Below are 71,661 nucleotides of genomic sequence, written 5' to 3' on the forward strand. Positions count from 1 at the left end.
ACAATTGAATTAAAGCCACTCTTTTTTTTGGAGCGGATACACTTTAACATTGGCTGAGCAATTTCCTGGTGGATTTTTTTTTTTTTTTTTTTCCACTTCCAGCACCTGCTTCCTTCAGAGGGCAACTCTCCAGGGATAAGTGTGAGCCAGTGCCAAGAGCCAGCATTTCTCACCCCCCTCTCACCCGCCTCCGCCCCCTGGCACACACCCCGATATAGAATGACAGCACACTGCCACAATTTAAATGACTCTGCCTCTGCCCCCGTGGAAAGGACAGCTCCTCCAGAGAACACCAGCCACAACAGCAGCCCGTTCTCCCAGAAAAAAAAAAAACCTTCATCATGGCCTATAAAGCAGCACATTTGGCCTTTAAGTCTCGCTGGCACAAGACAGACGAGGAGCTCTGTCGGCACAGCATGTCCTTTGTGCTGCACAAGGCGATCCAGAACGACTTCTTCAAGTGCTACCTCTACCTGCTGGAAAAGCTCCCCCTGGGTGAGTAGCTGTGGGCAGGAGTGTCCGTGTGTGCTCTGGAAAGATGGACTGTGTCAGAAGGTGGAGGACAAACACCTTACTGGCACTGAGGAGGAGGAGGAGGAGTAGTTTTGAGAAACCCAGCTCAAAAAGACAGCAGCGCTCACTAAAGAGTTTGGAGCTGTGTCTCCCAACTCCCTCCAATCCAGCAGTCTGTTGTTTCACCTAAAAACTCCACAGAATTTTAGAGGAGGGAGAGGGAAAGGCTTGCAAGAGTGAGGGAGAAGTTTGGTTTCTGGCTGACCCTTCCTATTTTTGCCATCATTTGAGTAAAACGTGCTTTGACCTGTTTGGAGCTTGGAAGGACAAATGCAAAACTAGCAGAGCTGGCAGGTGGTTCTTTCTTGTGCCATCTTGAAAGATGGTGATTTAAATTTTTTTTTTCAAGAGTCTTTGTTACACAGATCTCTGCAGCAGATTGTCTTACCTGTTTGCCCTCTGGGAGGAAAATGCTTCCAAAAATTTGTTTATAGACAAATTTTAATGACAGCCTCTGGTACAGAATGCCAAGAGAGTTTGGTGGGCTTTTTGCCTTTTTTTTTTTTTTTAAGATGTAGAAAATGAACATTCATTTCTTATGCAAATTTGACTCTGAATAAGAAACAAAATTTCCCTGTGAGAATAAAGCTAAAAAGTAGATTTGACTCAAGTCTGTATTATGTCAGCATGTTCTGTTTTAGGCAGAATTGTTCAGCCTACACTCAATGCCAGACCTGTAGGAATTTTAAGATGGGATGGATGAGCCTGTGCAATCTGTTTAAGCGAATTCTTGGGGGTTCCTTTCTAATTGAATGATCCATTTAGGCAAAAGGAATATCTTACCTATTTGTGTGAACTGTACTGATGCCAATGATGACTCTGCTCAAGAGGGTAGAATTCATTAATCCTGTAAAGAGAAGCAAACATTTCCATGTTATCTTAGTATTTTTAATGTGCAATTTAGTATTATTATAATAAATAGTATACTATATTTATTAATAAATATACTTATTTAATATATTTATTATTGTAGTATTTTTAATGCAGCAATATCTGCAGCTATTTAAAATGAAACATGGAAGATAAATACTCCTATCCCAAGCTGTAGGTAGCTGTGAACAATGGAAAAGGAGGAAAGATGGAAAGGAAGGAAAATCAATTACAGGTTGATGGAATCTCATGAAATTGATGTAAATGTTATTCTTTCATTTGTTTTGAAAATAAACACAACTTATTAGGAACTGAGTAGGATTTTCTACAGTGTTAGCTGTTAGTGTAACTACCACTGCATCATTTTAAGGTTAGAAGGTACCACTGTGGCATCTAACTTAGAATTGAGTGTAAAAATTCTGGCATCGTGCTTGTAACTTGTCTGGGTCACAGAACACAGAATTTATTTATGAACACAGAAATACCTTGGTTTAAGTGTTTCAAATGGCTGAGAACCCATCAGGCACCACTCAGCTGTTTCCAGGCCTAATTGCTTCCCTCATAAAACTATACTTATTTCTTGTCTGAACTTTATTGAATTTCCATTCCTGGTCAACAAGCTTTGGAAAATGTTCCTATCAGACCAAAGGTCCTCTCTGCCAGGCTTTTCATGACCTAGCTCATTAAAACTTAACTAATGATTTTACGAGCTTATTGCCAGTCTATCCAAGTTACTTTGACTCCATGGAAGATGCTCTGTGAGCCCAGCCTTCAGGTGAATTTGCACCATGTGTCTGACTCCCTGGTTATTGCCCTGAAGTAAAAGTGGGCATGAGGACAGGTGTGTGGAAAGCCAGGGCACCACAGGGAATATTTCTCTGTCTGCTCTGGGGTGCCCTGACCCCCAGGGGAGCATTGAGTTTGACCCTCATTCATGGAGAAAGCTTCCTAGATTTCAACACAGACTGGAATCCACAGAAGTGTGAAACAGATTATAGAGAGCAGTGTAGGTGTATCACTTGGTGAGAAATTTAGGGTTTGGGGTTTTTAGTGTGTTGTGGATGGAAGCAAGATGGAGGGCACAGGGTGTTGTCCTGGGTTTCTTCTTCATGGGTTTGGGTGGCATTTTGTAATTGGGCAGAAAAGTCCGCATTGTGGGCTCTTTGGGATCAGTTATTGGGTTAAAAGGGAAAATAATCCAGGTGTCAGCTCTTAATTGGATAGTTTAGTCTTAGGAGACCTTGGAACAAGAGATTGTTGGCCATTTTGTGCCTTCTAATGAAAAGCTGCCCAACTCACAGTGATAAGACTGTTTTACTGATAAGAAATAATAAACACCTGAGTCTGAATGTGAAATACTATCTCAAATGCCTTCAATCCAGACCCAGAGAAACCCACAACTGGGACCCCCACACAGGTGGAGTGGTTCATGTGCTGTGAGTACACATCCAGGGAAATTCACATCCTGCTGTGATGGCAGGGTCTGGATAGAGGGACAGTCAGGCAAGTAAAACATGTTCAGGTGATTGGCTCAGAGAGTTGGGGTCAAATCTTGGAATTGAATGGAAAACTCAATGGAATCCTACGAGGGTCTGTCCTGGGACCTGTCCTGTTTAGAACCATGGAATGGTTTGGGCTGGAAGAGACCTCGAAGTTCATCTGGTTTCAACCCCCCTGCCATCCTCATCAGTAACCTGGAGGAGGTGAAGGGCTGTTTTATCCTCACATCCAGAGATTGCAGCCAACTGCCAGGACCTGCCCACAAACTCTAAGTCAGGACTGCCATCCAGAGGCACCTAAACAGGCTGGAGGAAAGAGACAGCAGCAACCTAGTGCCATTCAAACCCACTGAAATTCCAATCCAACAGCCACGTCATGTACCTGGATAGGAAAAGCCCTGGGCAGCAACACCATGGACTGGCCAGGGAGTTCATCCTGGTGGGGTTTTGGTAGGCAGCAGCTCAATGTCCTGGCAGCCAACAGAATCCAGGATGAATTAACAGAAGCATGGCTAGTTGGGTGAAGGAATGATCACCTTTTCTGTAGCAAAAGAGCCTTGAGCTGCCAGAGCAGGAAATGGCATGGAATGAGTTGGAAGACTCTCATGGTGAGGGAACTGGAGAAGACAGACAAAGGGAATGGGGCATGTACAGCCACAAGAGAGACCAAAAATCACCCTGCTAGTACCTACAGGAAGGTCATAAATAAGATGGAGCTAAGATCTGCACAGTTGTGTGCAGCATGAAAACAGGGGCTGGTGGCCATGAATCAAAAGTAGTCCAAACTGGCTATAAGGAAAAAAATATTTTTATGTGAGGACAGTCAGGCATTGGAACAGGTTGCTCAGGGAAGTTGTACAATTCTCCATCACTGGAGGCTTTCTAAACCTTGCTGAGCCTCATCTGGCATCATGTCTGTCCCTGCTTTGAGCAGCAGTTTGGACCAAAGACTTCCTTAAGTCTCTTTCAACTTGGACTGTCCTGTGATCCAGTGCTCTCTGTGATGGAGAGGACAGAATGTGGCAGGTCTGAACATCTCTGCATCATGACAGTTTCCAGCTCAGTTCAAAGTGGACCTGAGCAGAAATGAGCTGAGCTTCTCAGGCTTCAAGACTGGAGGCAGAATCTCTGTGTAAAGGACTAGAGCAACACTGTGACCTAGCAGGGAAGTTTAAGCATGTGCTTACCCCAATTTATGAGTAACAACACTGAAACCAAGCCTCACACTGAATCCTGCAGTGCTGCCCAGGGTCAGCACGGTCCAAACCTTCCTCCAAACCCTGCTGGCTCCATTCTCCCCCCACTCCATTGCTGGGCTCAGTGGTGGAGCTCTTCTGGGCATGTTTACTTAGGAGCTGAGCATATCTGGTATCACAGCCTCTTAAGAGAAACATGTCACTTTTACAGACCTGGCTAACATTTATAAATAAAAGACATGAGTAACATCAGGCCCTGATCCAACAATGTACTTAAATGTGTGTGTGAGCCCTTAAGCCCAGTGGACTTTATTGGAGCTACTCAGATGCTGGAAATGATGCACGTGTTTGCACGAGCTGTGGGACTGGGTGCCAGTGGGCTGAGATCTGCAGGGGAAAACTGAGAAGATCCACCCCTGGAGACAAATATTCCTGCATGTGAGGCACGTGGCTAAAAGTAAAACCTGCTTTGGGGGTGGCAGGATGTTCATCCTCCATAAAGCAGAATTTACATGGTACTCAGACCACAGCAGAGAGGTAGATTCTTCCATGCACACAGATAACTCTTTTTTTCAACTGATGCACAAAGCAGATGTTGCATTTAAAAGGGAGCACTCGGCCAAACTGGAATTAGTTCAGTATCTTGCAGAAAGCAATTGGAGCCACAAAATAATGTTCACAAATAAAAACTTCAAAAAAAATTACTTGCAACATTTACTTCTGCCAGGGAAATCTAGTTGAAGTCAGGAACTGTAAGTCAGCATGCTGCAGGTTGGGATTGCACTGGGTCTTATGTGTTAAGTGGTCCATTCCTTTAGAGATTTAGACTAAATGCACTGGAAAGCAACATTTTTAACTGATCCATAAGAAAATATGAGAGGTAATGTTTTGAACTTTGCAGGGCAAAAGGCTCAGGTGGGTGGTGTCTGTCTAGTCCACATTGGCTGGCATTCAGCTGTAGATCACCACTCTGCCTCCAGACTGTGTTTGCAGTGACTGAAAATTATTGATGTCTCATGACTGGAGTGACCTTTAGGGAGCCACTTGGTGCCCTCAGCCTGCCTGAGCAGTGGGTTTGCTTCGACCATCTTCCCTTGGGAACTTGCCAGCAGATTCAGCTGAGGGACAAGTGTGCCATGAAAACATTTCTTCTTTACTGGAAACACATTTCTGACTTTAAATCTTACAAGTTACCTGCCTTAACAGTGAGAACCTCATATGTTAGCCAGCTGCCTGCCCTGTGATGTCTGAGGAAGTTGCAGCCTGTGTTGTTCTATCCTGCTCATGCCCTACTTTATGGAATTTGTTGAAGGCAGCCCGTGTACCCATAGCAGGCCTCACAAGTATTTAATTTCCTGATGCATGAGGCAGTCCTACATGGAAAGGGAGATGCCTCTGGCTAGGCAGGCCCTGTGATGAGGGAGAGGCATGGCTGCAGCCCTGACAGCCACCAAGGACATGTGGCACTTCTCTTTTGGGGCAGATTCCTGCAAGCTGGCAAACCTCCACCAAGGACATGTGGCACTTCTCTTTTGGGGCAGATTCCTGCAAGCTGGCAAACCTCCTCCTCCTCCCTGTGGTGCTGCTGGAGCCTGCATGCCCGGCACAGCTGCAAGGCAGATCAGAGGTGAGGTTGATTGGCTGTGTCTGGAAAACTGGGCTGTGCATTGGGAGAGTTGGCAGCGCTGCAAATTCCTGAGAGGGAGGAGCAGCACTGAAGGAGCGAGAGGTGCAAATCACCTCTGTGGATCTCACACTGTACAAGTGAGGCTGTGGGTCCACAGGAGAAAATCTGGGGTACAGTGCCCCTCTTTGCACTGTCCTGTGTCCTTGCATGCCCTGGGGTGGGAGACATGCATAATAATAATCTTAATAATAATCTTTGCACAGTTTAATGTGTGGAGAAGCCCCTGTGGATGCTCACCCAGAGCTGGTTTCAGATACCAGCACGTAGGGCAGGGCTCTGGGGCCCCAGATGGCCCAGGAGGAGCTGCAGTCAGCTGGTGTGTGCATGCAAGTCCTGGCAGGAATTCTGCAAGCCTGATACTGGTTCTGAGTGAGAAATGTGAGAGCAGGCACTCCAGATCTGATATCCTGAACACCATATCGTCCCCATGTGTTGCCGCAGGTCAGGCTCATGTTTTGAGTAGAAGGACTCTGAATATTTGTTGTTCATGCTGTCCTGGTGTGCAGACAGCCTGTAAATGTCCTTCCTTTCAATCCAGCAAAATGGGATAAATCACTGTCCCTTGACAGGTCCATGGAACAACCCCTGGAATCATCACTGGGTTCTTATGTGGAAAATCTCATCTTACATGGAAAATCTCACAAAGCCAACATATAGGGACCCAGTTCTGTTCAGCAGACAGGCTGACCTCTGAAACAGAGCAAAAGCAGACACAGAGAAGACAAGATGGTGCCACTTCTGGATAAGGACAGAGATTCCTTACTGGGAAAATCCCAGCTATGGATGGAGTCTTTTTCCCAGGCTCTGGGAGCCACCCTGGCCAAGTTGTTCTGGGGATTGGCTGCTGCCCCCTTCATATTAATTTCTTCAGCTAAATGGTTTCTTCTGAATATGTGAATATAATCAGTGGAGTGTGTAAAACTCCCAGGTTTGACCCTTGCTGGGCTCAGTGCTTCTTGTGGTATAAATTTCTCAGGCATAACATAAATGTGTAATGGATTAAAGCTTTAATAGTATCCGTTCAGCAGTTGACTTAAGCAGGTGATGACAAGAGGGGCTGGTAATGCTGCTTTTGTTGGATGAGGAATATGCTGGGCATGCTGCTTATATGTAACCCAATAGCACTATTCTGTTCTGAGTGGTCCTTGGTGGTAATTATTCCCTATCCTACTTCCTTTGTCCCCCCTTCATTTGCCTCCAAAATGTCACTCTCCTGCTGAGGATGGGCAGGCACACACTTATCATTCCCTGCTGAGCTTGCTTGCCCTCAATTAAACACATTCCAGGCTTATATTCAGGGCCTCTGGCCTTGCTCTCCTCCTCCATGTGGAGGGCATAATTCCTGTTCCCTGGCCTGCACAAGCCTATTCAGCCCCTTCCACAGGAGCTGGCAGTGCTCCCATGGAAGTTTGAAGATGCAGGGACAAAGAACTGCTGCCTGGTCCTTCTGTGCAGCTGTCAGGGAGCTCTCCCTCCCTCTCCTGCCATGAGCTCAGAAGGTGTTTGCTGCTGGAGCATTTCCAGTTCCCTGGGAGCAATGGGAAGCTGCAGCAGAGCTGGTCTCACACTGCAAGGTGGTGCTTGCAAAGGGTTCATCCCAGTGTGACTCTGTCCCTCCTCCTTGCTTGGTTTTCACTGTCTTTGAGTTGTGTTTTTGGTGGAGGGTCTGTCACACACACAGGAGAATGCCTGGGCAGTTGTGTGCACACACGAGACAAAGAGAGGTGATGATGTGCAAGCAAAACTCACAGCTTGCCTCAATCCAAACTTCTGAACTTTGAATCCATGCTTTTGATAAGCTGATTCACATCCAGTATAGAAAAACCCAGGCTGTGGAAGATTCACCTCAGTTTTTAAAGAACAGGGCAAAATAGCCCTTTATCCAGCAAAACTCACAGATTTTAATAAAACAGCTTCAAAATATTGATTGCTGTATATTACCAGCAATGTAGCCAAGCCATGGAAGGAAACCTCCAAGCCTCTGGCACACAGGAACCTTTCAGTATATCACCCACTGATTACCTTGCTCCTTGACCTGTGCCAGATGAAAATTTAGGACTGTCTCTTCTAAACTGTGTCCCCCCTGTGTACTCATTTAGGTCTGAGACTACCATCTGCTCCTTGGTTCAGCTTACTTGCACTGCCACAGACCATAGAGTATCACTAAAAATAAACCAGAGCAAGTGCCTCATTCATCCCCTCTCCTCCTGGGGCACTCCCTGAGCAGCTGTCAATAGCTGGAAAGCATTTCTGGAAATCTGCACAGCAGTTAGGTCAGTGAGAACAGAAATGATGACCCTGCACAGTAGTAAATGCTGCCCACAGCTTTTCCAGGAAAAATCAGACCACTTGATGTCTTTGGCATGTGTGTTCACTTCAAACCTGAAGTGATTTTTCACTGACATGAAAACACAGTGTGATGATTGAAATGACTTCTGAACCTGGAAAGCACCAAATTTTCATGAGGAGGGCTGGATCTCTGCAAGGCCTTGTAGGATTCAATCCCACACCTTTCCTTCCACTGTTGCTTTAGAAATGGATTTGGTGTTTTGAAGGCTCAACTTAAGTTTACAGGTCTTCATCTGTGGGAAATGGATTTGAGAAAATTCTCAAACCCTGGCAGAAGGCTCACATAGTGTGCATCTGTATGTAAACCCTGAGATAAGAAATGCTGACTTAGAAATGCCAGGGAATAGGACAAGACATTGCTGAGAGAGAAATGGAACTAGAAACAAGTTTCAAAGGATGGTTTTGTAAATAAGACTGGATACTTTGGAGAAATAGAACTATGAAAGATGCATTGTAGTAGGACCCACAAGGGGTAATTTTAGATGATTGGCTCTAAGGCATTTACAGCATGGTGTGGCAAAAGCTGATAGGCCAAGAAACACTTCTAGTGTATTGTAATTAAGAAATAATTGGCTCCTCATTGTGATAGCGTGAATTATAACATCTGTATTGTCTCACCCTTCTCATGAGATTGAAAATGGAATAAAAGTTTTTAAAACGCCTCTCAGTTGCCCCATCTCTGGGTCAGAAAAGGGTAAAATCCAACATTCATCATTATGCCTCTGGAGTGTCGCTGTGGCGCTCCATAAAGAGGGATGCAGAACACATTTTACAGTGCAAAAAGAAAGGATCCAACCCAGTTTATTTTATTAAACCCTTTATAGGGTTTTTTAAGAACATCCCCTGTCTATCCCCAGTTGGTCACAAGTTGTTGCCCTGTATTGATTGGTCACTCAAACTCCTGGTGTGTTCATGCAGGAAGGGTTGTTTGTGAGAGATAACTTTCATTTCTATATCTAGCGTAAAACCAATTTATACACGTGGCTAGTGTTTATCACAGTCCTAGAGTTCTTTCTCAGGGAAAGCAGGTTGATTTCCATAGTCTTAGAGCTCCTTCTGAGGAAAAACAAGTTGTTTTTCACTGCTGCAGAGGTCTGTTCCCACAAAGAGCTGTCAGCTCCCTCATGGCTCCTGCAGGCTCGGGTCGGGATTCGGTCTGTAGGCCTTAGGCCTGCTGCTCCACCACCACATGGGGCAATCAGCTCAGGCAGAAATACCTGTCACTAACAATAAAATGGAGATTTATAATGGTGATTTTCACTGCTTGCAGTGAAGCTTTACGCCCTGACAAGCCAAGTGATCAACGGGGAGATGCAGTTCTACGCCAGGGCCAAGCACTTCTACCGCGAGGTGCCCGCCACGGAGGAGGGAATGATGGGCGACTACATCGAGCTCTCCAACACCGACGTGGAATCCTCCCGGGAATTCCTCAGGAAGTTTGTTGGGGTGAGTCATTTCATCTCATCTTCTGCAAGGAGCAGTGGTGGATTGTGTTTAGGTTGCCCCCAGATGGAGGAAGGAATGATGAATCTGACTCCATGTTCTCAGAAGGCTAATTTATTATTTTATGATACTATATTATATTTAAGAATGCTATACTGAACTATACTAAAGTATACAGAAAAGATACTTACAAAAGGCTAAAAAAATAATAATGAAAACTTGTGACTCTTTCCAGAGTCTTGACACAGCTTGGCCTCAATTGGCCAATGAGTGAAAACACTCACACCAAAAACCAATGAAACAATCACCTGTGGGTAAACAATCTCCAAACACATTCTACATGAGCACAACACAGGAGAAGCAAATGCGATAAGAATTGTTTTCCTTTTCTCTGAGGCTTCCCAGGAGAAAAATTCTGGGTGAAGGGATTTTTCAGAAAATATGAAGTGACAGTGGTGATGTGTCAAAAATGACCTGCACGGTGCCCAGGTACACCTGATTTAAATGGCATTGTGTGTCATGTTTGATTTACAGTCACCACTCTCCTTGGGTCTAGTCATGTGTTCTACCAGGTCATTTTTCAGCATGAATACATGTGGCATTCACATTCTCTGAAAAAATCCCTTCGCTCAGGATTTTTCTCTTGGGAAGCTGAGAAGCCTCAGAGAAAAGGAAAACAATTTTTATCTCATTTGTTTTTCTTCTGTTTTGCTCATGTGGAATGTGTTTGGAGATTGTTTACCAACAGGTGATTGTTTCATTGGATTCTGCTGTGAGTTTTTTTCACTCATTGGCCTATTAGGGTCAAGCTGTGTCAGGACTCTGGAAAGAGTCACAAGATTTTATTATTATTATCTTTTTAGCATTTAGTATCTTTTCTGTATTCTTTAGCATAGTATAGTATTTTTTAATATAATATAGTATCATAAAATAATAAATTAGCCTTCTGAGAACATGGAGTCAGATTCATCATTCCTGCCTTTGTCAGGGTATTCCTAGCAAATTCAATAAATACACATTTTGCCTGGTCCTACATCATTTTTACCTGTTTTACATCCTTTTCTAATGCTCCCAAGCTGCAATGAGGAGTTCTTTTACCTGGGTTTGAGTGAGGGATTAATTCTGAGTGTAGAACCAGGACCTTTCATGATAAAATCCTTGCTGGCTTCAGTGGCAGATTTATCTGTAAAAATTCTTGCAGTCCAGTTAGGAAACTAGCTGAGACTAAATGCCCAGTTTCTGGTTTGCCTATTTATAGATATTTCTGAGAATGCTGCAACAAAACCCACCTTCTCCTACACATTATATACAGGAGGCTACACATTAGGCAAAATATTTTTCCTTAAACATTCCAGTGTCACTGAACACCTTTTCAGGAACATTGCTAAAGGACTGGAAAGTCTTGAAAGGTCTGCTTTGGCCTGGGTTGCAAGGAGATGCCAAGTGGGATTTTAAGAGCAGTATCACTTTGCTCCTTAGGTTTCTGAAAATCCTGTTGAGTCCTAAAACTGTCTTTAGAAATCTGAAAACCTTTAGAAGTGTGGCCTGATGGTTTTCTGACTGCCCTTCCCTTTTCCCAGGGAAGGAGCCCACTAAATCAGCACAACAACAGTATGAGAGGTTAAGGAATCCACAAACAAATTTGTGACGTTCTCCTGCTGACAAAATGACTAGTTCTATATAATGCTGCCATAGATCTTTAATTTTCTGCTCAAATGTACAAATTTGGGATAGGCAGATGACCTTTTCTTAGCCTTAATGATCCAATGTGGGAAGAAAGCTCAAAAGCTCAATAGGTTAATTAGATGTTGTATATGGAAAAAAAAAGGGCACAGTTTAAACGGATTGGGGTGGAAAATGAGTGAAATTAGTGTGGCTTGACAGCAGATAAAAATCATGCAGAGCTGTGAAGGGCAAGTGATGGCAAAATTTGCTGTATCTGATAGAGGAAGACTTTTGGGGCTCTGAGCCAGCAAAACACAAGTGAATAGCTGCATTTTTCTGCATCAACAATCATTTGTATTATTGCTGAGGCAAAAAAGGCTTCTTAGAGCCTCCCTGTGTCACACTGTCAACAAACACAAAATGAGAAAATACAGAGGAGGTTCAGTGAGGAGCTGAAGCTGATGGTAACATTTCTGCATGACTGTGGTATTTTTGGGGTCCCCTGTGGCAGGAAGGAAATGATGAATGTGCCTCCATGTTCTTAGAAGGCTAATTTATTATTATATTATAATATATTATATTATGTTATATTATATTATATTATATTATATTATATTATATTATATTATATTATATTATATTATATTATATTATATTATATTATATTATATTATATTATATTATATTATATTATATTATATTATATTATATTATATTATATTATATTATATTATATTATATTATATTATATTATATTATATTATATTATATTATATTATATTATATTATATTATATATTTATGCTATACTAAGACTATACTAAGGAATAGAGACAGGATACAGACAGAAGATTTAACAAGATACTAATGAAAAATCTGTGACTCCTTCCAGAGTCTGACGCAGCCTGACTGTGTTTGGTCATTAAGTAGAAACAATTCACATGTTGGATAAACAATCTCCAACCACATTCCAAAGCAGCAAAACACAGCAGAAGCAAATGAGATAATATTGTTTTCCTTTTTCTCTGAGGCTTCCCAGCTTCCCAGGAAAAAATCCTGGAGAAGGTATTTTTCAGAAAATATGACAGTGACACATGACATTTTTGAAAACAGCATTTTCAGAAGGAAAATGAAACACAGTCAAGGCACATTCCTTAAATTTTATTTAAGTCTTGTTTTAAGGACATTTGTGGAATTCAAGAGGTGCAGAAGTGTGTGCTCAGGGGAAGATTTCTCCCTTCCTAGACATCACACAGATGCAGCTTCCTGCAGCAGGTTTGTGTCACCTCTCCGAGACCCAAAAAGGAAAGAAGTACAGTCTGTGACAGAGCTTCACATGCCAAAGGGGAATCATACCCAATGCATCAGCTGTGATGACAGATACAAAATACTCCAGAGCAAAATTCCCACTCCTATAATTAGCCAGGGAAAGAAAGGATACTCTGAATGGCCAAGATCAAAGAAGAAAAAAATAAAAAAGCAAAAGAAAGGAGTCTGCACCTTTTGCTTATTCTGATTCAGTTTGTTAAAGCCTGTTGAGATGTAGCCAATTGATTATGTTACTTATTTTTCTTTCTTACTACTGAAATTTGAGTCCTGCTCAACCAGATACAGATATTTAGTGGCTTTCTGTAGCAGTAACAATAACACTAATGACCTGTCTTACCGAGTTTATGGCTCTATGAATATATTTTTAACCCATAAGGTGATCAAGATAGGAAAAACCAATATGCTTCACACTAAAAAGGTGAAGCAAACTTCTCTTTTAAGAGAAGTTTAACAAAATTGGGAAATAGGAAAATTTGTTTCGGATGAACTGAACAATATTTTTATTGTTTCACCCTCTGAAAAAATTTCCCCTTTGTTTTCAAGAGCGCAAGTCAGTTCCAAAATAAAAAATGCTCTTTAGAAATGAAAGTTGACAAGTTTGGTTTCTTTTTTCCTGGAAAGTTATGAAGAAAAAAAAAAAAAGTACATTGACATTTTCAACATTCTTTCCCATGGTTTTTTTGGCTAAAAACTATTCTCTTAATTTGAAATACCACTTTCACAGAGAGTTTTATTCATTTAAAACTCTGCATTCTGGCAAAACCGGTGCTCCCTGAACAAACACTTGCCCGGTTCCACTCAAATTACCCATCCTGAGTTAGTTTGGCTGGCGTGGAAATGCCACACAGTGACATTTCCCTTCCATGACTGATGTTGCATTCCTTCAGGTATGGCATTTCTTAGCACGATCCTTAGCACCACTGTAAGCTGAGCTACAGATTTCTTGGGAGAAAAGAATTCATCTTGCCTTGGGCACATGGAAGGAATTACAGGAAGGGGCTGAGGGCTTCACTGATATTTTATTCGCTGATATTTCAGCTCCGCGGGCGAGTCGAGCGAGGGGTTGAAAGTGCCACTGTGCTGGAGTTAAGAGGTTTTATGTGTGTGTGGGCAGAACTCAAACCAAGAGCAACATGGCCTGAGCCAGCAGGGCTCTGCAGACAAGCTCCAGGCTGTCTCAGGTACGGGGTTATCAGCACAGCTACAGCCCTGCATATTTATGGCAGCCTCCACGTCCACACAGCCACCGTGTTCCCGAGTGCCTGATCCGGAGGCAGGGAGTAAAAAAAGGAAATAAAGAAAACAAAGGAAGCATTAATTCGGCGTCGGTTGTGAGCTGTAGGTGTGTGAAATATTACAGATGGAGATTATATTGACTTTATGGCTCCCTCTCTGCCCTCAACGCTTTCTGCCTCTCTTGCCCCCAACTCACCTGTGTGATTGGTGACTTGCTGAGTGAAAACTTATTGAAAAGTGATTTTTTTTCCAGTCTGATCAGGGTGATAGAAGAGATGTTGAAAACATGCTCTTCTTTGTTTATTTAGAAGGAAAACCACTGGGATTTTTATCTTTTCCTTGAACTCTGATTCCTTTTTTTGTCATACATAGCTTCACTGCCTTTCTGCTCTTCCAAAGCCTGAAGTAGCACTGGGAACATATCCCACAGCTCTTTTATTCCAAAGGAAATTTATGAGTGCCCAATATAGCTTCTGAGAACAATTTTGGGGTGTATATGTGTCCTAAAGGACAGTGATTCTGAGTAATGGGAAGCAAGTAGTCAGAGGAGCAGTCAGTCTCAAATTTTGAAGCCTGTTCTGGCTTACAGTTTTCACTTATACCATTTTTTTGAATAAGGAGTCTGATTTTCAACTCAATTAGACTTTTGGGAAAATGTTTGCCTTCCAAAGAAAATGTTAATACTCTGTCAAAGCCCTAAGCACTTCCAAACTGAAAATATATTAGCTGAACATGGAATTATGTCAACATTTTCATTACAAACGGAGCCGTGGTGTTTCACAGGGCTTCTCAACTGACTGCTGGGAGCTCTCACTCCTTTTCAGCAAAGTGTGGGATCCAACTTCATCTCCCATGACCGTTCCCTTTCCTTCTTCTCAATGGCACACGGAGATGTGTCATCAGAGGTCCTTGCTGTGACGTGTCACGGGAGATGAATTCCCTGTTTTGTGTGATGAATTCCCGGTTTTGTGTGATGAATTCCCGGTTTTGAGTCCCTACTATGACTGTGGATTCTGTGAAGCACAAATGTTGAAGGAATTACCTGGCTTTTTTTTGTCTAATTCTGTTGGTGGTTTTGGTAAATCATCCCAGTTTTCTCAGCAGCTTTCTCAAAGATTTTTTTTAATCTCATCGGTGCAGACCTGTGTGTACCTGCCAGCCAACAAGATGGAAATCCACCTTTGTAAAGATCCAAGACACAGTTCCTTCTCCTTTCCTGAACTCCTTGTTACCTCTTAGTCTTCACCTTTTACCTCTCAGTAAAAGCCACATGCAGGAGCTTCCAAGATCTGAAGAAGCACCAGGAACTATAAGCCAGAACAGGCTTCAAAGCTTGAGACTGACTGCTCCTCTGACTACTTGCTTCCCATTATTCAGAATCACTGTCCTTTAGGACACATATACACCCCAAAATTGTTCTCAGAAGCTAAATTGGGCACTCATAAATTTCCTTTGGAATAAAAGAGCTGTGGGATATGTTCCCGGCGCAGCCTGTGCATGAGGAATGGCTCCCATTTTCTGGCTAACTACAAACAGGTAGTCTCCAGAGCCCAGCTGGGTTGAAGGTCTATGGACTCGTGCACACATCAGGAGATTAATCTTCCTGGGCATACAAATTGGGAGCAGCAGCCCTGGAGACTGGTGAGAGCCCTTGTGTGCTCTTTCTACAATTACTGCGTGTAATCAGATGCTGGCCTGGGCTATTCATAGTCATGTCATTGACAGTGCTGTCCTTTGACCTTAATAATCTACTGAATTACCCACTGAAGCCAGGCCAAAAAAGTGTGAGTTCCATGATTTATGCTGGGTTCATTACACAGGGGGTGTTCTCCCAATAAGCAGGAAAAGCAAGACTCTTCCTGGGCTTGTTGCCTTTGAGTGCAGTGAGGTTGCAGCAGGGACTTTGGCCCAAGGCTTTCACTTCAACACTCAGTTCCAGAGGACAGGGAAAAGGTGTTTACATTTGCTTTTAATATGTTTGCTTAACAGATAGCTTTGGCCAGGGCAGCTCCTATCCCACAGTCAGTGCATGTGTAGGCTCAGAATTTCTGTTTTACAGAACAGCAGCGGGCTCTTAAGAGCTGTTTTATAGCTAGAATGGAAGCTTTAGGGGTGAAATACAGCTTTCATTATAAAGCCTCTTTTACAGCTCTTCATTATTTTCTCATAGTCACAGCCTTTGTGCCACATTTTTGCATGTCTTATCTCTGTCCAAAGATGACGTTTATGAAGAAAGAAGGAACAGTTAAGCAAAACCTAGTCAATCATCCTTCTTGTCTCTATGCCTAAAAGAGAAATTCTGTATATGCTCCAGACCAAACTTCTTGAGTTGTCATAAGTTACCTTCTACTCTGCTCTACTTTGTTCAAACACAGTTTATTTTGAGGACTGCACTTTGATCCCAGGGATTCTGTGTATCTGCAGAAATGCCCATGGGCACCTCAGGAGTTCTGTGCTGCAGAAGTTACTGCTTGCATGCAGTATTTGGTGTATGCTTCCTTTTTAATTGGCCTTTCCAGGGCACAAAATGAGGCTTATCTAGCCACATAGCTCCCTGTGAGGTGTGAACATTTGAAGTTGCAAGGACTTTACAGAGAGTAGTGGATCTTCTGATAGAGCCAAGGCTTGTGAAAGACTCTGTCTCTTCTTACACCAAGAAAAAACTTCCTGTACAGCAGTAAATGCAGTGAGAAGTCCCAGCAGCAGCAGCCCAGGAGTGTGAGAGCCCAGCTCAGCTCAGACAGAGGTACCCAAATCTGTGCTGATTCTTATCAATCTCCCAACAGCCCTGCAAAGATAAGGAGAGAAGTCACCAGGCTGGCTGGACACATAGTGGGTAACAGTGTCTTGGTTGGAAAGACAGGTGTCTGCTAAGGAAGGCAGGAGCCTCCCTTGAAATGGAAAATTCAATGTACCTCCCTCTAAATTATTATAATTGTGAAATTAAGGGGGGCTCTCAGGCAGATATATGGGAGCAGGAATAACAGATCTTTAATAGGAAAATTAAAAATACAAATGTAATAGGTACAAAAAAAGAGAACAAACCACTGCCAGAGTGAGAGCAGTCCCTGCCCCCTGTGTGTCAGGGGGTGTCCCAGCCCCATCCCATGGGGGCTCAGCCCTCCTGCAGTGCCAGCTGTGGCTCTGCTGCAGCAGGGATCCTGCACAAGGGGGGAGTTTTCCTCTGCAGCTCCAGGGCTGCTGCAGATGGGCCTGGGCTCCCTCTGGCCATGCAGGGCAGCAGAAAGCTGCTCCTCTGGCAATGCAGGGGGCAAAGGCTGCTGGGGTGTCCCAAAGCTCAGATTGTATCCAGGTAGGAATGCTTGGCTCCTCCCCTGGGCGGAGCACCTCCCCATGGGATGAGGGAATTGGATCAGCCATGCAGGGATACTCACTGGCCCATGAACAGAAGATAATTAATAATTAATGGCCCATGGACAGAAGAGATCTCCTGGAGGGAGGATTGGTTGTGGCAGAGATAAAGAAAACTGCCCAAAGAACAGAAGAGAACCGCCCCACCTCTGACAGATGGAAATAGAACACACACCCCAGCTAAATCTTTGAACCTAGGACACACAGTTGCTGTGATTTCTTTTCAGGCGGTGTTTTTCAGATTTGCAATGATTTTCTTGTATCCCCCAGGGGGTGGGGAAAGCTGGCACCAGCCGTGCCCTGGACTGTGGCTCTGGGATAGGTCGGATCAGCAAGCACGTCCTGCTGCCGGTTTTCAAGAGTGTGGAGCTGGTGGACATGATGGAGAATTTCCTGGCTGAGGTCCCAAACTACCTTCAGGGCAAGGAGGACAGAGTAGAAATGTATTACTGCAAAAGCCTCCAGGAATTCACACCTGCCCCACGAAGATACGACGTCATCTGGATTCAGTGGGTTTCAGGTTAGTTCTGCGTGATCCTCTGGCCTGACACCTCACAGAACAGGCAGCCTCTGCTCCAAGGAGGTTCTCAGATCTTTGGGGCTACTTCCTAAAGCACCACAAGAGACTTCTGAGAGTTCCCCACGTGCACATTGGGTGCAAATCAAGTTGGTTTTCTCAGGCCATGTATTGGAGAAACATGCCAGATCTTGGAGAGCAGCCTGCATGCAATGGGGCAGCTGAGGGTGAGGTGGGATTTTCTGGTTCAGAAATGCTCTTTCTTAGGTGCAGAGAGATACAGAGGGCTGACCACACTTGTGAACAGTGGTTTCTGAAGCTGCTGACTATCCAGGCTTGGAGATATTTCAGGAAACAATCAGGAAAAAAGCCATAGTGGAATCACCAATACCTGTAAATCAGTTCAGGTCTTATTATGTGCACTGATGTTTATCAGACATAGGTTCCCTTTGCTATGTCCCATGGTAGCCTCTCCTATAAGAAACATCTGCTTCTTCTCCTGCAGCCACCCAGTGAATGCCCTGCAGCATTTAGAGTAATCACATAATGAGGGCTATGTACCTTTCAAAAAAAAAATATTCTGTGCAGTGAAAATAAGGTTTTCTCTTAATCTGTGAACTGTCGTGTCCAGGGTGCAGTTTCAGAAGGCAGAAGGAATTATTCAAGAGGAGGTCTGAACAAATTCCTTTACAGCAGCATAATTTTCCTTTGTATTTTAGCTTTTCTTTAATAATGAGTCATTGCAGTAAATGTAGTTCCTGCCTCACCTTTTGAGCAAATCCAAGTCAAAATGAGGAGAAATGAGCTTAGACCTATCTAAGGCTGTGCTGGTCAGATATGTGGCTCCTAACTGAGGGAGCATATCATATTCCTAGCACAGACACAGAGCTGAATCTTCTTTCTCCATTAATGTCAAGGAAGTATGGAGACATCTTAATCATTAATCAAACTTCTACTCCTATCTTGAATTTGGCTCAAATATGCCAGAAAATTCATTTGATGGAGCAAGGGCAGGCCTGTCTGCTAGAGAGAAACACCTCTAAGATCTCATTTTCTTAGCAAACTACCACAAAAGCCAAGCAAAGAGAAAAATACGTTCCAAATTAGGTGTTCAAAAGCTTCAATGAATCTCGCCAATGAAATCTTGATTTGTCTTATGCATGCATAAGCATGTGAACCTGAGCTCTAGCAGTCATTTTGTAAAACAAGTAAAAGTGCAAGCTTACATTCCATATAGAAATTACCATTTTCCTTCAACTTGAAAGGTATTCAGCTTTAGGGTTTGGAGCTTTTTACTTTTTTATTTTTTTGGTTTTGTTAGGAGTGGTTAAAGAAACTTGACATGCTATGTCAAAATGTGGTTTTGAAATGACAGCTTCCATTTATAAAAGTTTAAGTCTTCCATCAAGAAAATGAAATAGTTTTACTAGAAAATCCAGGTGATTATTTTTACCAAGTTTTTCATTCAGTTTCTCATCACCTGTCCTTGTTTATTCATGTTAGATGTTTCACATGTGAGAGTTCTCATTTTGCTTTTCTCTGAGCTCTGCACCACTGTAATCCACAGAACTGCTGATCTTTGAGAAGGAAGGATAAGAAACAGAATCTCAATAACACTGGGAAAAAAGCTCTATTTTATAATATATACATATCTGCAAAAAATCCCATGGGGTTTGGAGTAACATGGGGAGTTTATTTGGTGTTGTGGAATTGACACTGCATTCTTTGCTGGATTTTTGATCCAGAACTCTTTTTGATGGAGGGATACAGTGCTACACAAAGTTACAGAGATTTTTAGCAGTAAAAAACAGAGAGGACTGGGATTATCTAGTCTGACCCACTTTATATCCCAAGCTGCTCTATTCATTCCTTTACTCCCTTGCTAAGCCAGTAGTTTGTGTTCAATTAAAATGTATCTTGAAAGATTCAACCACACTTGGTTTGAGGACTTCAAGAGGTGGTAAACCCCACTTCTGGTGGTAGTTTCCAATGGGTAATTGCTTACACTGTTAAACAGTTGTCACTTATTCCCTATATCAATTTGTTTGGCTCCAGCCTCCTGCCACTGATTCTTATTATAACTTAAACCACCAGATTAAAGAAGCCTTCAGCACCCACTATTTTCTCCACTCTCCTCAGTGGCTTCTGTCCACATCTGTTGCTGCCACCATTATGGATCCCAAATATTGATTGGAGTTTGTATTTGTTGATCTCATTGATTTGCCCAAGATTTCCTAGTTAAATCTGGCAGGACTAGAATAATAATTTTCTGCAATAAACAGGCCATGGAGACTCGGATCAAGGCACCTTCTGACATATCTGAATGGTTAATAGCGATCTGTTTTTGATCTGTCTTGGTTTGAATAGACAGGTGTCTGCTAATGAAGGCAGGAGCCACTCTTGAAATGGAAAATGCAATCCTCTTCCCTCTGAATTATTGTAATTTTGAAATTAAGGGGGGCTCTCAGGCAAAGATATGGGAGTAGGAACAACAGTTCTTAATAGGAAAATTAAAAATACAAATGGAACAGTACAAAACAAGAAAACAAACCACTCCCAGAGTGAGAGCAGTCCCTGCCCCTGTGTGTCAGGGGGTGTCCCAGCCCCATCCCATGGGGGCTCAGCCCTCCTGCAGCCCCAGCTGTGGCTCTGCTGCAGCAGGGATCCTGCACAAGGGGGGAGTTTTCCTCTGCAGCTCCAGGGCTGCTGCAGATGGGCCTGGGCTCCCTCTGGCCATGCAGGGCAGCAGAAAGCTGCTCCTCTGGCAGTGCAGGGGGCAAAGGCTGCTGGGGTGTCCCAAAGCTCAGATTGTATCCAGGTAGGAATGCTTGGCTCCTCCCCTGGGCAGAGCACCTCCCCATGGGATGATGGAATTGGATCAGCCATGCAGGGATACTCACTGGCCCATGAACAGAAGATAATTAATAATTAATGGCCCATGGACAGAAGAGATCTCCTGGAGGGAGAATTGGTTGTGGCAGAGATAAAGAAAACTGCCCCATGAACAGCAGAGAACCGCCCCACCTCTGACAGATGGAAACAGAACACACACCCCAGCTAAATCTTTGAACCTAAGACACACAGTTGCTGTGATTTCTTTTCAGGCGGTGTTTTTCAGATTTGCAATGATTTTCTTGTATCCCCCAGGGGGTGGGGAAAGCTGGCACCAGACGTGCCCTGGACTGTGGCTCTGGGATAGGTCGGATCAGCAAGCACGTCCTGCTGCCGGTTTTCAAGAGTGTGGAGCTGGTGGACAGGAACAGAACGCACCCCCCCATTTCCAACCTAAAACACCATCTTTTCACCCACAGGATATCTGACAGACAAAGACCTCCTGGAGTTCCTCATCCGCTGCCAGGGTGGCTTGAAGGACAACGGGGTGATCATTCTGAAGGACAATGTGGCCAGGGAGGGCTGCACCCTGGACTGCCTGGACAGCAGCGTCATCCGAGACCTCAACATCCTGCACAGCCTCATCGAGATGAGCGGACTCACCATCCTCAGGGAGGAGAGGCAGGAGGGCTTCCCTGAGCAGTGTGTCCCTGTCTGGATGCTGGCCATGCAGAAGGGCCACTCCTGACTACCCTGGGACACTCCAGGGACTGGGATATGGATGAACTGGGAAGGAGAAAAGCACCTCCTGGGATGCTCCTACCCATGCACTGCTCCAGGGCAGCAGCTTCTAAAGGGTCAGGAGAGAGCCACAAAGCTTCTCCCAGGAACAGTCTGCTCCTAAATCCTACCTGCTCCATCATTCTGCTCCTAAATCCTACCTGCTCCACCATTCTTTCCGTTTTTAAAAGCTTTCCTGACCTCCTTGTCAGACCTCTGTTCCGTTAACGAGGCAACACTGTACAAAACTCATCCAATAGAAAAAATTAGGTCTGAAATTTCTGCTGTAGTTAATAATTTTGGGGTGTTGTCTATGAGGTGTTAACAAGCCTGGTTTTTACTATGGCACTTAAGTCTTCTTGGAATTTAGGAAGGATCTGTCATGTCACTGAAGCAGGAAATTCAAGTAAATTCTGGAAAACTTCACCGAAATTCTGGCTGTACTCTCTACCTGTACTTTAAAATATTTAAACCAAGAATATAAAAAAAGCTTTCTCTTTTTGTTGGTATCAGCCATGCAGTTTTGGGGTTTTTTTGTGGGATTTTTTGTGGGTTTTTCTTTTTGTTGTTGTTGTTTTGGGGGTTTTTGGTTATTTGGGAGTTTTTGTTGGGTTTGGGGGGGGGTTGGAGTTTTTGTTTGTTCACTTGGGTTTTGGGTTTTTTTGGTTTGGTTTTTTTTTCCATTTCTGTCAATTTGGACAATAAAACAAACTGGTTAATTTTCCATTTTTAGGAGCTACTTCCTCTTCCTGATGTTCCTGCTGTAGAACAATAGTGGTGCATAAGGGATTTCACACTCCAGAGGAAAACTTGGCTGACAAATATCTGCATGTTTGCATTGAAATTTTGTGAAAAGCTTGCCCCACATATTACATTCTGGAATATTTTTAATTTTTTTTCTGAATGTTCACAGTGGAAACCACTTGAAAGCCTCTCTTGATTATTCATACCACTGTACATTTCTTTTTTCCCACATTCAGAACAAGCCTGGCCCCATATGCAGAGCTAATGGGATTTCATGGAACGTTAATAGTAAGGCTGTAAGAAGAACTAATAGAGTATTGTATTAATTAACAACTGTGCTAAACTGCAGAGAGTGTTAGTGTAGCTCCAAAGCAATGATTTACATTCAAATAGCAGCTGTGTAAGCCTGCATTTGAAAATACTGACATGCAGCCCCATCTCCTTAAGGCTCACAGAAATTGTACATTAAGCTTCTTGTCCTCTTCACAGAGGCACAGAAAGTGCTGTGGGAGGACAGAAGTTCATTTTGCAAACAAATTCAGAATTTGGAATTCTCCTTCGTTCTAAAGATGGGGGAATTTTGAAATTTGTTATGAGGGAAAGCTACACAACCACGGTTTTTCAAGCAGATTAATTTTTTTTTTTATCCAGACAACATGAAATGCTTCTTTTGAATTGAACTTTTAACCTAATTTGCAGTTAAAATATTACTAAGGCTTGTTCAAAATTTTAGAAATTAATTCTGACTCTGTCAGAATTTTTTATCACATTTTACTCCCCTGAAATGCAATCCTGGAAAAGCTTTTCAGACTTTGTAAAGAGATGTTCTATGACAAATCTCTCTGTGCTAGGGGAAAGGAGCTCTATAAAACATCCCTCACATGACAGCAGGCACAATTGGCTGTGTCAAATATTGTCAGCTGTGTTGGATTAACTAAAAAAGAAGCCTGAAGATAACAAGATAAGGGAGCCTCTCAGCTGGATTTTAGTACACATTGCTGTCCTTTGATAACAAATCTCCAATTTTGATTTTAATTGCATAACTCATCTTCTCCGGCAATATGTTTGCACATGTTGAGAATTAGCAGTTTATGGCAGAAGGCTTTCTGCCATCAACTCTTATCCAGTAACTCTTCTGTTAACGTTCCATGGCTAATTGTAGCATTAAGGAAAACCACACTGGTGATTTGGTGAATATTCTGGTGTTTCCTATAGCCTGGAAACCTATGGTTCCCACAACACAGATGCTCCTGGAATGTTTTGACTAATTCTTCCATTCTCATCAGCTGGTATTGCATGGAAACTGAGTAAGTAACATTTTTTTTTATCAAGAAAGAAGCATCAGTCCTATAGCAAAAAGAAGGCAATATTTATATATTTTCCTTTACAAATGGATTATATCAGCTGAGTTGGTGCAGTTCAGTCATGAGAGACATGGTTCCAATTCTAAATCCATGGATTTAGAATACAAAGTGGTTCAAGATGAAAAATTTAATATAAATTGCTAGTGTGGTTACCAGTGAAATACATTTTTCAATGTAAAAATGTCCTTCCTGTGTTTTGTGTATCTTTCCTATTAGAATTTCCAGAATGCATGTACATAAATATATAATGAAAATTGGTTCCCTTAACTATGTGAGAAGAGAGAAAAGTAAAATCTTAATTTAGTAGAAAACCCCACATTTCATGGTTTCCACATTCCTGGAAATTAATGTTTCATGGCTATGTTGCTTCCACAGTAAAATAGTAAAGCTTTTCTGGTGACATAATGAATCTCAGGAGTAAAGAAACAAAGTCCTTCAGGAGCTTAAATGCATGAGAAGGCTTCAGACTGAAAAATATTTTGGTTTCCTCCCTTTCTGAGGCATGTTTGAATTCCAGAACTCCCAGTCATCTGGTACAGGCCACTCTTAAATGTCCCTTAATTTGGGTAAGGGCCCTTCTTAGCTTAGAAATTCAGGGCTGTCTGCAATTTACCATTAGCAAATAAAAATAATAATGATAAATAATCACAAATTTCAATCAGAAAAGTTTGCTTAGAAATCACCTGTGTGTCAGTTGTTCTTTGGTGTTCAAGGACTGGGCATTCAATTCAATGGCTCTGCCTCAATATTGCTGTTGTTTAAACCAATCATTTAAATAAGTCTTTAGCTCCCTGGAGGTTTGAATCCCATTTGTATTGTGCTCATATTGTAAGAGTTGTTCCTGATCTTGATGTTACCAGAGATTTAATCCAAGATCAGGACCCTGTCTGGGACAAGGCTCACAGAACACTGAGGGTCCTTCAAGCTCAAGTCCTCATTAGCACTGACAGGTCATTAATGAAATTCCCAATTTGCCCTTCCAGCACATCTTTCCCCCAGGCTACCACACAGAGTAAAGGCTTAGCCCAGCACAGTAAATCCCATTTCTGCCAAGCCACCACCCAAGTTCTGGTGTCACTCAGTGTCCCCACATCAGGTCCAGCTTCTGTTCCCTGTGACTGAAGGCCAGATATTACCTTTGTTGGATCAATGTGAGCCTCAAGCCCTGGCTGGAGCCTCCAAACACCACTGCAGCCCCACGACATGTAGAAAAACAACTGTTGCAGCATTCTGAGCAGCAATCCCAGCCATGCAGCTCCAGGAACCATCACAGCTCAAGATGTTCATGCTCCAAAGGAAATTCAGAGGTTGCAAATGTCCTTTTGTTACTAACTGGAAGAGAGAGCCATCATTTTGAAACATGCAGCTGAATGGATGTGCTGAAATGCTTTGTTTCAGAAGTACTGAAATGGTATCAGGTATTTTTAGCTTGATTTTCTTGTTTTATTGTTGACATAAGCTGGTCTGAGCTGACATGTTATGTGAGGTGACAGCGTAATACACTATATGGTATTGAAATAGCTGAAGTGAAACATCAGTTTCCTGCAGAACACACTCATAAAATCAGCACATTCCCTGGCCCTAAACTTAGTGAAACAAGTCAGCAATTTCCAGAGGAAACTGGTTTCAAGAGGTACAGCCCTGTCAAAGGCATTTCCCCAAGCTCTCTTTGTCCAGGCTCTCCCAAGCACTCAGGCAGCTCCAGAAGCAGCCACTGGAGGCTCTTTGAGAGGCAAGAAGAGGCAGCTGACCCCTCCAGAGCACTCTGACCAGCTCAGAGCAGGGCTGGGCTGAAATCAGAGCCTCCCCTGTGTCCAGGGGCTGCGCAGTGATGGTGCGTCCTTGCTAAAACCAGCTCAGCGTCTTCATTGTGATGGGGCTGCCAAAAACAAGGCAGGGGCTTGGATAACCAAAGACCCTCTGGAAATCAGTCATGGATCCAGCACACTGCAGTCAAGGGACACTTCAGCACTGGAAAAAGCTTTGCCAGTTAGTCCACCAAGAGCCCTGAGGACCTTGGTGCCATTCCCTTGGTTTTTTCCAGGCTCCCAAGGGTGTTTACAATGGCATATCAGAGTGGGCCTGTCCAGAGGAACTTCACTCTCATGTGTGATTAAAACCAGTTGTGCTGCATCCCATCCTTCCCTTCCTTTGATGCTTCTTCCAGCTTGCCAAAGAAAATCCTGCCTCCACTTGCCAAGAAATATTTGTTTGCTGTGGACATCACCACATCCCACTGAAATAAAACAGATTATCTTTGATTTTGAGAGGAGGTAATTCTGTTTGTCTGAGAGCAATAACAACACTCTGCATTCCCAACATGCAGGTTAATTCCTGTCTTTTCCAAATGATGGCAAATGGGCACCCCCAGACCACTGTACCAAACAAAGTTCAAGTTCCCATCACCATAAATAACAATGTTTGCATGACACCATACACCCCTAAGATGTGAAAAAATGGGGTTTATTGTGTTTGGGATGAGGAGACTGAGGCACAGAAGGGTGATCTGGGCAGCATTACATCTTCACCTAAGTGAGTAGCACCTCTACAAGCCAGGCCACCAGAGGAGCTCCAGAATGTTGTGCAGGCAGACATAAACTGGTTCTGGCTGTGTTGGAACAGAATGAGACAGCCCAGTTGTGGTTAGCCTGCTTAACCCCACCTGGAATGTTCTCCATAGAAAGGGCTTAGGCTGAGGAATATCAGGAATATTATGCTCAGGAACATCAACAGCTTCTGTTCCCTTCAAAGCCTTGAAACAGACGCCCAGTGTATGCCTGCAGCAAAAATAAAAAACACAAAACTGGTGAAAAGCCTCTCCTCCCTGTATCTCTCTTCAAAGAAATGTTGAATTTGCAGAATTTCAACCTGTTGTGGTGTCCTCAGGACTGAGGTTTTTAGAGGCATCTCCATTCCACTGTGCCTCTTCACAGTGACTTGAATGATCTGTAGGTGCATTGTGCCTGATTGCTCCTCTCTCCCTCATCAAGTCAAAAATCCCAGACCTAAAAATCTGTCAAAATCTCTGTTTGGGTTATTTTCTCTGTGTGCACAGAGAAACCATACTTTCACCCATGCACACAGCTCTGTGTAGAATAAATGCAGTTTGAGCTGGCCAAGGTGACCTGTGAGTGTGGCTTGCCAGCTTTCCACGAGGCATCTGCTGCAGTGGAACGGGGCCTGCTGTGTGATCTGCACCCCCAGCCACCCAAAGAATTCCCTGTTTGCCAAGGGAACTGTGCCTGGATCAGCCCTGGGTGTCATCTGCTCAGCCTGGCCCCATCCCAGCACCCCATGGCAAATCCCCATGGTGACATCTGACATGTCTGGCTCGCAAAACCCCACTCAGATCTGCCCCGGCCTCTTTGAATTAATGCTGCTTGTGTCTTAAGCCTCTCAGTCATGTGAGGGTTTTGTAATGTGGGACACAGCATCAGCTGAAGTGACCCAAGCACCTCATGGCTGCCTTCACATGGCTGTGAAGGACACACAGGGCACACCAGCTGCTTCTCACCTGATCTGGACATCCCAGAGAAACTCACCTGGGCTTTAAGGCAATGTCAACACCTCCCACAAATGCCACTGGGAGAGGTCAGCTCCTCCCAGAAAGCTCCTTCCCTCCCTGGGATGTTTATCCCAAGGTTATCCCACACACTGTACAACTGCAGAAGAAGCCATGGGGAGTGTCTTAGGTTCCGGCAAGGAATTCTTGGTGTCTAAGAGGGGTGGGTGAGTTTTAGATCCAATATATGGAAATTCATGGACCCCACTGTGAGACTTCTGTGCATTCAGGTCTGTTCTTCCTCCCACAGGTGCAAACTTAGATCTGCAGCCCCAGCTGTGAAGATGTTACAGCTCTGAAAGTTTCTCCAGATGTCTGAATTAAAGATTGTTGGAAATGGCTCCATCTTGGACCTTTTGGCATTTCCCTTTCAGAAGGTATGGGCACAGAACCTCCTGAAAACTCAGTGGAGTGCAAACCACAGTGATATTTGGCTGGAACCTCCCTCAGATAGACAGGATGGGTTTCCTGAGAGGTGCTTTTTGCACTCTGGATTGATCAGTTTACCAATGAACCAGGGCTGACCTTCTGGTGGGTCTTATTAAATAACACCCTAGTTTTATTTATGGATCAGTATGTGAGTGCACTGCTAAATAAACAAGTGACTTCTCCTAAAATTGGGGTACCATTGGCAAACTCTTAAAAATCCGACCTGTAAAATAAACAGGCTCCAGGAGTCACCTCTTACTCCTGCCACTGCAGGAACTTCAAGGTAACAAAAGCCAATAAACCCCCATCAACAAAATCCCCACTGGGATCCAGGCAGCTGAGACTCTGAAGCAGCACTCATCAAGAGAAACAAAGTGATCCAGTAAAGCATTAGAGCTCCCAGAGGAGCCATATTTGCCTTGATTTGAGGCAGACCTGACTGCCCACCAAGGGCAAGGAGGCTCCTGTGGGAGGGTGTCTGTCTCTGCTTCCTGATGTGCTCCCTGCCTGGGTTTCACCCCTAAATGTCTGCAGCACAGGGCACAGGGACCCTGAGCAAGGGGAGCTTTCTCACCAAAACCATTTCAGTGCACAGGGACCCTGAGCAAGGGGAGCTTTCTCACCAAAACCATTTCAGTGCACAGGGACCCTGAGCAAGGGGAGCTTTCTCACCAAAACCATTTCAGTGCACAGGGACCCTGAGCAAGGGGAGCTTTCTCACCAAAACCATTTCAGTGCACAGGGACCCTGAGCAAGGGGAGCTTTCTCACCCAAAACCATTCCACTTCCAGGCAGGGTTCAGTCCCTGTTGCTCTGCTCTCCTCAGGCTGATGTCTGATAATACCTTCTGTTTGTAACATGAAGAATTCTGATTCCCACAGGCAGAGCAAACCTGGCCTTGGCCCTGATGCAGCTGAGATCAGCAGTTAATTGCCTCATTTTCTGGGCTTTTCAGAAGCCCATCCTTCATCCTGCCTCCTCCAACAGTCTGCAACCTCTACAGCAAGGAGAGAAACTCCACCTCGCAAAAGATGGGATGGAGCACCAAGGAGATCCAGATCAGTTCTACAACAGCCAGGACAGGTGCGTGTGTGTCACCATGATATTTTTCTGGAAAATCTTCTCTGCCCAGGGTTTTTCTCCTAAGAAGCCTCAGAAAAGAAATGTAAAAATAATTCTCTGATTGCTTGGAATGTGCTCTGGAGGTTGCTCACCAACAGGTGCATCTTTGTAAATTCCATGTGAATTGTTTCTAATTAATGACCAATCACCATTAGCTGTGTTGGACTCTGAGGAGTCAGTCATGAGCTTTCATTATCATTCCTTCCTAACCTTCTGATGTATCCTTTTTCTTTCTTTAGTATAGTTTTAGCATGGCATTTTTAATATAATATAATATAATATAATATAATATAATATAATATAATATAATATAATATAATATAATATAATATAATATAATATAATATAATATAATATAATATAATATAATATAATATAATATAATCCTTCTGAAAACATGAAATCAAATTCTTATCTCTTATCTCCTCCTGGGGACCTCACAGCACAACACAAGGCATGTACCAGCAGAAAGGATTTAGGAACCAGGGCACTACTTTCCACCACTGCCTTCTCAGGTAGACAGATCCATTTTACAGTCTGGCCTTTAGCATTTCAGCACAGAGCAGGTTGGAATAATTAGGATCTTTTCCACCCCACTGTCAGGTAGGGAAGGACTAATTAGCTTCATTGCATGTTTAGGAAGCCCAGAAAGCAGAGTACATTCTTGTTAGTTAATTAGGCTGTTTAGTCCAGTGGTTAATTACAATCCCTAACAGTCAGGGCAGCAAGGCCAGCTCCTCTGCAAGGCTTTCCAGTGCTTTTGGACAAATCTGACACTGGGAATATCCTGCCTTTCCCTGCTGAATGCAAGATGGGTTGAATCTCATCCTGAGGGAAGAGGGGCCTAGGAGATGTGTGTGAGTTAGAGCAGGGAACAAACCCAGCTCTCCTTAGTCACAGCCATGTGACTGAGCCATTTTCTCTCTTATTTGTGTAAACAAAAGGGATTTGGGGTTCCAATATGATAAACAAGGATTTAACTACTTCCTGTCTTGTCCCAAATAACTTCCCCTGAAATTAACATGGCAAACAGAGCCCCTGCTCTCAAAAAAACCCCTTTTTGTTTGGTGTTGTTTTTGTAAATGATCCTCTGCTGGAAAACAAGCAACTCCCATTTCTGCTAAAAACAACCCAAGGGAGCCTCTTAATAATAACATCACAAGCAGTTTTATACCCTACTGCACTGGGTGACAAAACAGTGGATACCCACCCATGGATGGGTTTGCAGTCCTGTGGTATAAAGAGCTCTGGGGCAGCTGGCAGCAGAAAACAAAGATCAAATCAAGATGGAGAAAGAGGCAGAGTCACAGATGTGAAAAACAGGACTGTGAAAAACATTCTTTTACCTGGAGAATAGTGAGAAACCTCCTGTCTATCCCATAGTCTAGGAATATATTTTGGAACTGTGCCTTCTAAATGTCTTTACTCAAGGCTGGGCCTAAAAGCACAAAGTGGCTTGCAGTGATTTCTTACATAGGTCTCAAAGGAGCAGTGCAGAGAGAAGGAAAAGGAATCTCTCTTGTGGAAGGGAAAATGATGGCCCAGAGCATCAGATCACTGAGCAGGCAAGGTGGGAATCCCTCCTGAATCACCAGCCAAAGCTGCTCCTTCCTTATTTAAGGAGGTAAGTTTTTCACTGGCTGGGGCTGGGTTTTCTTTGACACAGGTTTCCTTCCCAGAGGAGCAGAAATGAGAGGCACAGCAGCAAGGAGAGTGTCCTGGTATGGTAGGACAGGAGCTCCAGCCAGGACAGCTGAGGTGAAAATCCTGCACAAATCCATATGAGACACCCCTGCAGCTCAAGACATCCAGCAGCTAATCCTCCCTTTGGCAACGTCCCCATGTCCATCCAAGGAGTTTGGGTTACGACTGCTGCTGTCCTATTGAGTGTGACCCTGAGGAGGATGACTTCTGCAGGACAAAAATAGAGCACTTTGCACTGTCCTGCCACCTGGCCTCTTGGAGAACCAGGTGTGACGGTGCTCACAGGGGTCTTATGTTGAAGGAAGTGATGAGGACCTGACTCCATGTTTCAGAAAGCTTGATTTATTATTTTATGATATGTATTACATTAAAACTATACTAAAAGAATAGAAGAAAAGGTTTCATCTCAGAAGGCCAGCTAAGCTAAGAACAGAAAGGGAAAGGATGATAACAAAGGTTTGTCTCAGACTCTCTGTCTGAGCCAGCTGACTGTGATTGTCCATTAATTACAAACAGCCACATGAGACCAATCACAGATTCACCTGTTGCATTCCACAGCAGCAGATAATCATTGTTTACATTTTGTTCCTGAGGCCTGTCAGCTTCTCAGGAGAAAAAGATCCTAAGGAAAGGATTTTCATAAGAAGATGTCTGCAACAACCAGGCACTTCACAAACTGCTCAAAGCTTGCTCCATAAGCCTCAGCAGGGAGGTGAGTCCTCACCCAGGGAGCTGGGATGACAGAAGCCAAGTGCCTGTCTCATGCTTCAAAATAATTCTGCCCTGAGCTGGGCACAGAGTGTGCATCTCCCACCATGCAGGTTTTTGAGCAGTTTGTGAGGCCCTGGCCCTGGCTGTTCACTGTCACACAGACCTGGCAGTGTTCTTTGTTTGGCAGATGGAAGATGTTAACTCATGTTTCCTGGCCACACTTCAGTTTGGCTGGCTGTATTTTTACTTTCTGATATTCCTGCCACACCCAACCAACCAGTTTTGACCATTTGCTGATTCCCCCCATCCCTTGTTCCTGTTGGTCGTGGTGATGCCTTGTGCAGGCTGACCTAGAGCAGAGGCCAGACAGAGCTAAAGAATAAAGTAGGGATTAATTAAAGGCCTCAATGGATCCACTTTGATCCACAAGAGCCCAGCCAGGGTTACACCCAAGATGAACCAAGATGGTCACAAAATGGATGACTTGTCATGAGGGTCTCTTCTCTCACTTTTATAAGTTCTGCTCCATTTGCATATTGGAGTTAATTGTCCAATTACAGCTCCAGCCCATGCAGTCCCATGCTTCTTGTTTTTCTCTCTCCAGCCCACGTTGTTTGTGCTCTTGGGGCTGAGATTTGGATCATTTGTCCTTGGTGCCCAGCTGGAGCAGGAATTGTTTTGTCTCCCTGCTCTGTGCACAGAGCTCACCATCCCCTAACATGGAGCCCAGACCCACACACTAAAGCAGCACAGAACCTGAAAAACATAAAAGCTCAAACCTGAGGCATCAGTGGAGTAGCTCCTCTCAGCCTGGAGCTCACTGCATTTGCTGCAGAGATGATCTCAGGGTCTAAGCTCACCTACAGTGACATTCCCTGCTCTAGAGAAGCAACTTTGGGTTCCCCCACTCCTTCCCAACCCTTTTAAGCCCAGCTGTCACCAGAAGCACAGAATGTGCAATGTTGCAAAGCTGATGTGCTTCAAGAAGCTTTTCTAGCTTCTCATTCCTTTTTTCCCCTTTGGAACAAACTGGTCGTGCCCCTCTAATCAAAGAAATGTGAGGTTTGCAAGAGGCTCCAAACACATTTCCTGGCATCAAGACAGAAGTAAGTCTACTGAGAAGTTTATGCAGAGGTAACATTTCTTGTGTATACAGTGCTGTCTTGTTCTCAGATGCCCATTCCAAAGCAATTACTGCATGGGAGACGCAAAGTGGCTGGAAGAACCTGCTCATTCTGGGTCTGTCATGGAGCCCGTGAGGAGCTCAGCTTGCTGGGGTGCCAGCAGGTAAGTGTGAGTGAGGAAGGGAGGCTGGCACGTGTTTATTTGGGAGGGTTGCCTTTCTGGGCTGGGAGCCTGCTTTTCAGTTTATTTGGTGCTCTGGGAAAATGTGTCACATCACATTCTTCAGCGCCCACTTGCACTGAGGTAGTTACATCACCCCAGAGCCTGAGGGATGCAGCTGTACAGAGAGCAGGCTGGCCCTCTCATGATGGCAGCAGTGCCTTTTGTCCCTAAGTTGCACAGCAGAGGTAGAAATCTGCTTCCAGCCAGGGAAATGCAGATCCAAGGCCAGCTCTGAGCTTTGAGCCTGCTCATGGTTGGTATTTTCCATGTGTGCTTTTACCCCTCACATCACATCCAGAGACATGTTGTGGCCTTGATGTTCCTGCAAGCACAAGGGCTTGCAGAACTTTTCTGGGTCATTTCTGGAAGAACTACCCTGCACCAGAACCACCAAGGCTTCCCAAAATGTTACTCCAATGGTCTGAGCAGCATTTTGATGGTCTGGAGTTGCAGGGCATCTTGGCTTCTTTACAACAATGTATTTTGCCAAACAAGAGTGAAGGCTCAAGGTCCACAGGAGTTGGGGCAAAACTAGCCACAGGGTTGTGGAAAAAGTGCTGAGGGCTGAGGAGGGTGGAAAGGGAGAGCTCCAGAGCTCCATGGCAGAGAATCAGTGGCTCTCCCATCACACACTCCCTTTTTGGTGCCATCCCATGTAAAAGAGGGAATACACTCTTTGTGTTCTTGGGTCACAAGCCCTTGCTTTGGCAAGATCAGCCCCAGGGTTCAAATGGACATCAGGGTATTTACTCATGGAGTCCCACAGCACCTCTGAGAGGTGTCCAAGTATTTCAGCCCCCTTTTGCTCCCAGCTGATGACCTCTTTTCCTGGTGGTAAGGCAGTGCAGGGAATCACCTTTCACAGCAGTGTCAGAGCCAGGCTGCCTGATGCTCTGTGTTCTCCTCCAGATCCTCTGCAGAATGCTGCATCTGCTTCCGTGCCCCATGTCTCGTGCTTCTGGTCTATCTCAACACCAAAATCTTAACTGCTGTTTAAAACTGGCAAAATTGGGTTTGATACCTGCAAGCTCTTGCAGGATTCTGTCTCCGAAAGCTGAACCATTCCTCTTGCCGTGCAGAGCAGCCATACTTCCACAGAGTTAATAAATCCATGCAAGCTCTTTAAAAGAAATCAGGAGGGGTTTTTTTTTTTGACATTTCTAGGCTTTTTTTTTCTCCATGCAGCCTCCTTGGTAACCAGTTAAAACAAATTCCTCCAGACTGTAAACTAGAGATAATGGAGTGCGCCTTTAATCTCCATCCGCTACAGATCAAGTTACCTCTTAGAAATTACTTATCCTGGCCAAGCAAATGAATTGGAATTGATGTTCTTAATTGTTTTCTAAATTGCTGTTCCCCACTCCCTTCCTCCCCTTCTCTGCACACAGCTGTTTTGCATCAGGGTCTAGTCTAATGGGTACTGTCACTCACACGAGGGGGTGAAGTCATGTGGCCATAAAAGAGAAAGATTGGGGGAAGAGAGGGAAATACCACCCAGTGCATTATCTGGCTGTGACACACACAAACTGAATAGAAATAATTCCTCCTAGGGGGCTAATCCCAACAATGGACACAGTGCTGTCTTGGGCTAGAAAAATGTGAAGGCTCGCTGCGTCCTCTGATACTCGTTTCCCTCTCACAGAGAAGGAAGATGATTAAAGTCCTAGTTTGGGACACAGGAAACCTGAGCTGAAACTGCTGACTCTGCAGCAACCTCCTTTGTCTGGTTTTGTGCAAGTTGCTTTGTTTATGCCTTAGTGGCTGCAATTGTAATGCACAAATAACACAATTCCCTTCCCTTCTCCTCGGGGCAACAATGGTCTTTCATTAGCTGCATCTTACAAAACAGCTTAACCTGCTCACCCTCTCCACAAAGTGCTCCAGTACTCCTTGTGCTTACACAAATCAGTCTCCAGCCCACTCAGAACTTGCACTTGGGCTCTGGGAGCATCAGGCCAGGACTTAACACCAGAATCCCATTCCTCTATATCCCCTAAAGTGGGCACAGCTCTCAATCTTAAGCAGGACCCATCCCCTGAAGACTTTTTGCTCCTATAAAATTCATTCCTGCATGTGAAATGTGTGCCAACTATTCCACCAACTTCCCTGCCCTGCCACTACATTCCCTCCCGGCCTATAAATGACCAATAATTCCAGTTTTGCTGCCAGAAGTTTTCCAGAACTAAACTGTTCCCTTTTAGACCATCTAATTCCGTCGACTAGCAACTGTTTGCAAGCCTCTGCTCATCAGTCCATTAGGAGCAGAACCCAAAAGAATGGTGGCTGGCCTCTTCTTAATGTCTCCCAGAAGGTCTTTCATGAACAAACAACAGTCTAACATTCTTGTTATAGTGTCAGATCAATTTTCTGAGGGAGATCAGAGATTCAGAGAACTTGCTGCCCACATAAAGTCCTGAAGTGCCTGCTGGAAAAGTAGCAGACTCTTGGATACCTGCTTGTAATACAGATGGGAACTCTGTGTGGGATAAATCTGAGATAAAATGGCAGGGAAGAAGGAGTTTTATACATGATGAAGAATGAGTTAAAAACCATGCTAACTGCTGCTAATGGTGAGGATACCTGGCTGTTGTAAGGGTGAAGTTCCTTCTCCTCCTTTTCGGTGAGGAAAACAAGGATTTCTGAGCTGGTCACTGTGCTGGGAGGGAGGGAATGAAATGTGCAGGTGTTGGGTGTTGTAAGTGAGATTTTCAAAAGTCTGAATATGAGTTAGGAGCAGAGCTTCCAAGCTGTGTCAATCAGCTGATGGTCTAAATGTGGGATTCATTCAGCTGCCCAGTGGTTTCAGTGCCCAGTTTCAAAGCTATGAGGGAAAGCAGACAAAATGTGTTTAGAGCAATGCTCAGGAAGGAACTCTGACTTTCTCCTCACAGCCTCCTCTTATCACAGGAGGATTTCTGTAGGTGTTGGAGCTATAAACTGAGCTCCTGTTCTTTTTTGCTTCTTATCACATTAGCACTGAGGAAGAACCTTCAATCAGCATTTTGCTGGAGAGGTGCCAGGAGGAGGGGAACCCGATGTGCTTTGTCTGTAGCAGTGTGCTAATAGGAGAAAAAACTCATTTATGTCCACGTGAGCCTTGGATGGTGCTGCCCTTGCTGACACTGGGTACTTGCTGACTCCTTGAATGGCTCCATTCAAGTCTCTGACTGTTCTTGCACTGAGGTTCTGCTCAGTGTTAATGGAGATGTCAGAATCTGGCCCGTGGGGAATAAACGCATTGAGCAAGAAGGAGCTCTTTTATAACCTCTTTCCTAGAACATGTTTGGAGGCCCACATTTGCAGCTGGTTCCTATCTCAAAACCAGGCCAAAGCAAGCTCCCCCTCACCAGAAGATGCAAGCGTGCCCAGACTTTTGGAAGTTCAGCTCCAGATCCAAACGAAGGCCTGATCCAAAGCTGATAGACTCCCACTGACCTGAACAGACACTTGGCCCGAGTCCCCACGACTTTGCTTTGCTGCCACAAAGCAAAACACCACACACCAACACTACTGGCATGTCTGGGCCCATGTCTGTAGGAATATGATCCCTTCTCTCTTTTTTCCCCCCTTACTTTAATTTTTTTTTAATTTGCTAGGGAAGGGATTAGTCTCAGGGAGGCATAAACTCCCTTCTTTTCCATCCCTGACTGAGTATCAAACTCCTCCGCTGAGATTTCTCCATGGAGACATTGGGTTTTCCTGGCAGGCAGGGTTGCAAACTGCTCAGAGGAATGTCTGCAGCTCTGCAGCTCGAGAGGAGCCAGCAGGCTGGGCATCCCAGCCAAGGGAAATACTGCTGTCGTCCCAGGAACACTTCCATGGAGCCTGAGGTGCACACTGGATTACAGGCAGCTAAGCTGGGCTCATGTGTTTTGGTTGGTTTTTTTTTTTTTTTCCTTTTCTTGGTTTCCTCTTTCCCCTCAAAAACCTACAGCACGGGGAAGAGAAGTGCCCAGATGAGAAATCTGGGGATCCTGGTGGATGTTGAAAAATGTGGTTTGTTAATGGATCTTTTTCCTTCTGGTGCTTCTGGCTTGTTCTGTGCGTACGCACACACAAACACACATGCAGAGAATAGCTTGGCAAGCTTGTGTTTTCATGGCACAGCACCAGGAAATGGGAGTTCCCCTCCCAACAGAGAAGATCAGGGCAATGAGGCAAAGGTGGGGAATCAGACCCAGCCTGAGTCTCAGCGGAGCTCTGGCCCGGACAACTCTTACACAAATAATCTCCAGGAGCTCTGAACCCATGTTTCATTGTGGAGACAGACAGTGCTGCAGAAAAAACAGACTGAAATTGCTTCTTTTTCATGGCATCTGTAGTGTAAAAACAGTTTTCGTCCAAGACGTTCGCGGTCGGAAAATCCTGACACCTCATAAATTATCTTAGAGGAGCAACAAAGCTTCAAAAAGAAGAAACTCAGTGCTGAGGTCAGCAGGAATTTTATTTTTTTTTTTTTTTGCATCTTCTGCAGCGGAGGAGCGTTTTCAGCCTCAGGAAAACCACCACAAAAAGAGGCAGCAAGGAGGGAGAATATTTCTTGGCACGGGAACCTCGGTGCTCAGGGGAGCGAGGCGTCCTCTGTTATTTATTTTTGGCCACCTCTGTGTTCGCACATCATCAGAACACGATCCAAGAGACCACGGGCACCCGGCAGCGAGGTGGCTGCTGCACTTGGGTGACAATTCCAGGTGCACCCAAGCACTCAGGTTAATTACCCTGCACAGGCTGAGCAGCTCCTGACAGCCCCGTGTAGGTGAGGTGGCTGTGGGACAGGGCTGAGGCACTGCAAAACCACACTCAGCCTCAGTGAGAGCCTGCAAAGAGCATGGAGCAGCACTGCGAGCAGTGGTTTATGGTCTCTGTCAGCTCTTACCCACAAGCAGCCAGCAGGCATTTCTTTAAAGCTGTTTTCCTATTCCTCCTGACTGCAAATGCAACCCTGCCACTGGAGCTCTGCTGCCCTGCTGTGTGAGGCTGAACAGGCTGCTGCATCCCTCACACCTCCCCAGATTACAGCTAGTCTGGCTGAAGACCACTGCCTCACAGTTCCCCTTGCTTTCTGCCTGGATATTTCTTTTTTGTCACACAGAGAAGACAAAAATCAGGTGGAGAACGACGACCCTGAGGGCCTTTTGTGACACAAGAACATCTGCAGCTCAGTTACCACACGTGGTGTTAGGGGGGCACCCAAGTGTCCCCTGTGAGGGTACCAGTCAGTACAGCTGATTTCTCTGGGTCTGGATTGAAGGCATTTGAGATGTTAGTTCATGTTTGGACTCAGGTGTTTATTATTTCTTATCAGTAAAACAGTCTTATCACTGTGAGTTGGGCAGCTTTTCATTAGAAGGCACAAAATGGCCAACAATCTCTTGGTACAAGTTCTCCTAAGACTAAACTATCCAATTAAGAGCTGACACCTGGATTATTTCCCTTTTAACCCAATAACTGATCCCAAAGAGCCCACAATGGGGACTTTCCTGCCCAATTACAAAATGCCACCCAAACCCATGGAGAAGAAGGAAGAAGAAGCATGAAGAAGAAACCCAGGATGACACCCTGTGCCCTCCATCTTGCTTCCATCCACAGCGCACTAAAAACCCCAAACCCTGAATTTCTCACCAAGTGATTCACCTGCACTGCTCTCTATAATCTATTTCACACTTTTGTGGGTTCCGGTCTATCTTGAAGTCTGGGAAGCTTTCTCCATCAATGAGGGTCAGAGTCAGTGCTTCCCTGGGAGTCAGGGCACCCCAGAGCAGACAGAGAAATACTCCCTGTGCCCTGGGTTTGCACAGTCCTCTGCAGCACATTAAACACCATGTTTCTCAAAACAGAGGAGAACTGAGGTGGTGTTTGAGAGGAGAACAGAAATCTGACATCCAGGATGGCCTGTGCCTCCCCTGCTGTGGTGCGTGGCAGGAAGGATCTAGTCAAAACCAGGGAATTGAGGAAAGAAGGGCTTTTTTTTTTTTTTTTTGCAAGGGGAAAAGTGGAAGAGATGTTTCTGAGAAGGCAGAGTGGAGTTTCAGGTCATTATTTATCCCCTTTCCTGAGTAGTCATCAAAATGGCTCCATCTGATCTCCGGCGTTGCTTTTATGCATCTTATTCTGGAGAGTGAAGTTACAAGGTAAGATATGGACTGCTCTCCATTTCTGTGGGTGGACAAAACTTCCAGATTTAAAACTTCTCTCCATCTGTTCAGCTCTCTGAGTCCCTTGCAAGATCTGACCTCCCTGCCCACTTAGTAAATCAACGGTTTCCAAGGCATGTAGAACTGATTTTATGGCAGCAAGATGCATTTCACTAGATTTATGTTATTAAACTGAAGGGGGGGAAGCCTCCTTTTATTTGGGGCAGTCCTTGAGTTTTACAGGCTTGTTTGAGTAAGTAATTATTTTGGTAATGCTGGGGCCTCCTTTATTGGATCGTAAATGCATCCTGAACAGCTCTCAGAATAACAAGCAGACCTTTCCCTGAAAGGCCAAGGATTGCCTTGATTAGCAAATCTGAACATTAGTAGTTTACTTTGTGATTAGCTTTGCTGCTGAGAGCTGCCTTGGTTCATTTCTCTGGGACTGCTCACAGGATTAAGGCTGTGTGTAAATGTTTGCAGGATCAGTGTCACAAATGAAAAAAAAACAAAAAACCCAACCCAAAAAGCAGTTTCTTTGGAAACATCCTCTCTGACCATGTTAGGGAAAAGGATCAGATAATTGGGATCTTTATGATGCTTATTATAAAAAATGTTTTGGAACTAGTTCAAGCACCAATCAGAAACCACATTGTTCCACTAAATCACTTTCAGATGCCATTTCAGATACAGAATACAATTACTCCTAGTTTAAAAATATAAACGTTCCCTTCATAAAACACACACACACACACACACAACTATTTTAATTTCTTTTATTTTTATCTGTCTTGGCTGGAGCTCAGGCCTTCCCCAGATGATTTATCAACAGTTTTTGTGCCATTTCTTTCTGCCAGGCGTCGCGCAGTGCAGAGGAGCTGTGACACGGACTTTGGGGCTTTACAGGCAAAAGAGCTCTTGCACAAACCAATAAGCTGGAGGCCCAGGCTTGGATGTCTGTGTGCTTAAGAAATCAATTCAAAGCAAAACCTGGAACAAAAATTCTGCCTGAGTGTTGCATTAAAAACCCACCCGAGACGCCTGGAGGGGCTCCTGGCCCGTCGCTTTTGGTTATTGGATCTCTGTGGGTTTGGGGAAGCAAATTCCCTCCTCTGCAGGGTGGCTGCTGCCCACATGCTCTCCCGGTTCTTTGGGGGAGCCTGAGGTCTTGGGAAGGATGAAAGTTTGACAAGATATGTGTGCTTAGCAGAAAGATTTTTGAATGTAGAGTCTGATGAAGGAATAGAGATGGAAGCAAGTTTTGATATAGAAGAAAAGAATTGCTGAGCCAGCCTTACTGGATAACCAAGAAGGCAAATGGTCTATTAGTTAGAAGGGGTTTTTATGACTTACAACAAAAGATAAACCCACCCCAAACAACAAGATGTTTTTACCAAGCAGAAGGCACAGGCAAAAAAAAAAAAAACCAGCAAATGTGGCAAGTAGAAAAAAGGTCTCAGAATTTTCCGCTGCAAGAAAACTGAAAAACAACTTCTAGCTTAAACTGTAATGCACTAACTTTTAGTGACTGGAGAACAGTAACATGAACATGGTAATTATAGCAGTTATGATAGGCTACAGATAAAAGTTAAGGTATAGATTGGTTCTACTGTATTAAGATGCTCAGCAAAGAAAAGTATATAATGCATTGGTAACCAAAAGAAAAGTATGTAATGCATTGTAACCAAAAGAAAAGTATATAATGCATTGTAACCTAAACTAAGGGTGTCCAGGCCTGCCTGCAGCTGGAGCTGACAGCTGTAGGCACAGGCTCTCTCCTGCTGTAACACCTTGGATGGAATAAACTGCATTTTGGAGAGCCCGTGGAGTCCCACATCCCTCATTCAGGCTCTTACACTGAGGCCCACGTGTGTTGGGGACCCCCCAGGCCCTGCTGTTCGTGTGTGAGCACACGTGAGGAGCTGGGGAAAAGCTGAGGATGGAAAAGGCTCCTCCACTGTGGGCTGGGCACCCTCTGGGGTCAGCTCTTTTTCACAAGAAAAATTTGGTGTTGGCAGCATCTCCTTCCTTGTGAGCCAACAGCCTCTGTGAGGGTTGCTCAGAGGGTTCCTCCAGAGGGTTCCTCAGCCTCTGTGCCAGGGGTGACTCATTTCCCTGGAGGCAGCATCCCTGCAGAGACATTGGGAGGGAGCCACAACAACAGCTGAGCCCAGGACTTGGATGTTGGCATGGTGTCAGTCTGGCCAGCAGGAGCCCTGAGGGAGGGTCCTGAGCCTCAGGCTCTTGCCCAGGGGACCTTCTCAGCTCTGCCAGCACACCGAGTTGACCCTAAGCTGGGACTGTCTGGGATGCGGGTAATGGAAATCTTTGGAAACCTTTCCTTGCTGTCAGGGAGTCATCCTGTGTCAGTGCTGAGAGCCTCCAGAGTGGTTCTGGTTTGGGGAGCCCAGCCCAGGCTCCTGCCATGCTCTCCAGGCCTTGGGGCCCCCAGGCTGGGCTCGGTGCTGCTGTGGGAAGGCCACAGACACTGAGGAGCATTGCCCCAGCATCCAGACAGAACCCCCAGAGATGCCAGACCCCCAAAAACCTGGCACAAAGCCCTGGGATCAAACAGGGATAACAAGGCTTAGGTATGCTTGAGGATGTTGCCATCTTTCAGATGCTCCACGGGCCATCCTCTTTTGTTTTTTTTTCTTTTCCTGGGGCAAGCAGAGGGATTTCTCAGCATCAGGGCATCACAAGACTCTTGAGGGCTGCGTCTTGGAAAAAATATATGGAAACATTTTCATACTTTCCAAAACAGAGGATGCTAAGGGGTTTGTTACTAAGGGAAAATTCCTGCACTGGTTTTGCACAGGCTGAGATTTCTGAGTTTCCTTGGTGCTGCTGGTGGCTTCTTCAGGAGGGCTTTGCTCTGACACTGACAGGAATGGCCTCTGGACTCAGTTTAAATGCAGTGTGGGAAATCCTGGCCCCAGCAGCAGCAAGGGAGAGCAGGAACTTGGGCAGAGCTGACGTTGCTGGGGCCTTGTGGTGGAGTCAGGGATCTGCTCTGAGCCAAAATCTCAGCAGCCATGGCCAAAAACATCTTTGCTTCCATGCCTCCAGTGGCTGGCAGGCACAGTCTGAATGGAGAACAAAGCCATTTCTGAAAAAGGGGTGTTCAGACTGATATAAGAGTTGAAGAAGCATTTTACAGCAGTTTCAATGGAGAACAAAGCCATTTCTGAAAAAGGGGTGTTCAGACTGATATAAGAGTTGAAGAAGCATTTCACAGCAGTCTGAAATGAATCTGAGAGAGGGGATTTTCAGAAGCCCTAACACCACTGACTGATTTTACAGTGGGAGCAGAGGCAGGCTGATGCAAGGTGGCTGTGGATATTGGACCATCAGTCCTCTGGATTTTTGGTGTTTCTGACCAGAAAACTGGACCTCTTGCTGAGATGTCATGACTTTTGTGATGTTTTGTTGTTACAAAAGAGCCATTGCCTTGTTCAAAGACTTCCCTGTAGCTTGCTGCATCTCTAAAGAACATCCCATTGATCCAACAAGGCAATACCCTACCCATGTCAAGAGCAACCCACAATCCATTTCTATCAGTATTGTTTAATTATTACACATTAGTGTCATTAATCATTTTGTTTTTCAGCAAGATGGCTGCAGCATTTGCTGCAATGTACTGATTTCTGTACATTGCTGACAAATATTTCCCAGCCCTTGTGTTAAGACATGCTTCTTATCTCAGGGATGGAAGCCTGCTCTTCAAACAGGAAAAATTTTTCACTGATGGGATGGGGAAATGTTTCAGGTCCTGATATTGTGAGCTAGAGAGGCATTAGTGATGGGAGAAGTGGGAATGGGTTGAAACTAAAGGAGGGTAGATTAATATTGGATGTTGGGAGGAAGTTCTTCATCCCAAGGGTGGTGGGACACTGGCATGAGTTGCCCATGAGTTCCCCATCCCTGGAAGTGCTCAGGGCCAGGATGGACAAGGCTTGGAGCAACCTGGTCCAGTGAAAGGTGTCCCTGCCTATGTCAGGATATTGGAATGAGATCATCTTTGAAGTCCCTTCCTGCCCAAACCATTCTGTGACACTGATTTCATGATCAGGTTTGAGTCACCAGTTATTGGTAGGATGTGGTTATTCAAACCTCTCAGGTTTTCCTTTTTTCCAAGGTTATATTCCTTGCCCATCTTACACAAAAATTTCCAGCACAGTGAGACAACAGCACCTGGAAGCATAACAAAACCTAGAAATTCAATAGAAACGTGCCACATTTCTTGTTCTTTTCCCTCTTTTCCTTTCTTCTCTTCCTTTTCATGGCTGCCTCCTCATTCAGTAGTAAGGCTTGGAGGCACAGAAAACTGCAGTGGGAAGAATGCAAATATTGTCTGAGCAGATGGAATTGAGCTCTGGGATCCAAGGAGGAGCTCCAGCCTCGGATCCAAATATCATCAGCATTCCATTTCCTTTTGCTCTGAGGAGGGGCTTGAGCTCTTCTGCACAACAAAGAGAGCTCCACTCACCTGTTTGGAGGGGTGGGAGTGTCAGTGGTCATTAGCAGTGGTGGGACAAGTGACACTTTTCTAGGTCAGTGCCTCTTCTGGGGCTCACTCCTCATGGCACAGACACACCAAGAGCTCCAGGGAAAGCAGGAGCAGAGCACTGGGCTCAGGATGGTGCCACAATGCCACGGGTGAGTGTCCTTGCAAGCTGCCCATGGAGAAAACCCATCAGCCTGCACCAGCAGAGCCATATTTCATCTGCACACAAAAACCTGGGCTGGTCCTGGGAGGCTGTGCAAGAAATGAGGCTCCATGGTTGGAGTGAAACTATCAATAAACACTATGGGAATAAATCACAGAAATTCCATTTTCTTCATGGTGGAAAAAGCCCATTCTTTATTCACATAACTAATTTTTATACAGTTTTACAATCTCCAATCGGTCAGTAACTTTCTTGCCAATTATTGGTCAGTAACAAGTTGTTGTCCTGTATTGATTGGTCACTCAAACTATTGGTGTGTACGTGCAGGAAAAGTTGTTTGCGAGAGACAGTTTTTATTTTTCTATCTAAGGTTGTAAAAACAGTTTACACAGGTGCTGCTTGTTTTTCATGCAGGAATAGATTGTTATGTTAATGAACTGCTCACACCAGGATTGCTTTCACATAGGAACCTGCAAAGTGCCAGCTTGACACGGCCAGCCACTGAATTTAGGAGAGCAGGACTGATTTTATGAAGCCTTTCTTTATGATTTTTCCACCTTATTGCAACAAAATACCACATTGCCTTCTGCAAAGAAAATGGAGAGCAAGGGGAAGCCTGTGGCAGAGAGGGTGAGACAAGCACAGAACAGCAAAGGATGTTTGTTGGTTCTTCACTGTGTCTCTTACCAACCCCACCACCATCAAAAGATTGTGACCATGGAATGAACTCACCTCTGGGACCCACTGGATATTTTTCATTAGAATTTTTTTTAAACAAGACATGGTTTTTTTGTGCAAACATTTAAGAAGTACCTGTTTTGAATTTTTTTTTTCTGGGCAAAAGAAAAGCACAGAAAACCCAGTTTTTCCCCAAAATGAGACACAAGAAATTTCTGTTTTCACAGCTTTTGAATGTTCTGAACTTTCTTATTTTCCAATATGAAATGTATTTGGTTGTCCTTGGTGTCCCAGATGTTCTGAGGGGAACTTGGGCCCTTGCAGGGCTGGAGGGGTTTGGCTACATAGTGTTGGAGGTTCAAAAAACATTTTTTTAAAATGTTTTGGAAAACCAATGTCCAATTGAAACACGTGCACTCATATACATCTTTATTTATTTAGTTTATTCAGTTTGATTGTGAGAAGTTTATTTCTAAATTACCTTATCACCAATATAAAGTGTTCTTATCTACTCTGGAAGAGCAAGGGAATTCAGAATAATGGAAATAGCTCATGAGATGCAGAACCAGAAAGAAGAGGAAGGTAGATGGCAATGAAGAGAAGCAGGGGAGAAGACTTTAGGAAAGAAACAGAGGGCATTCAGTGAAGAACCACCAAGGTTAAAAACCACACAAAGCAGGATAAAGCTGCTTGCAGAACAGATTCCCTGGTGTGGAGAAGTGCTGCACAGGGGGATGGGTCTGGACAGTTCACAGGCAGTGCTCCAAGATCAGGAGGTTGTGCAAGGACGGTGATAAAAGGAGGATGGGGGTGTGATGAGCTCTGATGTATTGCTCTATCTTAAAGTTTTATGCAACCTACCACAAAAAAACAGCTCCAAAGATTTTTGCAAAATGGGCTTTGCCTATCCTGGGTCACTGGAGAGCATGAGCAAGGCACAGAGGCCTGGGGGCTTGTTTTCCATGGGATGGGGTCAGAGCTCCTGGGTTCAGGATGTGCAGGGAAGGCCTCTGAAGGGAATGTCTTGGTTTGGAAAGACAGAAGTCTGCTAAGGAAGGCAGGAGCCTCCCCTGAAATGGAGAATGTAAACCCTCCCCACCCCTCTGAATTGCTGTAAATTTAAAATTAAGAGGCTCTCAGGCCTGGGAGCAGGAAATAACAGTTCTTTAATAGGGAAGGAAAAATAAAATAAACAGTGCAGTACACTAGAACAACACTGCCAGAGTCAGAACCCAGCCTGACACCCTGTGGGTCAGGGTGTTGGTGGCAGTCCCATTGGAATTGTGGCTCAGCCCTCCTGCAGTGTCAGGGGTGGTTCTGTTGGAGCAGGGATCCTGTAGAGAAGGATGTATTCTTTCTCTGAAGATCCAGTGGAAGGAGAGACAGCTGCTGTTCCTCTGGGGAATCCAGTGGAGAAGCCGTGCTGGTGTCTCAAAACCTCTGGATTATATCTGGGTAGGAATGCTTGAAACCTCAGATTGTATCCAGGTAGGAATGTTTGAAACCTCAGATTGTATCCAGGTAGGAATGTTTGAAACCTCAGATTGTATCCAGGTAGGAATGTTTGAAACCTCAGTTTGTATCCAGGCAGGAATGTTTGAAACCTCAGATTGTATCCAGGTAGCAATGCTTGGCTCCTCCCTCTGGGCTCACATCTCCCAATGGGATGCTGCAGTTCTTATCAGCCATGCAGTGACATTCAATAGCTGTTATCAGCAATGTCCCCTCCCAAGGGAGGTGTGAATGTGGTCACTCAAAGAGAGAGATAAGATGCAGCAAACAGGCCACTTGACAAAAGATAATCTGCCCTACAGATGGTAATGGAAAGCAACTTGCATTGCAGTCTTCAACAGGGAGGCAGTGCTGGTGACCCAGGAAAGCCAAGGAACTGTTCCTGTGCACGGCAGGGAGCCTGGAGATCATCCAGAATGGGGGCAGAGTCTGACTCCTGACTTCCCCACAGCCACACACCAGACAAAGGAGGAGGATGAAGATGAAGATTCACCTCTCTGTCACTGGCAGGCAAACCTGTCCCAGTTCTGCAGAGCCAGCTGCAGCCACCCAGCTCCACAGACACACTGTGAGGGGTTTCAGGCACTCACAGGGGCTTTGAAAGCACTCTTGGGTGTGCTCCAATTGTGAGCAAACACTTCAAGGACACCAATGAGGTTCCCTGCCTCTCAAGCAGCATGAACCAGTGATAAAAACTGAAATAAAACCCCCAAAACAAAGACAGAAGACAGAGGGAGAAAATGCTGTGAAGCCCAAAGGGTTGAGGATGTGGGTACTGCTGGGCTTAATTGTCTTCTTCCCTGCTGTGCAAGGCAGAATATTCCTGGGACAGCAGTGCTGACTTTTGGATTGTTACTGGCTGGGTTTTTTAAAATGATATTATTTTCTTCCCCCAAAGCCAAGAGGCAAGTGACATAAAGCAAGTGGAATTGCTGGGAAAGTCAGAGATGCTCCCTGGCTGGAAAACCCAGATCTGCGTTTTGAACTCCCAGTGTAGCACGAGGCTATGGGGGCCTTCAGCTGGGTCAGGGCTGCCTGTGCAGAGGGGGAGAGGGGCCAGCTGCAGAGGCAGGCTCAGGTTTGGGTTCTGAAACACATCCCCCTTGCCAAAAGGCCAGGGTCAGTCCCAGAGGCCCAGGAGGGAAGAGCCAATTCCAGCCCTTCTCCCCTAACAATTCATCTGGGCACCTAATGAGGAAAGCTGTCTTCTTTGTGCTGACAGTTAAATATGTGCTCAGGCTCATTCCTCCATCAAAAGTTTATATTATATCAGGTTTAAATTATTTTTTTTTACCGTGGTTGCACCCTCATTTCACAAACCTTTCAGCCTATTCTGGTTTGGAACGTGGAGAACTTCTAAAGACTGTGAATTAAAGCAGGAAGATGTCTTCTCACAACCTTGTTTCCATTTTCAGGCTTGAATCCACAGCATTGACTTGTCTGCAGGGACATGAGGGGGCTGGAAACATCCAGGAAGGACACGTAAAACAAAAGCTTTGAGCTCAAATAATCACAGCAAATCTGTGATTAATCCTTGGTTTGAAAGCTGGAGCTCTCCCCAAACTCATGGGCTGACTGGACAATCCATCAGATCCATTTCACTTGGAAAGGAAGCAGTCAGGATTTGATCAACATCTCAAACCAAATCAGTGAGGTTGATTAAAAGTGAACTCTGGGAGCTTTTTCTCATCGTGGGTTCTCCTCAAAAGAGATTGCTCCTCAGCCAGGAGAAAGTGCTACAACTCATTTATTCCTCCTCATCCTCACGGCCTCCACAGGCACAGATTTGAAGGGCATTTCAAGGAGATGGCACAAAGTAACCCCAGAGTGTGTGATTGACTCAGGTTGGTGAAAGTGGAGTAAAGGGAGTACAGTTACTGGGTAGGAAACAGGGTCTATGAAGCATGCAGGGATTTCAGACATGGGATTTTTGGGAACATTTATTGGAACGGACAGGCTAAGAGCGCTGAGGGATAAAGGATCCCGAATCAAACAGGCTAATTGGTCTCAAATGGAGTGACTAAGGAACTCTCTCCCTTCCAAAATGGGTCAAATTGCATTTTAGAAGGAGATCTCTGAAATTTGAGTGGGAGGCCTGGATAGAAAAACGAATGGATGAACTCATAATTGACATGGATTCCATTATGGCTAATACCTGTGTCAGGGCTGCCACCGAATACAGCCTGCAAATCCAGACTGGGGGAATTCCCTCTGGAGATGTGACCCAGGTGAAGCAGACTATTTGCCATGAGCCTGTGAGGAACTGAGACTTTAATTGCAAACATATGGCTGGGTAACTTTCCAGCAAGTGAAAACTGGGGGATAGAGAGAGACCTGCTCTGAAACAGATGATCCAGGAAGGCTTTCACTGTCTCCAGTGATGGGTTTCTGTGCTCTCAAATCACTTTGTGCTGAACATAAAACTGAAAAGAAAGGAAAATTATGCTAAAATATAACATTGGCACGAAGAGCCCTGTGATTTTAGGAAGAATAAAGGTGAAATTAAGTTTCCTGTGAATTAACTGTGACATAGTTCCCTGGTTTTGTCTTTCAAAAGGCAGCAGTCTGATGATCTTCAGCTCACTCCTGCACTGGAGAAGATGTCAGGTGTTTTGTGTCATGGGCTCAGTTCCACCCTGAGAAGATGGCATGAAGAACACTCACTTGTGATGGGCTGCTTGAGGTGCCTGTCCTGGTGTTCAGCAGGCAGGGTGAGGGCACTGAAACTGATGTGGGCACCAGCTCCTGGAGCTGATTGTTTCCAGGGACATAGGGAACACTGTCACACACATCTTTTATGAAAAATCCTTTCCTTAGGATTTTTCCTTCTGAGAAGCTGACAGGCCTCAGGAACAAAATGTAAACAATGGTTATTTGCTGCTGTGGAATGCAACAGGTGGATCTGTGATTGACCCATGTTGGATATTTGTAATTAATGGCCAATCACAGTCAGCTGGCTCGGACAGAGAGTTGAGCCACAAACCTTTGTTATCATTCTTTGCTATTCTATTCTTAGCTAGCCTTCTGATGAAATCCTTTCTTCTATGCTTTTAGTATAGTTTTAATGTAATATACATCATAAAATAATAAATCAAACCTTCTGAAACATGGAGTCAGATCCTCATCTCTTCCCTCATCCAAGAACCCCTGTGAACACCATCACAGAACACCTCACCCTCCACATCCATGGTCAGGATCAACAGGGTCTGTGAGCACAGCAAACCTGCAAGACCAAGAGATGGAGTTCATGGGCAGTTCCCATGGGAACTGGGGAGGAGTCCTGCAAAGGCTGCTTGATGTTATTTCACGTTATTTTTCATGGCAGTGTGATCCCAGCAGCGCCGTGTCAGAGCTGGCCTGCAGCACAGGCAGCCAAACCCCAAGGCCAGGGGACTGGCTGCAGAGTTCTCAGTGCACTCAGGGCCTGGTGAATAACTGGGGGGTTAATCTTGTCTGTTGCTATCTCTTCTGACTGTCCCAAAGGTTTTCTGTGCTTCGCAGAATACCTTTAATGCTAGAAAGTGTGTTTGTACTTTCCTCTGGGGCCTGGAAGCATGGCTTTATGCATCATGAGGAGCAAAGAACTATTGTCTGTATGACCAGGAGAGCAAAGAGAAATGTGGGCTGTCACTGATCCCAAGAACAGGAGAGATGAGTTTGAGAGAGTTTTCTTTTCTGGAACTATTTTTGTTTTTCAGGTGACCTGAAGAGAACATGAACTTAATGAGGCAGGAGCTGCCCTGTAGTGGCTGGACAGGAATGTAGCTGGGCCAGTCGAGGTTTGTTGAGGTCCTGGTGATGCCTCAGGCTTGAGCTTTTATATTTTTCAGGTTCTGTGCTGCTTTAGTGTGTGGGTCTGGGCTTCATGTTAGGGGATGGTGAGCTCTGTGCACAGAGCAGGGAGACAAAACAATTCCTGCTCCAGCTGGGCACCAAGGACAAATGATCCAAATCTCAGGCCCAAGAGCACAAACAACGTGGGCTGGAGAGAGAAAAACAAGAAGGATGGGACTGCATGGGCTAAAACTGGAATTGAACAATTAACTCCAATATGAAAATGGAGCAGAACTTATAGAAGTGAGAGACTGCGTGACCGGTCGTGCATTTTGTGACCATTTTGGTTCATTTTCTTGGGTGTAGCCCTGGCTGGGCTCTTGTGCTGCCCAAGGTGGATCCATTGAGGCCTCCTAAAAAATCCCTACTTTATTCTTTAGCTCTGTTTAGTCTCTGTTCTATTCAGCCTTCTCAAGGCATCACTGGCTTGGGAACAGCAGCTCCTTGGTGTCCCAGATGTTTCAGGGGGAACTTGGGCCCTTGCAGGGCTGGAGGAGTTTGGCTCCAGAGTGTTGGAGGTTCAGCTTCTGTACAAAATTGAGGAAGGCCTGTACTTGCTGTGGGGAAGGGATTTCTCCTTCCTTGAGCAGACATCCAGGTGAGGAGAGCAACACCTCAGGTGTGGCCTTTGGAAGAGAACCAAGGATGAGCTGGAACAAGCACAGCAACCTGTGAGCGCTGATTTTGTGTCCATAACTGCACTTTTCCATGTCACTAAACATCAGGGTTTGAGGAGGCAAAGGTTGTAACTAACTAACAGACTAATTGCTGCTTTGTGATGCTGTTTAGCAGTTCACACAGACCAAAGCATCAATTTTTGGTCAGGATAATTTTTTTTAAGGCAGTGTCTGGGACATCTGTGGCAAAGGCTCTGATTATGCCAAGGAGTCTTGAGAATGAAACCAGGAAAAGTCAGGTCTGCAAAAACCAAAGCATTTCCCAGTAAATATTCCCTTAACCAGTGACCACATGTCTGAAAAGGAAGATTTATAGGAATTGGGAAGTTTCATAACAGCAGTCCATAGTAAAATAACAACAGTGATGTATGCACACATGTACACACACACACTTGTTCCAGATAAAATCAAATACCCAGCACCCTAAAGTTGATGCACTTCTATTTATTTTTATCCTTATGAACTATGAAATTTATTTTTGTTGGACTGACCATTCCAGATAGAGTGCTACAGATGATTTCATCAGCTGCTGCTGGGGCTGAGCTCTTTACTTTGCCTGCATCAATGGATGTATCCCATGTCTTTCCTGCCTGCAACCCTTCCTGCATATCCCACTCCTCTGCTCCCTCAAGCCCTGCTGTCTTTGCTTTACACGTTCCTTTCCTGGAATGCACCTCCACTTAGATGTTCTGCTGCCAGTGATTTTGGCAGATAACAGAGAGGCAGAGATTGGAACAGAGCCATTGAAGCAATAGTGGGATCTGTTGGAAGGGAGGAAGTGCAGAAAGGAGAGAGGAAAGGAGGCAAAAAGATAGAAGTGGAATGGAGGAGAAGGGAAAAGGGGAAGGTGAAGAGAAAGAAATGAGAGAAAAAGAAAGGATATAAAAGAATGACAAATTACTCCTCTGGGCCATGTTATATGCTGCATAATTTACAGTAAATTGAAATATTGTTAATCTATAAAGGCTTTATTGTTCTCTTTTTCTCTTGGCCAGCCTCTGACGTAAGCAGAAACTCTGTTCTGGGCTAAAGCAGTCGAGGGCCCTGCAAGAGAGCCTGGTGCCCAGACTGGAGCTGGAAAAGGGATTTGGCCTCTGCTGGGACAATTCTGAGGGCTCAGGCTTAGAGGAACCCAGGGAATGTGAGGTTGTTGAGCAAGCTTCAGGAGCTTTCAGTCAGTGCTTCTTCTACGAAAGGTAATAAAAATGCATCTTTAAATCTTGTCCAGGAAGATGTCAGAGCTCTCCCGCAGAGTTAATGTGCCTGACACAGAGACCAGCTTAGTCATGACAGGATAAAGCATTGTCCTGCTAGGAGTTCATATATCCTGCAATATTGGATATATGAATATTTGTCTTAGGCTGGAAACTTCAAACCAAGACAATATTGGACACATATCATAGGATATATGAACATGGATATTATTGCAGGTTCATATATCCTGCAAATCTCACTCCATGAGATGTATAAATGTATCTGGGTGCATATATATATATTTATATTTATATTTATATTTATATTTATATTTATATTTATATTTATATTTATATTTATATTTATATTTATATTTATATTTATATTTATATTTATATTTATATTTATATTTATATTTATATTTATATATGTGTGTGTGTTGCTGTGTATAAGCTCATGCAGGTATCTGCTTTCCCCCAATAACTCAGTCACTCTGAAGCCTGCAGCTTTGCAGACTGCAGGATCCTGGCCAGCTGGAGCAGGGGAGGCTGCCAAGTCCATCAGGTTGATGGAGCCAGCAGGCTGCTCCACCTGCCTGTCTGGAAGCATTCTTTTGCTCTCCTGGGAGCCTCCCAGCACATCTTCTCCATTTCCTCTGCAAGAAGGTTTGCCCATGGCTGCCAGCATCTGTGGCAGGTCTGCTTTCCATGGCTGTGGTGTGGCTGCAAAGCCCAGAGACCCCTGGCCCTTCTCAGCATTGTTTTAGCCATCTCCCAGCTGCACAAGTCCTGAAGATTTCCAAAATGTAGCTCATGAAGGAAATAAAAAGAATGAAGCAAATGAAAAGGCACAGGCTCTTTGCTGCTGCTTTATGGGGATAGAGGGGATGATCTCAGTGAGAACTCTGCATGTGCCACAACCTGGTGAAAACAGTAATAAATCATATTTTTCTTGTCTTTCAAAGGAGAACTTCCTTGTCAGCAACTGAGAAGATCCTGAAGAGTTCCAAGGTGCGTGAGGAGGTAACAAGGGACAGCTGAAATTTATATTATTGTAACTTTCTGTGTTAATATCAAGAATGATCCTACTGAGAAAGTAAATTCTTTCTTTGCTCATGAACGTGGGTGTTCAGGTGCCCTGCAGGAGCAACGCACAGACACAGAAAGGACATTTCACCACCTGATCTCAGCATGGTGCTGTGTTCTGCCTGCCCCTGGCCTGGGACAGTGTCAGAACAAGTGAGAGGGCTCAAAACTGATCTGTAGGGGGGAGAGCAGGAGTAATGCTGTTTTCCTCACTGTCCAGACTAAAATTGCTCCGGCCACACCTTCGCTTCTGGGTCCTCCTTCCAAGGAGAGCTCCTGCACAAGGCTTGGAAGCAGAGCACCTTCACTGACAGTGTGCACTCATGCCCTGCTCTCTCACTGCCTGGTGGGGTCATTCCTGCATTTCAGGCTCGTTTTACACCTGGAAGAGCCATCCCAAATGCGGGCACAGTATCCAGGTGGAGCCCTGAAATGAGAGAGGGGAGCAGCAAGGAGATAGGAGAGGTGGAAAAAAGCACCAGCAGCTAGCCCAGGATGGGCAGTGGATGCACAGGCAGGTTCCATCTCCGTGTGTTTGTGAAACAAGCCAGCACTGGAGTGTCCTCACTGATCCTGGCTCTCTCCTGCCTGCCCTCAAGTGTGGGATTTTTCACTCTGGAATCCATCACTCCTTGCTCAGCTTTTTGTGTGTCACACAAAGTCAGGCAGCTCCACGCTCTTCTTCCCTTCCTTAACACAGGCCATGGCAAAGAGCCCTGATAACCTCCTTTATGTCTTTTGGAGCACTCACACTTGTATTGTTCAGCTTTGAATAGAGAGTTTTTAAAAATAGTTAGTTCTCCAGACCAATTACAGGCTTTTATAACCTTACCAGCCAACCATGGATTAAGGGTGGGAAGTGCTATTTTGGCAAAAAAGGTGAAAATTCTTCTTATTGTCTCTCTATTGGTGTAGGTTTGGTTTGTCTTTTTAATATAACAAGAATTCAGATAAAGAAGAGTCGCACAAATAAAGGAGGTGAGGATTAGTGAAGAAGCAAACATGAGATTTTTTTTTTTTTTTTTTTTGCTTATGTGGAAGGGGAGACAAAATAAGAAAGCTGCTTGGGGAAACATGGAAAGTCTCCAGTGTAATGAATAATAATTTCAAAAGTATTTTGTGAGATCTAACAGTATTTACATGTAAATACTGTCTCAGAAGGTAGTGGGAAAAGACCAACAGTTTTCCTAACATTGGTTGGGAAACAGAATTTTCAGTTCTGGAAGACTTGCCATTTCCATAGGAACCAGATGAGATGAAGTAGAAAGACTTGAGAGGTGATTAAAAAGTATTTTATATTGAAAACAAACTTTCTAGCTGAATGACATAAATTACTTTTAAGGAAGCAAATAGTTTTCTAGCAAGTTTTTAAAAACAAGTATTTGCCTTTTAGTGACTTTGTTAGAGAGCCTTGGAGAGCAACAACCTCAGCACAACATTAGAGGAGCCATGGGCACATGTTCTGAGGTGCTGGAAATCTGGTTTATGCTACCAGAGTTTTGGGGATCCTGTTAAAATTTAAATACATGCAAAAAAAAACCCTAAAGCTTCATAAATCAAGAAAGGATTTTCACTACTTTGCATTGCTCTGAACAGAGGTTGGAGGTGAGTGATGTGAGCAGAACACTTCATCCCACTGTGGTGCTTGGGGATTTTAACAAGAGAAATAATTATGGGTGATATCCTGCCTAATTTAAGGGTTTGTATTTTAACAAAGAAGGATCCTCTCACTTCTGTGTTTTGTTTTGGTTATTTTAGCAGTAATAATTGTGTGGTTTCTGTAGTCACCTTCCCAAAGCAGGGAGCCATCACAAACAAACAAGCTACTTCCTCTGCAGTGCTATTTCTGTTTTGGTTTATTAATGAGCTAAAAAAAAAAGAGCTTTGATCTACCCTCCAGCTTGATATGTTATGAAATATTTTCATCAAACTCTGCCCTTAATTGAACTCATATTAAACTCAGCAAGATGAATGCAGATCTGTGTTCTTAGTGGTTTCTGGACAGTCAGATGAGATCTTGCAGTTGGTGTTGAGTTCAGTGGACACCACTGGAGGGGCAGAGATATTTCTATAGAAAATTTATTTCAGGATTGGGGGTAAAAGCAAATGCATTTGGCCTGAAGCATGAATAATGCATTGCTTAAAGTTTGCCAGTATGTGTTGGTCCTTCTCCCACTGAAGTTGATGGCAAAACTCCCATGGAATTCAGCAAAGTGGGGTGGAATCTATACAGAAATGATTTTTCCCAGAACAGCTTTGCAATAACCAGTGGATTTGCAAACCCCTCACTCTGACACATTGAAATAATCTGGGACTTTCATTCCATTTTGCTTTAATTGGACTTACCCTGCATCTGAGTCTTCCTAAATGGGTTGCTATGCCTAAAATATGTGCAGGCATGTTTGCACTCTCTGAGGGAAACAGGGAGGTTAAACTGGAAGGCGAGGTTATGTTAGCAAGGATATTTTCTTTTTATACTGCTTCCAAAGGCAACCCTGTTTTGGGCTCCCCACTCTGGCCTGACCACTCTGTGCCTCTGCATCCCAAATCATGCTGGGATTTGATGATAAAGCACATCCTCTTTCCAGGAGCCCTGCCAACCCCTACATCCTAACTCACTGGTGTTCTGGTACCTTAGGCACTTTGTGGTCAGGAGGCAGACTGCAAATGTGGCTATGTCCAAACCCTCTGGAGGAAGAGAAGAAATTTCTTACAGAGCTGCTGTTGTCCATTTGATTCCCAGTTCCTTTGTTTCAGTGTTTCTCAGGCTGTGCCAGTTCAGACAGCTCTTAGCTGGATACCAGCACTTGCAGGGCCTGATTTGGTTCATGTCTTCTATAAAAGTTTTCCATCTCTGACCAAGGTATTTCACATCAGGGTAAAAATGTGAGTAAATCAGAGCTGGCATCTCTCCCAGACATATCAATTCCCTTAATTCCCTTTTTCCTGTGGCTTTGGGACAATCAAAATAGGGAATGTTTCCATCGCTGTGCCTTTATGAAAGTACAATATGTGAACACCATCTCCTGAGTGCATCCAGTGCATTTCCTCGCCTTGGTCATTACAACAGCTTTCCCTGGAAATTCTGTGGGAATCAATCCCTTGGCAGGGCTGGGCTCCAGGGAAAATCAAAACCCTCCAACCTGACAGTTCATGAAACAAGGAGAAAGAAGATGGAAGCTGTCACTCCCAGCTGGCCAACACCAACACAATCCCAAGGCAACAGGAGGTGCCAAGGTGTCTGCTTGGAAAATTTGGAGAAACCTGGGGGGGTTTCACAGAGAGGGCTGCTCTGAGGCCACTCTTCCTGGCAGGAAAAGCCATTTGCAGCACTGGAAGCCACTCACCCTCTCTGAGGGGACATGCACTGCCTGTTTTAAGATTCAGGACAAGCTGGCATTATTCTGCATCCCTGGGGAGAGGGTGCTTTGCCATGGAGCTGAGCTGGGGGGAGTGCAGGGAGCAGGGTGTGGGTCCAGGGGTAGAAACTGGAGGATCCAGGGGTAGAAACTGAAGGATCCGGGGATATAAACTGAAAAAGGACAGGATCCAGGGGTAGAAACTGAAGGATCTGGGGATATAAACTGAAAAAGGACAGGATCCAGGGGTAGAAACGGAAGGATCCAGGGATATAAACTGAAAAAGGACAGGATCCAGGGGTAGAAACTGAAGGATCCGGGGATATAAACTGAAAAAGGACAGGATCCAGGGGTATAAACTGAAGGATCCAGGGATATAAACTGAAAGGGAACAGGATCCAGGGGTAGAAACTGAAGGATCCAGGGGTATAAACTGAAAGGGAACAGGATCCAGGGGTATAAACTGAGGGATCCAGGGGTATAGACTGAAAGATTCAGGGGTAGAAACTGAAGGATCCAGGGGTAGAAACTCAAGGATCCAGGGGTATAAACTGAAGGATCCAGGGATAAAAACTGAAAGATTCAAGGGGTATAAACTGAAGGAGGGACAGAAACTGAAGGATCCAGGGTTATAAACTGAAAAGGCACAAGATCCGGGGGTAGAAACTGAAGGATCCAGGGGTGGAAACTGAAAAGGCAGAAGATCCAGGGATATAAACTGAAGGATCCAGGGGTATAAAGTGAAAGGGAACAGGATCCAGGGGTAGAAACTGAAGGACCCAGGGGTAGAAACTGAAGGATCTAGGGGTATAAACAGAAGAGGCACAGGATCCAGGGGTGTAAACTGAAGAGGGACAGGAACTGCCAGGACAGAGTGGCACAAACACAGCCTGTTTATCTCTAAAGCAGTGTTTCTCACACCCTGATCCTCCGGCCTTTGGTGGGCAGTGAAATATCCAGCAGTGGCTCATGAAACAATAGGAAACCCTCTCTCTCCCCTCCAGCAGCCACAGAAGCATGCACACAAACAAAATGGGAGAAAATAAAAGCCACTATAGGTTAGCTTTCAAATTTCAGTCTTTTGTTTATTTGATTGGATATATAAAATATATACAAGTTGGTCTTCTGATTATTGTGCTTTTCCTGAAAAAGGTTAATCCCTGGACTTGAGAAGTTTAAAAAAATGTGGCTCTGAGGATGCTATTTTTGGAGCCAATTGCAACAGCATTGAAATGTTGAAAGATTCCTTTTATTTGTTGAAAGATTAAGCTGAAGCCCTTCAGTGTATAAAAGAATAATAAACTCTAGCAGGATAAAATCCTTCATTGCAATGAGGATACAAAAGCCACCTCACAGTGCTGTGTGGCCTGGGTGGAGCTGGCATTGAAAATTTCTGAAGTTATCAGTGCCCAGAAAACAGGACTGTGATCTTTTGCTTCATTCGTGTACAATCTCATCTTCCACCTCCTGTCCTTATCTTGGACAACATCTGCAGAATGAGATGTGTTCACACAGTGTGCCCAGTCCCTCTTAGTATCCTTCAGACTTGTGCAATCCACTCCAAAATGAGTTGTTAGAATGGGAGGATTGGCAAATTCTTTCCTCCTGAAGTCCTGGAGAGAAAACGAGCTCTGCTGACCTTTTCTTCCTGGCAAGTATTGTCATCTGGGCTGCCTGGGGCTGAGCAGGGCTGGGTTTTCAGATAACCCCACTCAAATGAGCAGTTCCTGGGTTATTTGCAAACCACCTTGAGAGACACCACCAGGACAGGGCTGTGCAGCTGTGCCTGCCACTGGTTTCACTGGCTGCATGTGCAGGAGCGTATGGCTGAGCTGAGGAGCTTTCCAAGGGAATCAGCTTCGAGGAGAGCCCAGGGTGCAGAGATTAAATGGAAAATGAAGCTGCACATTAAGGACCAGGCATACCTTTGCCTTGTCTGCCTGGAGCAACACAGAATCAGCAGTGGGAATAGCAAGAAGCACCTCAGGGCAAGGGGAATGAGGCACAAACAGCAGGTGACAATGTGCCCTGGGTTCTGGGCTGAGAGCCGCTGGTCCCTGCAGACACAAGGAGCAAGAACTTCTCAAGCAGTGAATGAGCCTGATGGCAGCTGTGGGACATGTCCAACACCTCCTGTCCAGCCCTTTCCCTCCCAAACTGAGCGCTGATCCTGCCATGCCAGCCCCTTCTGCTGGCAAGCTGCATTACCTGCCACACTGCTGCATAGTGGAGCCCTAACAGAGCCTGAAAATAATCACACGGTGCCTTTCACTGTTGTCTTAGCCAAGTTTCAGTGTGATTATCACACTGCTCCTGCCCAAAGTTCCCCTCAATCAGCACGGTTTTAATTCCCTCCATTTAATTTCTGGCTGGTGTGTTCCATGGAGCAGCACTGTTCTCCTCTGTTGGACGCCTCAGTTTCACCCCACAGCAAATGAGCTGATCCCCCTGTGCCTCTTATTCCTTCCCAGGGCTGCGGTGAGGATTAATAACCACTGTGAGATCCTCTGAGGAGAGGGTTTATGCAGGGGTGAAGTGTTGCCCTGAGCAGAGGTGGGGTGTGTGAGCAGCTCAGCCCAAAGCTGAGTGTGCGTCTGGGGCTGGCAGCAGGCACAGAAAGGAGAATTCCTCATTCCCCATTTACAGCTCACGTGTCCTTGGCATGGGAGCTTGGCTTGGCAGGCTGGTGGGGATGTGGATGTCTCTCAACACCCTGGGAGGGTGACAGACAGCTGGGGTCCGTGGCACCTTCAGGTCTTACAAAATCAGCCCCACTGTGGGGTTGAGAGGTGAAAGGAAACCTGCCTGCCCTTGGGGCTGTGAATTTGTCATCAGAGTGGAGGGGCTTTGGGGCAACAGGGGCAAAAAAGAAACTCTAAAGTGTCGCAGACAACCTTTATGAAAAATCTTTTCTTTAGGATTTTTCTCCCCGAGAAGCTGAGAAGCCTCAAGAACAAAATGTACACAATGGTTATCTGCTGCTGTGGAATGCAACAGGTGAATCTGTGATTGGTCTCATGTGGTTGTTTGTAATTAATGGCCAATCACAGTCAGCTGGCTTGGACACAGAGCCCAAGCCACAAACCTTTGTTATCATTCTTTCCTATTCTATTCTTAGCTAGCCTTCTGATGAAACCTTTTCTTCTATTCTTTTAGTATAGTTTTAATATAATATATATCATAAAATAATAAATCAAGCCTTCTGAAACATGGAGTCAGATTCTCCTCTCTCCCCTCATCCTAAGACCCCTGTGAACACCGTCACACTAAAGAAACTGATTTCTACCCCAGAAATTTAGAACTCTAAAAAAACTGATTTCTACTCCAGCAGAAATAGAAAGCAAGCCTCATCAGAATGATCCCTCAAACCAAAAACCCTCCTGTTCAGGTGGTGTCTCTGCCTAATGTTTGCAAGGCTGTTTTGGGCAGTTGTCCCCTGCTGATGTAACCATTCTCACCCATTTCTCACCAGCGGGCTGATGATGACCTTAGGCTGAGTGTGGGATGGTTTTTGGACGGCTGCAGTTGTGTGGACAGGTCCTGCTTTTATCAGGATGCAGGAGTGGTGCTCCAGGGGCAGTCAGGAGCCACTTGTGTAACTCTGACCTCTCAGATTTGGAGGATTTGGGATTTCCAAGTGGTCTGATGAATCAGAACAGACTGACACTTCCTGCCACCTCTCCTCCTGGGGCCAGCTCGAAGAGAGAAAAACAGGAAGGATGGGACTTCATGGAGCTGGACAATTAGCCCCAACATGCAAATAGAGCAGAACTTATAAAACTGAGAGACCCCATGACCAGTCATTTATTTTGTGACCATTTTGGTTCATCTTGGGCGCAGGTCTGGCTGGGCTCTTGTGCTGCCCAATGTGGATCCATTGAAGGGATCCTTTAAATAAATCCCTGCTTTATTTTTTAACTCTCTTTAGTCTCTGTTCTATTCAGCCTTCTCAAGACATCAATCTCAGCGCATGGAAGCACACACAAGCCTGGGACTGTTTGATGGGCTGCAAAGCTCAGTGAGGGAGTCAATCAGCTCAGCCAGGAGGAGCCATGGCCAGGGAGATGCAGGATGAGTCAGACACTTTGCCTGGGACTGGGAAATCAGAGCAGAAGGCAGGGGTTTCCATGACTCAGATTAATTGCAGGGAGGGGGCTTCCATGGAAGAAGGAGAGGTCAGTTACACTGGATAATGCTTTGACTCCAGCTTTTCTAGGAAGCTGCAGCCCAGAAGACGTCTTTTCCCTGCCAAACAAGAGCCAGTACAATGACACCCTTCCCCCAGGGCCTCCACCCACTGTCATGCAATCATTGAAAAGGAAGATTATTTCTGCTGTGCCACACATTAACGCTGGAGCTGCCAGAGCAGCGTTCCTGCGCTGGCTCTGTGCTGCCATGGCCTGCTCCCAGCCCCAGGAATGCTCCAGGAATGCAGGGGGCACAGAATGGGGCAGCTCCACGTTGGCCCCCAAAATCTGCTGTGCAAAGGGTGGGAGCTGCCTGTGTGCAGCTCACATCTCTGTCCCCTGAGCTCACAGGCACTGAGCTCAGCCTTTTCCTGCCCTGTTGCCTTCCCTGTCCTTTTTATCACTGCAGTGGGTCCAGGCTGCACGCAGCAGAATCTGCTCAGGATTAACAGCACCCCATGGGGGCTGCAGCTCAACCCCTGGCAGAGTCAGGCAGTGAAGTTTTTCTATCCTATGTGATTTCCAAAGATGCAAGCCAAGCCTGGCTCCCCATAACCATCCAGGGGGTCCTGACAGAAGATGGAATCCATCCACAGGGACTGAAATACGGCAGGGGGCTCTTTGGAGAAGGGGCGGAGAGAAGGTGCCTCGCAGGCACCAGGGAATCATCACCTGGTGACACCACGTGTGTTTAATTTCTCCACTCTGTCCCAGAACTCATTTTAGAGAGCTGAGGAGAGGTGAATGTCTGGGTGGGTGCTACTGTCCCCTCAAAGGGCAGCTGTGCTCGCTGATCCCCATGTTTCATTTCAAAGCAAGCTCCTCTCCAGGGCACTCTGGGTGCGTGAAAACACCCTAAAGCCTGTGGCTATGGCAAAACACTACATGGCTACTGTGCAAAGAAATGAGATTCACCCCTGACCGCTGCCCCTGTGGAGAGCTCCTCAAAGCACTGCCAGGAGGGGAAGCAGCTGCAATTGTTCTCTCTGTGCCCAGAGCTCCCTGGGCAGCAGCCACACAGCCAAGTGCTGCCCATGTTGTCATGTGCCATCCATCAGGCTGCAGGGACAGGCAGTAATGTCACTGTGGACACCCCTGGTGTGGCACAGACACTGGGACTCCTTCCACCCCTTGCTCAGGATGGGCAAGGGTGGAAGCCAACTCCACAGCTGCTTGTGGCCAGTGACGCTTTCACCATCAAAGCAGGCATTTGTGGGGATTAGTGACACATCCTGCTCTTGGACCAGCAGCTCCAAGCTCTCCCAGCTCCACCCTGTCACCTTCACCAGTGTTTGCTCGAGCAAACTGTGCTGTTTCATTCCCTGGAAGGAAGCAGGATCACTGCAGCTTCCTGGGCCACCAGAACACAGGGAGGGATGAGGATTCCCTATCCTCTCTGTTCCCCATCCTCTCCTGTAGGAGTGTCGGGGGGCAGGATGGTCGGGATGGATGGAGAGCAGAGATCTCTGCAGCCAGGTCATGGAATTTGTGGTTTATTGCAAAGGGCCTGGGTGCAGGGCCCTGCTGGGAGCTGCCAAACACAGCTCAGAGCAGGCCCCAGAGAAGAGAGGGGGAGAGAGGATGAGAGGGTAAGAGAGCAAAAGGGTAAGAGAGCAAAAGCATAAGAGAGTAAAAGAGGTAAGAGAGTAAAAGGCAACAGAGCGAAGTTCCTGTTACAATACAATAAATCTTCTGTGTTGTATACTCTGATTCTCACTAACCAAATGTTATACAGAACCTATAACATTTCCATACAGCCTGTAAGAATCACTACATTACCATACTGTGTTACATTTTAAACCCTAAAAACTACTTTTTGGGCCCCTTCTGCCAAGCTGGCAGGGTCTGCTCTGACCCTTGGGCCTGTCTGCAAGCAGAGGGTGTTGTTCCATCAAACGGGGATTACCTTCAGCCAGACTAAAGGATCTCAAATTGCTTTCATTTCAATCTCACTTTTAGTTTCTATATCCTCAAAATCTTTTGCCAGGCAATCATCTTTATAAGGCTTTCCTGTTTCATCTTCCCCAACACTCTCCGTTCCCCATCCTCTCCATTCCCCATCTCCACGGCGGCAGCGGTGCGAAAGGGTTAAGCCGCGTTGTCGATTGTCACATGGTGCTGGGAATGCAAAGGCAGCCAGAGGGGAGAGAGAGAGAGAGAGAGAGAGAGCGGCACATCTTGAGTGCACATGTGGCCTCTACCACAAACACTTCAAAGTGCTTCCCTCAGACTGACGGAACAGCCTGACGCCGACTGTAAATGCCCTTGACACGCAGAGTGGAAAATATCAAACGCGGCGGCGCTGCCCCGGCCCGCGGCCTGCTCCGAGCGGCGGGGAGGCCCTCAGGAACCTGCCCGGGAGGTGCCACGGGTGGTTCTCATTTACACCCTGCACGGGTACGCTGCACTTCATCTGAGGCAGTCCCCAGCGCTTGGGGACATTTTAAAACAGGCTGGAACATCAGCTTGACGCGACGCCATGTCAAGATCCCGCCACACCTTCCCCCGCTGCCTTGCTGGGTTTCCAGGCTGGAGGTTTCTCCTTTTCCTCAGGGAACCTCTATCTCTTCCCATCCTTGTGCTACCTTCACCCCACCACCCCCAGCCCTGAAATGCCCTCCCACTGCCTTGCTGCCTGCCCCACAAAAGAGTTTCCAGGCTGGAGGTTTCTCCTTTTCCTCAAGGAATCTCTATCTCCTCTTGTTGTCCTTGTGCTACCTCCGCTCCACCACCCCCGGGCCTGAAATGTCCTCCCTGAAATGCCCTCCTTGAAATGCCCTCCCTGAAACGCCCTCCCTGAAACACCCTCCCACTGTATTGCTGGATTTCCAGGCTGGAGGTTTCTGTTTTTCCTCAAGGAACCTTTTATCTCCTCCTATCATCCTTGTGCTACCTCCACACCACCACCCCCCAGCCCTGAAATGCCCTCCCTGAAATGCCCTCCGTGATCAGGTGCTTTTGGGACACTGGAATCTGTCGCCACATTTCTTTTCACAGAGAAAAAAATCAAGGCACAATTCTTCCCAAGAATATTTCTGGGGTTTTCATATTCTCTGAACCTCGGAGAAAGAAAGAACAAATCTTATTTGCTGTGACTGTGGTTGTGCAAAAGTAGAATGTGATATGGAGATTGTTTACCCAAAGTGCTGGTGTTTTGTTTCCTTGGCTTGTCAGGGCCAAATGTGTGTGTTGGGACTGTCAGCTGACAGTCACGGAATGAATGCAGAGTGCTTGGCAGATTCAGTTTAGATGTAATATAGTGTAGTATAATATAGAATAATATAGTATAATAAAGTAATTATTAGCCTTCTGATAAGATGGAGTCAGATGCATCATTCTCTCCCCTCATCAGGGGCAAAAATATCCACTATAGGAATCCTTTCCAACCTTGGCACGGAGCAAATGCCAGAGGAAACCTCCTGGTGGCCGTGTCCCTCTCCTGGGGCTGTGAGATGGGGCAGACCTCTTTGCCCCATCTTCTCCAAGCAGGACAGGCCTCTCCTGGGACACAGCCCTGCTCTGATGCCAGGGAGGAAAAGCTTTGAGGATTGCAAGAGCAGATCTTGGTCACCAGTAGCATCATGGAGTCACTGGGGGTTGTCTGCTGTAGCCTTGACTGGGGCACCATCTGCCCCTGGGCACACTGGGCTGGCCAGGACACGCTGTCCTCGTGGCTTTGGCTGCTGTGGCTGGGGAGGTGACATCAGGGCAATGTGCCCCACATCTCTGAGGCCACTCTCCCAGGACAGGGAAAGTCCCTGATGCAGGGAGAAAGCACCTCATTGTCCTTGCTGCATGGAAACCTGCGGGCAGAGGCCAAAGCTGTGCCTCTGCTGGTGGAGGGATGTGAGGTACTGAAGATAGAACAGCTCTTGACCCTGGAGCCCTCATTGTGAGGGCCACAAAGAGTCTCCAGTGGCCCCTTTTGACCATGATCCCTGCAGACTTAAGGCGGGTTTGAGCACGAGTGATGGCCATGGAGCAAATGTGTGCAGGCAGGCAGATCCAAATGTTCTGCCCAGCAGAAGAAGGGACAGAAAGACAGCGGGCCTGTGTGCGGTCTCCTTGGCTCCAGCACAGCACACATCACTGAGAGCAGGGCTCTGATGACTGCAGGCAGGGATCCATTGGTTATGACACATTTGGCATGGATGAAATTGCCTCATAAAATACTTCTCAAATCAGCAAGAACTTGAGAGATCTCAGGAGGGAACTGAAGGAGAGGAAAGTTCAGACGGTTGGCAAGAAGACCCCACCTTGCATCTTGGGAGCAAAAGCAGACAGAGGAGGAGACCACCAAGAGGCAAAAAGTGTAAAATGGAGGTAGAATGGAAGTGTTGCAGGTCATGGAGCACTGGGCCCACCTCCTGAAGTACCATATGAGCTGGACCACATCCATCTCGCTGGGAGAGCAATTAATTTTCCAGATAACAAACAAGGTAGAGCCACTAAGAGGGTTTTAATAGAACACATTTAGGGAACACTGCTAAGAGGGTAAAAAAAAAAACATGTAGGTGCCACCAAAAACTGCTGAGTCATGGCAGCACAAATGTTAAAAAGCAAACCCAGAATCCTGCAGCAAACAACAGGAGGTGGAAACCTCCACTGATAGCAAAAAGAGCAAATGGCTTGGGATTTATGAAACTTTCTGGGAAGGTTTATCCCTCAGTAAGCTCTTGGTGTACCCTCTGCTTGGAAAAGATGCTGTTGCCTTCTTTAGAGCTGTTGGTTTATTGGAGGGGCAGGATGTGGAGTGCCCACTCTCTGATGGACCACGGGAGGAGACTTGGAGGGTGGCTTGGCTCAGCTGGCTGTAGAACACCAGGGGATGGGACCTGGGAGAAGGAGACACTGCTCTGAGGGAACAGGCAGCAAGGGGGACAAGGCCTGGCACTGGGCAGCCCAGGACACTCCTCTGGCTGCCCTGGGTGATTCCAGACCCTGGCAAGGAGCTCAGAGACCTTGGCACAGAGTCACAAACACCTGTGCCTTTGATTTTAGCCCATGGAAACAATTAACAACTTTGTCTGAGGAGTTACAAGCCACAAGAGTTTGAGTAGAATGATGGTTAATTTGTCACAAGGTGAAAAAGTAGAATTTTGGGGATTTAGAACGGGGGTTCAAGGGGCAAGATGGAGGAATCTGGGCGTGTCCTCTGCTGCTGCTGCTGCTGCTTCTTCTTCTTCTTTTTCTTCTTCTTCTTCTTCTTCTTCTTCTTCTTCTTCTTCTTCTTCTTCTTCTTCTTCTTCTTCTTCTTCTTCTTCTTCTTCTTCTTCTTTCTTCTCCTCCTTCTCCTTCTCCTCCTCCTCCTCCTTGTCTTCCATCTTCTGCTGGAATGGTGACACTTCTGGATTGGTTTAGAGTAGAGACAGACTGTCTAACATAGGTGATAGGTATTGGAAAATTATTGTAAATAAAGCACACGTAGTTCTTAGTATAAAAAGGTGACACCACCCCAAGGGCAGGGGCTGTGCCACAACCCGACCTGCTGGACAGATCTCAGCAGGTCAGAGAGAGAACGGAACAGATCCGAGAAAATAAACAACCTTGAAAAGCAGAACTGACAAGTCTTGACGTCTCCTTTGGTCGTGGGGCTGGGAAAAAAAAAAGACTTTCTGATACCTTGGAGATCATCTCAGCCACAGAAAGCCGAGAGGGCCCATCCGGGGTGCCACCAGGGCTGGCAGGGGACAGCGGGCTGGCCTCCCGCGCCGGGGGAAGATGGATTGATCGCTGAGTTGTGGATTGATGGCTGCTGTCAGCTGGTGGGCTGCCTCGCCAGCCAGGCAACGGAAGCAGACTCCATGCCCAGTCTCTTTAAAGGCTTTTTGCCTCGGGATATGATTTATTGTTAGAAAACAAAGGATGTTTAAGGGGGAAAAAAAAGCCAACACAAAATAAAACATCACAATTGATGAAAGCTGTCTTTGGTCCCCAGTGGCTTTTTGCCTTCTTGTGAGCCTGGGAGCAGAGAAGGGATGCATCCCCCACAAATAACCCCAAACCAGCTTCCTCTGCCTTTGAGGTATGCAACTCCCCAGTCCTGTGATGGGCAGGGACTCCATGGTCACCCTGAATTTATAAGATTTTCTAAGCTTTCTGATATTTACATTCTTTTAACAAACTTTCTCACACACTTTATGTAAATAACTTATTGTTTTGCATTCTGTTATAGAAGAGGAAAAATTTGATGGGCTGTTGGTTTGTCCAGTGTCATTGGAGAGGTAGCACTTTCACATTCCAACCCACTGTCACTTTTGAAAATCTGTAAATTTTCAAAAGTGGAGTCAGAAAATAAAAAGCCTCTTTTTACCTTGAAAAGAGCAGTGTGTCCATGTCATGTTTTTTCATGTCCTACAGTGACACTCCACAACCTATTCCCAGGCTGTTTCCCTTACACTATGTGCAAACACAGAAAAGCTCTGACCAGAGCTATTTATAAGTGGTGAGGGACCAGATTTTTAAGAGCACAGAGATGCCCAGCTGAAGCCCCTAGTTCTGGAAAAATAACAGCTTCCCTGGGCTGAAAATAATTAGAAGTACAATTAAGGAGTGGAAGGAATTATTTTAACAAAATTGAGCAGAGGATAATCAGGGAGTGTTTGAGGTTGTTTGGTGAGATGCTCTAAGATCTGTGCTAACCTGAACAGCCCAGCTAGGAGGGAAGGTGGAAGCTATTTATCTAAATATATAGATAAATAGCATTATGGGCATAAATATGTGGCAGTGAAGTGCATATTGGTGTTGATGATTAATACAAAAGGAAGAATCTGATAATGGTGAGTAGAAATCAGCAAGAACCTGGGAAGGGAAGCTAAAGGTAGGAGAGAAAAGCCTTTTGCCACTGGAGTTAATGATAATTATTTAAATGTATCCAGAAAAGCCAAATCCTGTAATGAGATCCCTGGCAATAATGGGAAAACACTCATCCTGTGTGTAAAAGAGACAAAGTTATTTGTTCAACATTTATTTTTCCCTTTGGAAGGAAGTGGGATGACACAACCATACTTTATGGAGAAAATGAATTACTTTGTGTTCTACCAGTGATGAAGCTGAATGTTAAAGAGCAGTGATTAAAGTTAGACATTCTGCAGGATCAGATAACTTGCATCAAAGGATAAACAAATTTGTCTGAGAGCTCTCTCAACCATTAGTGTTGATTTTTTAAACAAATCTGGAAACTCTGGGGAAGTTCCAGAGGACTGGGGGAAAAAAATCTAACACCAGACTAATAGGGCAGTAAATAAGATGGGCCATGAAAACAAGCCGTGTTTGGCAGGACGTGGATCCAGAAAGAACGATCACAAGGAAAACCTTGATGGAACACAGTCCACATGGACTCACAGTGTGTTGCATAATTAACATCCATCAGCAGAAAATAAAGACTTTTCACTGTCTGTGATGGGGCAGTGACCTTCATTTACAAGGTGGCATCATCCATGGAGGGTTTTGCATGATTCTTGGCTTACAGTGGCATGGCATCTCAAGGGAAAAAAGGGAGAAGAATCATCCCTGTGTGAAACTAGTCCCATTGGGATTACTGTGATGAGTCAGTGGGAAATCTGGAGATGTTGTCGGGTGCAGTGTTTCTTGTGAGACCTTGCAGAGCTCTGATTAATGAGAGGGCTGATCAGGAGAGGGCTGAAGCTCACTCTGTGCTCACCAGCCCTCGTGTCATGGTCCCAGCCCCTGCAAGGGAGGGAGCTGTTGCAACACTCCAGCATTCCCATCTGGATTTCCTCTCTCTGAGGCTCTGGGGTTGCTGCACATCCCCAGTCTGGAGCTGGGATGCAGTCAAAGCATGCCTCCGGGTCTGAGATTTGGGAAGCATTCTGGGATAACCTCATCTAGGCACAGCTTGGCTCCCTTGGCCTGGAGGACTCCCCTCAGCAGTGTGTCTTCTGCAGCTGGAAGGTTTGACCAGCTGGGATCACAGCAAGCCAGCCCAGACCTTGGAGCAGCCTCTGATGAGCTCCAGGATCCATCAGCCAGAGCAGAGGTGTGTGTGTGTGTGTGACAGAGAGGGCTGTGCATCCTTCCTGGGGCTGCCCCACAGCTCCAGAGCAGCTGCTCCCAGTCAGGCCTTTCAAGTGGTGATAAGGATCAGAGTGTGTGACAGTCTGACTGTCCCCTGCAGCCAAGTTTCCACAAGAGCAGTTATTTACAATCCAGTGCTCACACCCAGACACATGGGCTGAAATGCTGAGACAAACCCTCATGGAACCCGAGTCCAGTTATTCCAGCTTGGTTGTTGCCAACTTATTAGGGTGGTTTTTTTTTGAGTTCTGGCTCTTTTTCTGGAGTGTTGAAGACCCCCTTTAGATGTTTCTAATCTGCGTGTAATTGCCAAGCATATATTCACTCTCATTCGCTGAGGGAGTGGCTGCAGTGTCTTGGGGCACAGGTCATAGCCCCTGGTTTAAAAAAGGGAATTTCTGGCCCTGCAGGGCATGGAGAAGCAGCCTGTGTTTTACACAGTGTTTGAGCCTGGAGTTTTTGGCAGTTTGACATTTTAGAGGTACCACTCTGTGCATGGCTGAGGCACATCTGTCCATGTTGGGGAGCAATGCAAGGGGAAGGTTGTGTCAGAGGAAGGTGACAAAGCCAACACAGCATCTCCCTGGGGGTGACCTCCTTCCCTCAAGGAATGGCCTGGCCCTGGGGAACGTAATTTCTGGGAGATGGTGGCCACGACCATCCAGCTCTGTGGTGCATTTGTGGGGTCAGCAGGAGAGGAAACCAAATTCCCTTTCCTTTGGTGAGCTGTGTGCTCCATAACTCAGGAATGTGAACCACCACATGTTTGGCTGAAAAATGATCATCCTCAGGAAAGGAACAGGTCTGCCATGATAAAGGAAGGGAACAACTCTGAGCATGATGTGCAGAAATGATACCTCAGGGCTTCAAATTTGTTCCCTGTCAATGCAGAGGGAGAAAACTGACCTAGACACCATTGAGGTTGGCAGGTCTTAAATCAAATCTGCTCTAAAGGCCATGATACAACCCTGTGTTCCTGTGCTCCGTAAGGCTGTTTTACCCATTGCCTTTTCCTGCTCTCTGGCCACCTTGCAAGCTGCAGAGTGGAGAAATATTCCTGCCTGTGCACTGTCAAATGTCGGACCCTTCTGACTGAAACCCAGCCCCAGAGAGGGGATGTTCCCAGAGGATGCCATCCTTTCCAGGACCTGGCTGGTCTCTGCTGCACAGGAGCCTGTCCCCAAGCACTGTGGTTTTCCTGCCCCCATTGTCCTCCTCTGTTCACTGCTAAGCTCCTCAGAAGAGGCCTCACCAAGCTGGGTTTTTTCAGAGCTTTTCCAGGCACATTTCTTCCCTTTTAGTTTTCCTGGATCCCCAGGCTGGGGTTTCTGGGGTTGGTTTGAGTGCTGTTGCTGCTTTTGCCTTTTTCTTCCTCTTTGTTACACATCACGAGGCAATTCTAATTTCAGACCTTGGTTCCTGCAGCCAAAACTGGACTCTCAATCCACTCAGAGCCGTGCCAGGGGTCTGACCCCCATGATCCCAGGGGATTATTTCTGAGGTCTGTGCAATGCTCAGGCACCAGACCTGGCTGATGGTACCATGGAGGCCCACAGGTTTTGCAAGGCATGAAGATTACCTGGCTCATTCTGCAGCTGCAGCCACTGGAATAATGATGGGGTTTTTTAGTTTTACTGGTGGAGCCAAAGCCTGGAAGAAGAAAGGCCCTGCCAAGCCAGCAGAACACATCCATCTTCCCAGTGAAGCAAACAAAAACGGGTTTCAGGTTAATTGATCTGCCCCAAACAAAGCCTTTTGGTTTGGCCTTCCTCACTTCCCCATCTCCTCCTCTCTTCTCCCATTGCAGATGTTTGGATGTAGGATCTGCTGGAGTCAACCCAAAGCCACAGAGGGGTCCAGTCCACTCGAATTAGTTCTTTCCCGCAGACAAAATCCATTTCTGAAAAACTTGCGTGAGCTTTTAGGTTCAACAACTTCCCCTATCACGAACTCCCTCCTTTGACCTTGCTCCAAACCCTTGAGCTGGGCAGGACCTTTGTTTATTTGAGTAAGGTTTGAGTAAGGTTTGAGTAAGGCTTGAGTAAGATGCTCTTCCCTTTCAGCGCCGATTGTTCGCGGAGGCTCTGTTCGAGCCGTGCCCTGTGTTTACACAGTTGGCAGACGTGCTGTTGTGAAACTGTTGATTGAGGCCTGTTGGAAGATGGGGAGCGCTCGGCACAGGCGGATTTTGGGCTTCATCCATCTGCCAAACGCCAAGCAGGCTCTGCTGTTTCCCAGACTCGTGATCCGACGGACGGCGGGCGCCGTCACGGGGATGGAGAAAGGCCATCTCCTCACTCAGGGGACACTTCTTGCCAGGCCTGCAGGCACTGCTGCTCCCCGCTGAAAATGGTTGTAATAATGTCAGAGCATGGGCAAGAGAATAAAAAATAAAATAAAGAAAGAAATAGACCTCCCTAAAACTCGTTCAAAGGGCTGGTGGAAATGGAGTCATGGAATTTTTTTTTGACAAATACAAAACAAAACACAGCCCAGGGCAGGAATCCAGCATGGAAAATTGGAGCCCGGTTGAAGTCTGGCAAAACTGTAAGTGGAGAAACTTCTATTCTCTTCTGTCCTGATCCTAAAAAGCTGCCTGATGTCTCTCCTCAGCTGGGAGGACAGAGTGGGGGCATGGTGGGTTCTCACCTCAGAGTGCAACTGGAATGTGCTTGCCTTCATCATGGGGATGGTGATAAAAGAGGCCTGGAGAACAGGAGAGTGTGAGATGTTCCTCAGGGGTCGGAGGCCTTGTGGAGGAAGTGGCAAATGGAGAAACACAAAGTCCTTGCTCTGGTTCAGCCACTGATCCAAGGGTAGCAAGGGAAACATCAGAATTCACCTTTTTGTCTTCCCTCCTGACTCTCCTTTGGGCACAAACTAAGGAAAGGTCTTGCTGACTTCCTGGGGCTGCTTTGCAGAACTGGTGGGGCAGGAGAGGACTTCAGGCATGGCCACAGCCCCATGGCCATCTGTGCCACCATGCAAACTGCACATCCCGTTCCCCAGCACATCAAGATGGTAGGGTGGGGGCAAAAACTGCGTAATGGTGGAGGCAGAGGGGATCTACTCAGTAAATCCAGGGGGGAATGTGTTTTATAACTATACAGACATGGAGGGACCAATCCCTGCTGGGATCTCTGTCTGGGCAGTGCCACGTGCTCATGGTGAGCAGTGCTGACACTGTGCCCCAGGCCAGGCTGGCCATGTCCTGCTTTCTGCAGCTGGGACATCCCTGGCCAGTGACTCAGCCCCCAGGGGTGTGTGTGTGTGTCTGAGCCACTTCCCCTCAGCCCTCTGGGGAGCATCCTCTCCCCACAAGTCATCCTCAGCAGGCCTTTGCCATCACAGACCTTGGCGCTCTGCTTCAGGCACATCCACACCCAGCATCCCTCTGCCTTCTGCCTCCTCAGCTGTCTCCAGAGCTCCTGGCTTGTCCTGCATGGATTCAGCCATGGCTGGACTGCTCCATCACCCTGACAGAAACAGACTACTCTCTTGGTTGTCCCAAATCTGGGCCTGGGAGAATCAGCCACAAGAAGAGACTGGGCAGAAACAGCAAGCTGCATCTGACCATGGGATATCTCAAACGGAGAAGGAGGAGCACCCCCAAAACTGCCTGGGCTGGGGAAGGTGAGACAGAGAAGTCACAATTTCTGTGGATGGATGCACAAATAGGTCAGAGAAACTGGCCAAAGGGGGAACCTGTCACTGCAGAAGGCTAAAATGAACCCAGTTTGAGGCTCATGTAAGACTTGGTGGATGCCATTTCATGCATTTGGGTTTGTGTCTCACATTCAGATAAATCTGGACTAAAGCCAGCACGTTGCCATTTGAGCTGCTCCCAGTGCTGCAGCACATGGAGATGAAAATGAATTATCAGTCTCCTGGCTGTTTAGGCCCTGGGAACAGAAAGCTTTTGAAGAATAAAGTTAGGAGCTTTAGTTGCAGTCTCACCTTTTTT

General features: G+C 45.7%; 1 protein-coding gene across 1 annotated transcript; it reads left to right on the top strand.

Annotated features, from left to right (window-relative positions):
• The first annotated feature begins 233 nt into the window (after nucleotides 1–233).
• Nucleotides 234–21,848, top strand: NTMT2 (N-terminal Xaa-Pro-Lys N-methyltransferase 2). Its single transcript, XM_063165246.1, has 4 exons — nucleotides 234–495; nucleotides 9,445–9,620; nucleotides 17,489–17,738; nucleotides 21,047–21,848. The coding sequence occupies exons 1-4, from the start codon at nucleotides 342–344 to the stop codon at nucleotides 21,313–21,315; spliced, it is 849 nt and encodes a 282-aa protein (XP_063021316.1). The 5' UTR covers nucleotides 234–341; the 3' UTR covers nucleotides 21,316–21,848.
• Nucleotides 21,849–71,661: the final 49,813 nt, after the last annotated feature.

This window comes from Melospiza melodia, chromosome 11 (genome assembly GCF_035770615.1).
Source record: "Melospiza melodia melodia isolate bMelMel2 chromosome 11, bMelMel2.pri, whole genome shotgun sequence".
Classification (NCBI taxonomy): Eukaryota; Metazoa; Chordata; class Aves; order Passeriformes; family Passerellidae; genus Melospiza; species Melospiza melodia.

Coding starts and splice junctions, on each gene's coding strand:
- NTMT2 (XM_063165246.1), top strand. CDS start 342: ATGGCCTATAAAGCAGCACATTTGGCCTTTAAGTCTCGCTGGCACAAG. Junction 496..9,444: donor GCTGGAAAAGCTCCCCCTGG/GTGAGTAGCTGT, acceptor CACTGCTTGCAG/TGAAGCTTTACGCCCTGACA. Junction 17,739..21,046: donor CTGGATTCAGTGGGTTTCAG/GTTAGTTCTGCG, acceptor TTTCACCCACAG/GATATCTGACAGACAAAGAC.